Consider the following 70645-nt stretch of genomic DNA (forward strand, 5'->3'; position numbering starts at 1 on the left):
CACGATAATAAATATTTTTTAAGAAAATTTTATTACTATTAATTGCTTTAACTCAATGACTGAAATCAATAAAACTGAAAAAAAAAAAAACCATTAAGAACAAGAAACTTTTGAATAAGTTGCCTCGTGATTTCTTTTTCTGAATCATGGATCATTGAACTATTAGGTTTCTAGATTGAAGCTTATCAATGAAAATTAAAAAAGTTAAAATAAGTTACCGCATACCTATAAAATCTACAATGACACGACCGTCGGAGAATCGTCCCGTGGGTTGTTCAAAATAACCATTTTGTCCATATGGTATGTAATCTGCTCTGTTCTCAAGAATAGTATTTATGTAGTTGTTGTTGCCAGAATCTACAGTGGAGTCACCGAAGATGAAAAAGGCTGTGGTGATGGTGGTAGTACTAGTACTAGGCTCGTTTATGAGACTCTGGGATGTAATGAAACTAATTGAAGCAATGAACTGAATTAATGTTATGCAAACAACATAGCAACCAAGAGGAAATTTTCGCCTTGCCATCTTGAAGATTTTTCACTTAATCCACCATTTTCATGTTTCTTCTAGTGTTGTTTATATAGCAGTTATAATATGCTTTCTTTGGCGATGCAAACGATGCAGTGATCCAGCCAGCGAAAATGTTAGTAGTATTAATCTAGCTTTGTATGATGATACAGGTTTTACTTTATATATACAATAAAGCACTTAATCGTATTTTCTTATACAGGTTTGCTAGAAACACTCACATCTCACTTAAATAGTCCAAATTATACACATCCATTATGTAATTTATGCCAGTATATTTTTCCTTAGATTGGAGACAATGCAACATGTCTTGAATACGACAATTCTTCAATAATTTCTTATTTAAGCCTAACATACATCGACATTTAAAAATTGACAGATCATTGTTATTGCCAACCAAGGGAATGAGATGTGAATATTACAATGCAGATGTACATTGGTTAGCGTTATTAATGCAGTACAGGATAAAATGAAGAGATTATTGTGTATATATAACTGTATATAAACATAATTTCTCTAAAATGAACTACCATGTAAAAGGCATATCCTTAACTTCTCTATCTCTTATTTTTTGAACTTTCACTTTCACATGTCAATGGAGACAATTTTTTTAACACATTATATATTAAAAAAAATATATACTTTTCATTTTCTTAAATATGGTTTTCTTTTGCTTTGCTCTATGTTCCTGTGACTCCTCCTTGAATAAAAGGCCAAATAAAAAAAATTTTAAAAGACAATAAACTTAGTTAACCCAATATAAATTTATTCAATCAATGTGAATAAATTTTAGAAAAAAGTATATTTATATATCTTAAACTTAAATAAAATCTTATTAAGCTTAAGAAATATGAGTGTCATCATTTATCGTAAATTTTATATACGTGCCGAATAATAGTTCAACTAATTAAAAAAAAAATTCAAATTTAATACTACAATAAAGTTTACCTTCATTTTTTTTTTATTAATCCAAACATAAACTTAGTATTCGTTTAGTTTACAAGTAAAATATATTTCATATGTCTGAAATACATCTGAACCTAAAATTTTTACCTGAACTCAATTTGAATAAGCATTTTAATTACATTAAATTGATCAATATTAATTTTATTAAAATTTAAAATAAATTGCGACTAATAAAGTGCATTAAAAGTTGAAATAAACTTATATTTAACGAGATGTTGATAATATATTTTCATTTTTTTAATATATAACTTATTATTAATTAAAATTTATTAAAAATTATAAAATTACGTGCATTATATTTTAATTTATTATTTTCACTCATATTTTTTTTAATTTTTAATAAAATTTTATTGATCGAGTGTATTAAATTAAGTGTGTTCTTATCGTTTAAAAAAGTGACACCAATTGTCCTTTATTTCCTTATGTAACAAAAAAATAAAAATGACCCTAATTGTCCATGTCTCGTCGGGGATAAGGCATTTGGTAATTTGATTATCGCCTGCCAATCGCTCCCTCCAAAAACCCTAACCACAACCGAAAGGCTCTTATAACGACCTCAATTGCAAATTCGATCACAGTTCATACTTCAAACTTGTCGAACAATAGTTTCGATTGCTTTGCCAACATGACTGCGTCCAAGAGAAATTACAAGGACAAACCAATTCGCCGCAAGTAAGTTCTATCCATTTTCAGCGCTTTTCGCGACCATATTTCTCTTATATGGACCGAGGGTTTTACAAAGCTATTCAGGGATTGTAATGTCGCATTTGCATGCTTCTGCTTTTGTTCTGATAGCGCTAATTATACAGGGAAGAGAAACCGGAAGAACCGGAAGTACCAAAATACAGAGATCGAGCTAAAGAGCGTAGAGAAGATCAAAATCCTGATTATGAACAAACTGAACTTGGATTTCATGCAGTGGCTCCTCCTGGTACTGTAGATCTTCGGTAAGGTTTCCATCACCTTATATTACTTTGTATGATAATTCAACTTTTTTAGCTTTGGTTCCCCATTTCCCAATTAATTACGCACTCTGTTCTCTCAATTGTTATAATGTTTCGTAGGTCTTCTGATGCGCACAAGTTATCGATTGAGAAGAGCAAGTACCTCGGAGGTTTGTATTGAACCATTATTTGTTCCGCATTTATTAATTGTTGTCTGGTTTGCAAAAACCCAAATAATCTAAAGTTTGTTTGCTTAGTCCCTTCATAAAGGTTTGAGGTCTCTTTTGTTATTGTGTGTGCATAGAAATGTTAATTAATATGTTAGTTTATTTATTGGAGGTTTTGGTACTCAAGAATCGTATTTCAACTATATTGAAACTTAAGCATAAGATTTATTGAAATTTAAGATTTGACAATGTTTCAATTGTCACCTTTGTCCCAAACATAGGTGAAGGGAATCTTAACTTTCTATACTCTATATATCTTAGACCCTAGTATCTTGTGAATTTAGAAATCCCTTGCCGCTTGTTTCTGTAATCTTTTCCTTCTCTGGTATATGTCATTTTGTCCTTTATTATGTTATGAGGTACTTGCATTATAATAGAGTATTTGTCTCTATCATTGTAGTCCTGATTGTGGAATCAATATATGTTTATATAATCTTTGCTTTAGCTAAAAAATTAAAGCCTTAAATGAAATGTTTGGGCTAATAAGCTTGTTGGATTTATTGATGTTGTCAGGTGATGTGGAGCATACCCATTTGGTCAAAGGTTTGGATTATGCTTTGCTGAACAAAGTAAGAAGTGAGATTGATAAGAAGCCAGATGCTGGGGATGATGGTGATGGGAAATCAAGGTAACTTTGAATTAGAATTTTCCGTAATAATATTTATGGGTTGTGTTACTTCTTTTGATTAATGCATTTTATGAATTCTTAACTTTGTCTTTAATAAATTTAATTTTTTATATGTGATTATGATTTTGTGACAGGTCATCTAAGGAAGACCAACAAGTGTCAATCCGAACAGCTACTGCGAAGGTTCTTTTGCAGATTTGTTTAGAAGAGCAACTGGGGAATATTTTTATTGCACTTGAAGTTTTGAAATTGATGCTTCTAATTTAGAAATTATTGTAGGCTGTAGCCCACTGCTACTGATACCTGTAATCTTTTGTTTCAGTCAGTTTATCAGTGGATAGTCAAGCCTCAGACCATTAGTAAAACAAATGAGATGTTCCTTCCTGGTCGAATGACATTTATCTTTAACATGGTAAGAATTTCCATTTTGCTAACAAGATTTTGGTGTTTTATAGGAGTTTCATGGCTAATTTCTCATTTTTTATCATTCTTACTCAGCATGTAAGTGACTAACAGAAGTGTTTTAAACCATCCATTTTGTTTCCCACTTGTGTTAGATTGGTATCATAGAATTGTTGTCTACCAGCATGTAAGTGACTAAGTGTGTGTAACTGTGTATACTTATGTCTCAAAAAATGATCATATGGTAGTTCACAAACATGAACCCGTAGATGGCTCTAATGCTACCTTTTTCTTTTGCTCTGCTGTGCATGCGCATTAATTGTATAATTATGTAAGGAATGAGAGAAGTGAATCTTGAGTGTTAGACATATATGCACATTCAAGACTGGAGATTAAACCATCAAGTCATGTGATTTCATAAAAAAAAATCATGTCATGGTCATATGATTTGGTGTTTGAATTGACTGTTCTTACAGATTCATTAGTCAGGTGCCTATGCATTGCCAACACTATAGATTAACCACTGTAGAATCATTGTCGTGATCATAAGTCATCAAATGTTAACTTGTGGTTAGTATTACATGCTGCATTTGTCTTTATTTTGATTTGGATATGCGTTTTTAGTAATGACTGAAGGGAACTTATAGTTCTTCAGTTCACCTTATAGAATAGATATACTAAGAATAGTGTTAAAAGTCGCATCTATGAACTTGTTGATCCAATCCTTTTATATATTTTTAATTATTTTCTAATTCTCCGAAAGCAAGTTGCTGATGTAAATTTCATTTCTAATCTGTTAGGAGGGTGGATACCATCATGATATTCCAACGACCTTGCACCGTAGTAAAGCTGACTGTCCCGTGCCAGAGGTTTATGATCTTGCTGATTCCATTTTGACATTTGTTCTTTTACATTGAACAGGTTGTCTATATATACATTGCCTGTTAAACCTTGCTTTTATTTTGCACAGGAAATGGTTACAGTTAATGTTGATGGATCTGTTCTAGATCGAATTGCAAAAATAATGTCATATCTTCGTCTTGGTTCTTCTGGGAAGATCCTAAAGAAGAAAAAGAAGGAAAAAGATGCAAAAGGTACTGTACAGAGCAGATCATTTTGGAGTTTGGTTATTATCTTTTAGATGCAAATTTATATGAATTGATGTATTTTGCTTAAAAATGGTGCTGTAAGTTTGGTCCATTTCTACATTTTAGTTATTTTATGTTGAAGATTGTGATGGTTTTTATCACAACCATCGTTTATACACACACACACACACACTCCCCATAATTTGGGTTTACTGTAAATAAGTTTTTGATGAGTTTAAGTAGCATAGATCAGTGGTGTGGAGCATTTTCCTCCCTTGTTTCTTCTTAACAAACTAGGCGCCAAACCCATGCTTTACATGGAGAAATCAATAGCTTATTCAAAATCCATATTACCAGCATATAATTATGAAATGCCACTGAATAGGAAAAGAATAAACAGTAGAACGACCCCAACAATGTAGGACAAATTTACTATGATATAGATGACCAGGGAGATGATGAATGATAACATTTATTATACCCTTTCTTTTATGCATTATTTTTCAGATAAGAATTTATAGTTAATAGGTTCTTGGCAATCTCCCTTTTATATGCAGGGAAGATTTTGGCTGTTGGTAATGGATATGAAAAAGAAGATAAGACACCGAAGGTTGAAGGTGGACCGAAGAATCAAACTGAAAGAGAAACCTTCTTGCCTCCTCCACCCCCCTTAAAGAAAAATCCTCTCATATCAAGAGAGAAACAAGGCCCAGCTGTTGCTAGAGCAGAAGATGATGACATTTTTGTTGGTGATGGTGTTGAATATGATATACCCAGTAAAGACTTGAGCCAAAGTCCTGTCTCTGAGGACATGGAAGAGTCTCCTAGGAACAAAGAAAAGCCTTCATATTTCACAGAACCTAGTTATGGTCCTGTTCCCCCTTCTATGTTGTCTCAAGGGTGGCAAGAAACAGTAAGCTGGTGCTATTTATATTTATTTTGAATTGTGGGTTGACTAAGTTAATATAATTGGAAACAGTAAAATCCATACTCCTGTTTCATCTTTAGTAAAAATTTTCTATGGAATTGAGAACTAGAAAAAAATATTATTGTACTATTTGCGCTACCCTCATGTTTTATTCTGCTTGAATTATGTTTGATGGTGTATTGAGTTTCTTTGATTTCACTGTTTGGTTGCAGAACGGATATGATGTGATGCAAACACAAGCCTTGGCTAGTGGGTACCAAGGAGAGTGGCAGGAGTACCAGTATGCTGAACAACTGGCTTACCCAGATCAGTATCTTCAGCCAAATATGCAGACTTATGATGTGCAAGCAGGTTTAACTATTCCACATGATCCGCGCTTTATGACTCAAGAAGAGAAGGATCGTGGTTTAGGGTCTGTGTTTAAGCGAGATGACCAGAGACTTCAACAGCTGAGAGAGAAAGATGCTCGTGAAAAAGATCCCAACTTCATCTCAGAGAGTTACTCTGAATGTTACCCAGGGTATCAAGAATATAACCGTGAGATAGTGGACAGCGATGATGAAGATGACTTGTCAAAAATGGATATGGGTGGAAGGGTAAGTAACGATCAGTTCACTTATGAGGAAATCAACTGCATCTCTCTTTATTTCGTTTTAAGTAGTGTACAACATAACTTGTCATAATGACTATTATACTAGCTGTTATCTCAAAATAACTAGTTGGAAAAAAATAATGTTCATAAACCTGCTTGTCATTTAGTCATATTGTTGTCCACTTAGAAAATGAGTAATATGGTGAACGTTACAATATTGAAATATGCACTCTCAACAGGCAAAGGGTCGTCTTCATAGATGGGACTTCGAAACTGAAGAGGAATGGGCCACTTACAATGAACAGAAGGAAGCAATGCCAAAAGCTGCATTCCAGTTCGGTGTAAAGATGCAAGATGGCCGGAAGACCCGAAAGCAAAACAAGGACCAGAAGCTCAATAATGATTTGCACAAGATCAATAAGATACTTTCCAGAAAGAAGATGGAAAAGGACACGAATGGTGAGGTTGGCCACCATTATGATGATGAGCCGCAACCTGGGAAGAAGCTTCGAATATAAGTTGTAGTCACCACATTGTAATATTTTATTGAATGAAATGAGAATTCCATTTATATCTGAAGATGGTGATGCATTAGTATGATCTATTTTTTGCTTTTGCTTTTGTAGTTGCCTTATTCGAGCTGTTCTCTGTTCATAGAATGAAAATAAATAGTATTAAGATCAACCTAAATATCTGTTGGAGGATATAATATTAGGCTGACCGTTATAATAGTAAAAGGTTTATTTTCAAGATTTGGAATTAAATTTTTTTATTTTATTAAGGATTAAATTATATATATATATAAAAGTGAAGAATTTTCTTACATTAATGTAAGTCTAAAATCTTTTACACCTAATGAAATAATAAATTATAACTTATTAAAAGTTTAGATTTGGTGTAAGAAATTTTACTTCATATATATATATATATAGCCTAATTTTTCTTATAAGAGGTGTTTTGGCTAATACATTGTTTAGTCTATCACATTATATAAAATTTTGTGCTTTTATGATGATCCTTACCTCACCAGAATGGGCATTTTATTAAGAATGGTGGGCAGACCCAATGCTGCTTAGCCATTGTAAACTGCTCTTCATGGTTTATATTCCACTTTACGCTGTTAGGTCTAATTCCACTTGCAAATTGCACCTATCATTCTATCAGTTGCATATGGAGCCTCCAATGCTACTTGCGATTCTGGCACATCATGCATGGGGTTATAAAGTATTGTTCCCTTTACAAATTTAAAACATTGCATGCAATGGAATCGTGGAACAGTTATTAATTTTCGTTTCATTTTATTAACACACTCAATTTGTATGTGAATATTTTATTGGACTTAATTATACATAGACAATTTGTCAAATAATTATTTTCGTTTCTTGAAATATGTCATCCATGCTTAGATCAACAACTTTTCTATTTTAACGTCGAGATTACTATGCCCTAAAGGTTTCGTAATTTTATATCCTCACAAGATCGGTAAATTAAATTGCTAAAATATAATCTATCAATATAGTTAATTAGAGTTCAGTAAAAAATTGTTGAAAAGAATAATGGAAATTTTATTATTTTAAAGTGTTGACAAGAAGTATACATAGACAAAAAAAAATCCAATACCCCTAATAAAGAGAAAATTTCAATTGAGATAGATGAGCAGAATTATTTTCTTTATCATTTCTCGCACCATACATGTGTAATAAGCATGAGATATAAAAATAAAATAGTAAAACTTGAACTTAGTTATAGAGAATCTGTCAATAAACATAGTCTTTATTTGATACGAGTTATCTTTCTCACACACATCAGCTTTACACTAGTAATAACCAGAGAGATAAATTTTTAAAATTGTTAAATTTGATATGAACTAAATTAAAGAGAAAGTTAAACACATAGCTATAGCTAGGTGATCTTTACTTAATACTTATGCTTGTCTCACTCTGTCTACACATATGTTGTGTGCGAAATCTAAACTTGTACTTGCAGAAATGACTTTATTTTTTTTGTTAAAATCTATCTTATTACTTGCTATTATTTTTCCTAATTTTAAGAAATATATTTAGTTGTAGTGAGCGCGAGATCTATAGGTGTAAAATATAATTTATTTACAGTTGAGTCTACTTACTAGTTGTGGTTGGTTTGGATTAGCTTAACTACATTAGAATGTAATGAGAGAGATTTATAATTAAGGGACACATGTCCATCAAAATACTTTTACATTTAATTTGGGTTTATTCAACATATTTTTTCCATTATTATCAAATCGTACATTTTTAACTAATCGTAGATTTTGACTTTTACTATAGTCATTTAAAAAATTCAGGATAAGGCAATTTAATTAAATTTATCCAACATTTTTTCCCATTATTATCGAATCGTACATTTTAAGATGATTACAAACTTTGACTTTTACTATAGTCATTTCAAAAAATTCAGAACGACCAAATTTAATTAATTTATCTAAAATTATTAAATAAAAATATATATATATACTTATACTACATATATCATATGTTTCTTGTTTTAACCCATTTTTATTCATTTAAAAAACTTCTATCATAAGTTTATTCTTAAAAGTCCTTTTATCATATCTTGAAACCTAAGGACCATTTCACTCTCTCCCATCCCAAAAAATCGAAAGATTGATTGAGCTTTTGACGCGAAAAATTGGGGTTTAGAAGACGCAAAAATTACTAATTGATAGGAAACTTGACAAGATATACAGTAAGACCAATAAAATAAAAAAATTAATCACTTATCTTTTACTTATATATAGTTACATATTTGTGATTAGTTATAACAAAAATGACCCGTTCATCCTAATTATTCTCCGCTCCCAAATAACCGGTTTGTTTACTTCTCCTTCTGCACTCTTTATTAGCTGCCAAAACTCCAATGCTAAGTAACTGTTGAGTGAAGAAGAAGAGGTTGTGAGCTGAATTGAATCACAACACACTGCCATCATTTATGTAAGAGAAAATGGGCAACAAGCTCTGTGTTTCTATAAAATCTAAAAATAAGGCCTCAGAGGGAAATGATGAATCTTCTTTCAATTGCTTGGACCTAGAAAGCATAGCGGAATATTTTAGACCCTCTTATGAAGATGACATAAGGGGTACCATACTTTACACCTGCAAAATTTGCTGTGAATCGAAGTCACTAAATGACAGCTTCAGTGTGGAGCCTTGTGGCCACTTTTACTGCTTCACATGCACCGTCAGATACATAGTATCAAAGCTCCAAAACAACGTGTTGATCATTAAGTGTCCTGAGAGAGAGTGCTTTGGGGAGTTGAGTCCTCATGTTTGCAAACCAATTCTACCCACCAACGTGTTAGAGAGGTGGGAAAAAGCTTTGTGTGAATCCGTGATTCCCGAGGAGGAGAGGTTCTATTGTCCTTTCAATGATTGCTCCGCACTGTTGTTGATCAATGATGGTCGAATGGTCATTAGAAACTCAACTTGTCCTCATTGCAAGAGAGCCATTTGTGTTCAGTGTAATGCTCCTTGGCATCAAAAAATAACTTGTCAAAAGTATAAAAAATTGAACGAGAACAAGAACGATGATCTTTTGTTGAATCTCGCCAAGAAAAGAAAGTGGAAACGGTGCCCAAACTGCAAGCATTATGTTGAAAAGAATAATGGCTGTGATTACATGACATGCAGGTTGGTTAATTCCCTCCTCCATGTTCCTTCTCCTACATAATTAATGTCTTCTTTTTATATATATAAAAATATATCTTTGAATTCTATATTAATATCAGCCTTCAGGTTGATTATTAATTTAATTCTTTATTACTTTCTTAAAATGCAGGTGTTTACACAAATTTTGTTACAACTGTGGAGCTAGCTTATACAGTTATGTTAGCCATAATTGTTTTCCTAACAATTAAAAGCAAGCACAGATAGTTTATGTTTTAAAGAATAAAAAAAATATGCATCTCCTTGAAAATTTAATGATATCAAGATAAGAGAAAAAGTAGAGAATTTTATTGTCATTTGGCGAGGTAGAAGAAAAATAAAATTTATTCTTAGCTTGATTCTTAAATTGTATTCTTTCTTGATGAAATTATATTGATTTAGTAGCAGACTCTCACTTTTTTCTTCTTCAATTTAGTAGTTTTATTTTGTAATGATTTATAAGTTATTTTTCTTTATTATGTGTTTTTCTTATGATATTGAACATCTAAGGCTATCCTCCAAAAAGAAATAGGGAGATACATGTTCTTAATCTAAGAGGTTGTTATTAGTATTTACTTAGTGATGGATTATTTTTGGGATGTTTCTTCTTTTTCCACCTTACCCGTATTGAATTTGTAGTATTTTTATTAATATACGTAAAGTCATAATCATATTATTATTAGTACATCAATAAAAAGGAAAAAAAATATTTTCCCTCTTTCTTACTATTTTTTGTTCATTATATTTTATTTTTTAAATTACATTCAATAGTTCTATAGAAAAAATAATTTATTCTTTAATTATTTTTTAGAATAATGTAAGTGAGTAGTGACTAATTGTACCCAATAAACATGTAAAAAAGTAATAATAAAACCATACAACGATCGGTTATACATTATAAAAATAATTATCAAACAATCATTTTAAAATTATTAACTAAAATATACTTAAAATATTTATTTTTTATGTTAATTTAAAATATTTATTTACTAAACATAATTTTAATCATCTTTGATTTTATATATAAATAATGCTCCATGTCATACGAAAATTGGTGAATAAAGAAGCCCCATTTTACATTTTCAAGAATGCTAATAAGGGGAAACCCTTTTTTTTCTACCTTTAAGAGTTAAAAAAAAAACATTTTCCTACACTCGAAATTGGGCTTAGAACTTTGTTATGAGAGGATGTGAATATTCTTAATTAGGGAAATTGCTTAATTATCTTATGAGTTTGTGTTTCTTTACGAGTCACTTTTCCTTTTGCTTGTGCTTATCTTTCTTGTTGACTTTTTGGAAAGTCTTCTTTACACTTCACCGATGCTGCAATCATAATTTCGTAGCCACTTTGTCTTATTGACCCTTCTCTGGCCGTAGCTCAGAACGCGAAAACACATTGTTTTCTTCAAACTAATGTTTACTAAAAGCTTAATAAACGTTTTAAATTGTTCATGTTTTTTTGAAAAAACTTATAATATCTGTAGATTTATTGTATATATTAGTAATTTTTTAATTATATATGCTTTTAAATTTAGACAAATTTAAACAATATATAAGAAAAAATGTCAACATTGTGAAATAATAATAATTTCACATGTTCTAAATTAAAATATAATAAATATCTTCATTATTATTATTATTATTATTTTATAAAATAAAAATAAATTTATGATATAAAATTTTAAAAATTAGAGTTACAAATATATCAAAATTTTAAAATCTAACTTCTTAAATTTAAGTCGTAATTTTTTAAAACTAAACTTAAAGTGTGTTTGGATTAAATTATTTTGAACAATTTTTTCAAAAACTGTTATATAATTTAAGTCATATTTCTTTCTACTTAAAAAAATAATCATTTTATATAATTAAAATATAATATATTATATTAAAATATTTTTTTGTCAAATTTATCTAAATATAAAATTCATTTCATACAATCAACTATCACAATAATCGAATGTACATATAATTGATTATTGAAATAATCAATTCGTTTTAGTTCATCTAAACACAATTTTTCAGTTTAATTTTAAATTAAAAATTAACATATATCTTTTTAAATAAAAATAAATTTGAAATTAACGTAAATACAAATCCTTATCACATTTAATGTTTTAAAATGAATTATAAAAAATGCTAACTAATTTTTCTTTCAAATTGAGCATTAATAATTTGTTTAAGGAAAAAATAACAATAATTTTTAAAAGTAAAAAACTTAAATTATATTTTTTGAATTTAAAACTCTCTGACTCTCTGTGCTTGAATAAAGGAGAGGGATAAAATTGACAGAGGAATCTAAACTAATATTAGTAATGCGTTCAGCAACGTACTTCCTAAGCTAGCAAAGTGGAGAGTGGTGAGTGGTAACTGGTAACTGGTAACCGGTAATTCCAGTGAGGGACTGTCTCTTCATTCATCAATCATTTCCCAATCCCTTATTTCCACCATAACAAACAAGTTCCCAATGTTTCACCCTCAGCCGCCGTCGTCGTCACCGCCGCCGCCGCCGTCACCGATGACCACTCTGGAGTCACCCCTCAACGCCAAAACGACGTCGATCATCAAAAGGCGCAGAACAACCGTTCCTCCTTCCGCCGAAGTTGTTGACGTGGAATCCTTCTGTTTCACGCCAATCTCCGAAAGAGGAGCCACCAAGTCAAACGCCATCTCCGTCGACCAATACGACAACGACAGAAACTTATACCTCTCCATCGCAGCTTCACTCACTCTTTCCACCCCCTCTCACTCCGTCCACGTCATTGACCTTTCCGACACCGATGACGACGACGACGTTCGAATCCTCAAGTTCAAACCCCAAAACGCAGCGGCGTTCGGGAAGCGAAAACGAAACCACAACACCGTCGAAAAGGGCGAGTTTTCCAACACAGCGCCATTCGTTTGCGAAATCTGCACCGACACCAAGACCGCGAGTGACTCCTTCAACATCGCCGGGTGCTGCCACGTGTACTGCAAGGAGTGCGTGGCGACGTACGTGGAGTCGAAGCTTCAAGAAAACGTGGTGAACATCGCGTGCCCTGTGCCGCGATGCAGGGGATTATTGGAGGCGGAGGACTGTCGCACAATTCTTGATCCTGGGGTTTTGGATCGGTGGGGGAAGGCACTGTGCGAGGCTGTGATCGCTGCGGAGGATAAGTTCTATTGTCCCTTCGGGGATTGTTCTGCGTTGTTGATTCGAGATGAGAGAGAGAATATTAGGGAATCGGAGTGTCCCAATTGTAGGAGGGTGTTCTGCGCTTTATGTAGGGTACCCTGGCATCAAGGGATACCCTGCGAGGAGTTTCAGATGCTGAACAGGGACGAGAGGGAGAAGGAAGATATCATGTTGATGAACCTTGCTAGAGAGATGAGGTGGAAGAGGTGCCCCAAGTGTAGGTTTTACGTTGCCAAATCTGAGGGTTGCATGTACATGAAATGCAGGTATAACAACTGTTCTGTCACTATTCTAAAAATGGTCCTCACAGGCAATCAATAAATTAAATGTTTTTATTGAAAATCACGCTAAAACATACAGTCAAAATGTATTATTATTATATTTTTTTAGTAAAAAAAATTCAATTTTGATTCAGTAATTATCTTTGAGGAACTGATTAACCTTTTTATAAAAATTAACTGCCTGATATTTTTACCCTTAGCTTACGTTTCTTTTTATCTATGACATTTTCTCTGTTTCGTTCCAATCCCTTCGAGATGAATAAATCATGATGGGGTGAGCAAAATTCTTCTTTTGTATAGAGATAAACATAACGAGAACGTTGCTCTGTTTTATCTGTGCACAAAGGTTTTAAGTTGCAGCTCTGTTACAGTTATTGTGGTTACATGCTGTTAATGTTAATGCAGTCTCCAATAATGGCTTGATGTGGTTGTGGCGCGACTAAGGTGTTGTGTTGTGGTGTTCAAATCTTCTTTTGACCTTGGTCTGTTTAGGTGTTACATTTTAGCTTCGTGGTCGTATACTGATTAATAGTCAACACCGCATGTGGATGTAAATGCTTCTTTTTTCTTTTTTTTTTAAATTTAGGAAACTCCGTTTTAATGAACAAGCTGTTAAATCTCCGAGACTAGAATGTTGTCTTTGTTTCCATGTGCTTGATATTAAGAACCACGGCTATTGCTGAGCCTTTTGCATTCTTCATTTCCCCCTTTTCCTTCCTCCATATGTCATGACAAATTTCCTGCATAATTACAACCAATTCATTGACAAAATTTGATTATTGTTTTCCGAAATTCAGGGTGAGAATGTATGTTTTTCTCTTCTTTTTTTTCCTCTCAACTTTTATGCCTTTTACTTGGTAATCTTTGCACCACACTTGTCACCTTGTAAAGGGTTCATAATCATCACCTATATACTACAAAGTCTGCTAAATCTAAAGCATGAGATTCATACATATGATTCAAGTCTAATGAAGGTAGGAAATTCGTGGATTGGTGTTAATGCTCGATTTACCTTTGTACTAAGAACACTAGGAATTTTCTTTTATTTTGTGATGCAGGTGTGGAATCGCTTTCTGCTACAACTGTGGAGCTCCGTCCTTAACTTCCTCACATTATTGTGCGTACTGTCGACGCTAACGACGCTTGAATATGCTATGATTTATAAAATTGTATTGGTATAATGGCAGTAAAGAGGTTTGAACCTATCGCCTAACGCAAAGTGCAAACTTGCTAAACTTTTCCCTAATAGCTTACATCTGGTGTGATTTTATGTTATGCATGATTCTGTTAAGCTTATAACTTTTTATCTTTTTTAAATATTAAACAATTTCCATGTCTTAATGCCCAATCCCAATAGTTGTTGTTAAAAATCGCCTAACAAAAATTTGTTAGTAGCTGAAATATGCCTTTCAAGCAAAGTACTTTGATATGCTGTCAATTAAATTTTAAAAAGAATAAAAGAAATTAAAATGAGTGGTTTTCGAGCTTTGTTGCATGTCTAATAATATTAGAAGTTTAATTTTGATGTATTGGTTATGTAAAAAAAATAAAATACTATTAATTAATTAAAATGTACAATAAATTGGACTTTAAAATTAACACAAAATAAAGTTGTCACGGTGGCGCTAGAGGGTTAGAGAGAGATAATATTACTGCAAGATAATGTTGATAGTGGGTTCGTTGAATGTCAATAGGGAATGGACTGTCCTTTTGAAATCAATTCTTTTGAGTTGAATGTGTTTAATCTTTATAAAATTACTTAAATTTATTTTTAATTTCTGTAAAAAATTGTTAGTCTCTATTTAATCTAAAATGTTCAAAATTAGTTAAATTTATTTTTAAATTTATAAAAAAATCATGTTAATCTCTCTAGTTAATGTAAATATTCAATGTTAATTTATATAGTTATTTAGTATCCATTAATTGTTAAGGGAGTTCCATGTGATATTTAAAATTTACTTTTATTTCTTATAAAATTATTAAAATTTATTTTTATTTCCTGTAATTTGTTTTCTTTTAAGTCTCTACTTAATTTAAACACCAAATATTTATTGTGTATAACTTTTATAAAAGCTTTTTTTTAAAATTTGAAGATATATGTATAATAAAAATACGAAAATGAAAATAACAAGTCCATTATCATAATTTTCCATGACATTAGGTTGAGCTGCATAATTGATCTCAATTAAAAAAATATAGCAAATAGATATACTAATTGAGAGATTCTGTGTGAGATTGAAGTAAAGCTTGATATGAAGACTTCTAGCTAAGAGGTACATAATATGAGTTGGAAACTTTAAGGATCCATTAAGTATTCTCGGGTCGTCCTCTAACTTAAGTAATGATTGAAATAAATATTTTTTATAAGAACTAAAAGTTAAGTTTGATAATTTTACCGTGGTTAAAATTTCAATTAGTAAAAGTTGAATCAGGGTGGCAACAAATTTTAAACATTTTACATTTAACTAAAGACAAACTATATATATATGAATTTCAATAATTTTAAAGGGACTATAAATATATTTAACCATATTTTTTTTAAGTTTTGTTTGAAAGATAATTCTAAAATGAAATATTTGTTTATGTTAACCTATATTTAGTAGTTTTTAAATGAGCTTTTACAAACCTTTAAAAATATTTAATAATTATTTTTTTCCTTTCAATTTTACCCAAAAGATAATTATCTCAAAACTAATTTTCTATCTTCACTCTCTGTTCATTTACTGTGTAAACATATTCTAAGATATGTATAATAAATAATATCCATAATATTTTTAATAGAAAAAAGATAATTAAATGAATTTCTTAGTTTTTGTAACATCACCTTCAACTATTTTCTTGAGACAGAGTAAAACAAATAATTGAAAAATAGTATAATTTTTTTATGTCGTCAATTATTCTAATTAAATTCTAATAGTAATCAATCAATGTGATACCACATTTTCATTATAGTTAAAACCGCACGAGTTTAAGTAAATACAAAAAGTAACGAAGTAAAAAAACAAAAACGAAATAAAAGCACTAGCAAATGTTCATTTTTATTGGAAAAAATGTAGTAAACACGTAGCTTTTAGTAAATGATTTTGCACCATTACAACACAAGGACAAGCAAAAGACGAAATGAAGCAAGGGCAGAAGAGACGACTTATTTCCATCCTGAAAGTTGATACTGAACTTGGACAATCTCTCTTCACATATTGACTCTTCATATTTCACTTGTTTAAAATCTACACGAACGCTTGGCATGATTGAAACTCAACCGCACAGTTATTCCCCGACATATAAATGCATGCAATGAACATACCATGCAAAGTACAAGGCCAAAAATATTCACGTATCAACTATTACAAATATATATATATGCTCACAATTGCTGAGTTACATAACTGGCAATACCAAAAATATTGCAAAATCTGCATTTTGAGAAGTGGACTAATCGTCAAGCTAGAGTAAAATCAATTCATCCTACAAATCTTTTTGCTGGATTCCTTTCTTTGAATTATATAATACTAGTGATGCTAGAAAACTTGGATGGCCTTTTTGTGACCATAGTATGTCAAAACTCCAAACATAAGTGAAACAATTACACTCCTTAGAACCTATCCTTACCAATTAAGAGACACGGTCCAACCACAGACCGATGAGTAAGTAAAATTTATCAACACTCATGTACATTTGCTCTGGGAAAGAGATAGCACCGCTTGACTTGTTAATAACCATTTGCAGTTTTCTGTGATTTTTTACTGAAATTTGATATGCTGCAGTGAGGACAAACGTACTCCAGTCCATCAGTTTTAGCATAGTCCTGCCATTCATTATAGAGGTCAAGAACAATGATAAGCTTTCCATCTCATGTTGTGTCATGAAGTTTACCTATGTGCAAAATATCATGCATGCTACAATGATACTTGGATATCACTCTGGGAATTGGATTTTCTATTTGTTCTTGTTTCCATTTCTCATGTGATTATTCTTTACTTACATTTGTTGAAAAATGTTAACAATACACGTCAAACTCACTATAACTAGCTGAAATTTATTTGAGAATTACAAAATATGAGCTAAGACTCGTTAAGTGATGAGCAGGATCCACATCATTTCCTGATATAATGTGTGTTAAAGAGTGTTGTTAGCGCTCCACTTATCAGTTTCATCAAAAAGAAACAGACAGTTAAAGTCACAAGCAAGATTCTAATTGCAACAACTTGTTGCAACTTAACCCGATATTGTTTATGTATCACAAACTACAACTAAAAAGCCAACCAAAAGTTGCTATGAGGTCACCCCTGCCTACAAGAAGCAGGTCAAGGCTGATTAATTTCAAGCTTAAAAATAACAACCTGCTTCGTTGCAAGTTTATCACCCACCCAAAGGAGCAACAAAAGAATCACATCACATGTTTTGAATTTCAAAGGAGTAAAAAAATTAAAAAGTAAATTTCTCTCTTTGAAGGCCTTTTACTGATCATGCAACTATTTACGGATTAGGTTAAAGCAGGCATTCACTCAAGTCAAAATTTAGCAATACCTTAAATGCTCCAAGTCCCTGCCGCCTATCACAGCCAAAATGAGCCCATTCACCACATATACCGCAGTTCACCCAGTCACCTGCTGCACTACTGTTGCACCAACATGAAAGGTAAATAATAGTCAATAGGACAGAATTTGACCAACTCCACGTTATTGATTTAGAGACACAGAAACAGACCTGTGACACAATAAACAGCACTCTCCATCTACATCATCATGAGCTAATTCATATTCCAAGAGATAAGTTTCATAATGTCTTTTGAGTGTATTTCCAACACCCTGATACCAAAAAGTAATTATTAATGTTTCCAATATTGCATGGAATGTGGATCTCCAATATATATTCAGTTACAATTCCAAACCTGAGAAAGTATTATGTGCACATAGCAAGTATTTGCAACGCACAACTAAAATGAAAATGTTGTATCCCATTTATTCATAAATCTCAATAAACTAAACAGAAAATAGTCTACAAGGGAATTTCCTTATTTTATTTTCCATTTTGTAAAACATAAGCAGTTCAAATATAATTTTGATGCAAAATGCAGAAGTCACACAACACTGTTGTGGTTGTGGCTTAATTGCCCTGCCAAACAAAGGCTACTGCTACAATAATTACATTTCACTTTTCAGGAATCACTGAATTCTCAACATAAAATACAAACAGGAAATCGGCTTTTGTCATCTTGCCAATGGAAAAAAAAAATTAGTAAAATTGACACCATAGAAAAAAAAAATAAAGTAGCTCCCAGCATGAAAAATTACAGAACTCCCAGCTAGTTATGGAAGAACTTCAATGCAAAAACAGAATGACAGGAAAATGTAACAAAATGAACACATGACTCCAAATACTTGAGAAATCAAGTGAAAAAGTAATGCATACAATGCAGTAGTTGCCTAAATATTTTTTTTAAAAGCAGTAGATACCAGTCATCAACTGAGATAAAGAACTGAATGCTTTATATGAGCAAAAGATACTATACTGGGAACATTGAGGTGAAAAGAACCCACATTCATCCAAAAAAAAAAAAATTGCAAGATACCTGATAAGGAAAAGATTACTAGAGGTTCATTCCTATGGAATTCAAAACTTACGATTGGCTACCAAAAGAGGAATGACACGTACTTTAAAGTTTATAAAATTGTAGGCAATTTCATGAAAATGATCTCAGTCTAGACATAGGCATAAAATGCAAGGAAATATCTCGTTTTAGGACAGACAAAAATAAGATAAGGATGCATACAGTCATTCTATTTGTCAGTGTGTGATTGCGCATCTTTGAGAAAACTTGTCCTTTCCAATTGATACCATTCCCAACATGAAAGCCTCCTCTCGAAACCACCTGAAATGCTCAAGTTTCTCAGTTATAGCTTTTAATTTTTACAATACTATACAATATACACTTAGCTTAACATATTCAAATCTCCTACCTCCCTATACAAGTTGAACAGGTCAAGGCGTTTTGCATTCAGAATGGCATCAGGGAACTCAGCAAGCCCTCCTTGTGGAATTAGACGAGTATGACCTCGAAGGATCAAAAACTGCATGACATCCCTCAAAAATTCCTCCTGCCAGAAAATGTAGCAGGGAGAAAGAAACTTAGGGTTAGATTTGACGTAAAAAAAATTGATAATTTGATAATAAAATATTTGACCTTGGATTAGGGTCAAACAAAGCTTCATCAATGAAAATAGCAAAGGTCAGCAAAAGAAAATGTGGAAACCACCTCTGAGCAAGCACGTATTGGAGCTCGGTCACAACCATGCTTTTTCATTGGTAGTGGATTCAAAGAAATTATTTGGTGAGCCTGAATTGAGTTTGACACAGATTTCCTATGCGTAACTGAATTATGGCCTGAAACATTGTGCTTAATAGGAGCAAGTGGCTGATTTGATTTTCCATGGTCTCCATATTTTTCACCCTCAGACAATCCAGAGAAGGGGAGAATCTTGTGTCTATGAGAATGAGGGATTGGCCTCATAGCAGCAGGATTTAACTTTTGTCTCTGACTGCCTCCAGTATCTTCAATTCCCCGGCCACTAGCATTAATAGGCTTTGTTCTAGTGCATGGTTCAGACCTTTTCCGCCTGGGTGGTGGAGGCATTAGCCAACTAGGAATCCCAGACAAAACAGGATCATCAGGACAGATTTCCTTCCCCTGCCTAGTACAAAAGAAAAAGAGACGTTCAGCATCATCTTTATTAAAAGATGCAACTGGCAATCCTTGAATACTAGCAACTCCCAACATAACAAGGCTGCGGTATGACACATTGGGTGCAAGCTGTCTCAAAACCTGTGAAAAATATCGAAAACCATTAATCTAAAGATCAGGTTTCATCATTCAAAAACAAGAAGCACGCGGGGGGGTTGGAACTACAGGCTCATGTCTTTACAGCTTCCTATTGCTAAAAGATCAAACCAGTTCAATAAGGAGGCTATTTATATATATTCCATGAAAAAACAGAACAGTCAGGAAAATAACAAACTGCAACTACAGGTCTAATAATCAGACTAAAACACCTAAATCAGTCAACTAGAATATATAACAACAGCAAGCAGAAGTCACAAATATCTGTAACTTCCCATTAGCAGTCACAATTACATTCTTTAAAGTCCAAATCTAAACGAGCCAAGTGACTAGATTTAGTCTCAGTTACACTCTTTAAAGTCCAAAAGTTCCAACTAACAAAGTCATCATACTAACACACAGAAGCAAAACATCCATCTAAACCACTTGATTGATTAAAAACAAATTCTGAAGGCTAGATAAATTATATTTTAGAAAGCTACAACTGACAGAAGAAACCTTGAGAAACAAGATTCACCTGTGACGCCCATGCAGGAACTCGCATACAAACCTCAAACACACTAGACCCACAGGCTACAGAGGTTGATCTTCGTGGCTCAGTAGAAGGTGGTTTACTTTGTTCGTGATAAGGAAAGGCCTGAACAAGTTGAGTCTTCTCAATGAGCTCTTTTTTAATATGATTCTCCAAAAGCTGAGGATATACCCAAAAAAGGAGGATGATGAAAAAAGAGAAATAGGTAAGTTAAAAAGTTGAAAACAGCATATATGTGAAAAGTCAAACACTGACCCCACAATTCGCCCGTACCTGATCATTAAAACAAGCCTCTGCACTTCCAGACACCAAAAGTGATATATGAGCAGAACTACATGTGGATATATCACATCGCATGGTCACTACACCACGTGAGAACATTCCTGCCTGGAGTGGTGGAGGCGGAGCACTACAATATACAACAGTAAAAAGGATATAATAAACAGAATAAGATGCTAAAACAGATTAAAAAGAACCATGACAATTCCAAATTAAAAGATTAATACTCCTAAAAATCATTGTATGTGTGGATGCATTTGACAGTCACCAAGAAAACCCCAAACAAAAGATAATGGGAAAACACCCATCAACTCTCAGAAGTCAGAAGTCAGAACCATCAAATACCTTGTCCTGTTGTGAAGTTTACATCCACGTATCTGCAAAAGCCAGAGTGAAACAGATAAATATACATGAGTAATAAAAAAGATTCAATAAAACATAAACTGTCACTAAATTGTGAGTGAAGAGACCAATATTTTATTATGTCAGATTGTCAGTGATTCAACAAACTATTTCATCTTTTGGGACTTTAGACTTGGTAAACCTTGGTTTTGGGCAAGTTATTGTGGGTTTGTTAGTGCTGATCATGAAACCTGACCCCATGTAAAAAAAGAATGGTGATCGATTTGTTCTGAACTGATATATGCATATGCCTTAAGTATTATTTAGACTACATTGTCCAAACAAGATGAAAAATGCAATACAACTTAACTACTTTCTTTAATAACAGTATCAATTTACATGTCAAATAATACTATATTTAAAACCAAATTCAATACAATGCTTCTGAAGGGAAAACATGCAGAACTTCACCACAAAGTAGCCTATGCTAATTACAATGAATTGTCTGAAGGGCCAGATATCACAATTTTATACAGAATTTAAAAAAGGATGATCTTGCACCCAGGAAACAATAGAAGATAAATCAAGTAAAAACAAACATATGCAACAAACTTACTTCTGTAAATAGAAGAGCATTGAGTCCATCCTCTAATGACCCCAACAAGCAAGCATCCTTTTTGGAGGAGAGTTCAAACAACAAAATTAGGCATCAGTTACAAAAGGTACGGTTAAATGTGAAGAAGTATTAGCAATAACAAACTTCACAAAAATAAAGTAACTAAGCTACCCAGGCCTACCAATGTGCAACGAACTCCACAAACAAGAAATCTCATGTTTACATCATCATCGTATATCTTTACAGCAGACATAGTCTCAGGTGAACTTTCCTCTTCCTCCATGTCTGCTACACACGGACTAACATCAATGTCCGGAGGATCTCCAAGAATTTGTGGCCCAAGCTTACCAGCACCCTTCTGGCTGCTAGAAGGTAAGACATTGTTTTGTATACAGTATAGTCTAAAAGATGCAAGAGCAAGCTGGAAAGCATCCCATGTATGGCTGGATGTACTACAATGCATAATACCAAGTACCAACCATCAGTAACAAAATAATATTTGAGATACAGGCATGTTATAGCAACTAAACAAGTAACTTCTAACCAATACCTAAATAAAAGAAACCTAACAAACTGCATCCAATTGTTGGAACTTGCCACATTGCAATACATAGACCAAAATACTGAAATTTCTAAACATTTTCTTGCCACGTTGTTTCATCAGTAGAAGCTGAAGTTAGTCAGTGAGAAGTGTGGTGACAATCACTCAACCTATCACTATCCATGAAAAGGCAGTAGCAAAACACGGAAGAGGAATATATGTAAAGCATGCATGACAGTCGAGATTATACACAACTATACCTCTGTGCCACAGAGAAAAATGCATGACGAAAATGTGAAGCTGCATACTTTGAAAATTCATTTTTCCAATAGATAGTGTAAGGAACTCCCTGCCAAACAAAACACCTTAATTACTTTTCATGAGCAAAGGAACAAGAAAACCAATATCTTGGAATGTCACATCTTGAAAGTCCACATTAAGCATGTTAGTTTAACCACCATTTCATTAATTACTTTCAACCAGCACATCTTAGTTTTCATATCTAATTAAATTTAAAACAAAAATATAAATTGCCTGCTATCAGTTGACCTTAGAACGGAGTGCCTCTGCCAATTTTTCTCCTTTAGGAGTTTCCAAATAAACCTGCAACAATATCATGGAGTAGATTGGACATCAAACAATAGATTATCCAAGTCAAACAATCACTAAAGAAAACCATCCAAATAACACTCACGGTATCAGGCAATTTGGAAGAAAATAATTCACATATCGCTTCTGGGACAGAGAGGTCAAAATCTTCCCACACAAGAGCCCCAATTTCTCCCCGGTCTTCTAGCTGCTGCCCTTGCAGGTAAACAAAATCTGGCTGCAGTTGTTCAATAGCTCGACCGAGTTCATCAGCAGTAGGTTTGGTCAATACTTTTACCTGAATTCAAACACAAGGTTAAAACTGCACTTACACATGGTAGTTTTCTTAATGCCAACATAAAACAACACAAAATAAGACAAAACGTTTCACCAAATAGAAACTCAGTGATCACCTCAAGACGGCCAGAGGAAGAAAGCTCTGGGAAGGGATATGAAGGTTGATCCTCAGAAGCAGCACCCTGCTTCTGCTTTTGCTTACTGTCGCGTGATTTACCACTCAGGATAGCAAGGAGACTACAATGTCTCGAAGGACCCTGAGAATGGAACATCATGTATGCATGACAGAACCAAACTTCTCCAAATATATATCAGAAAAAAGACAAGAAGACTTATCACAACTGAAAGCACACTACTAGAATAGCTCCTACTCACCCCCACCCCCAATAATGCCTCCAACGACTCTACTATTATCAGAATCAAAATTCAGAAAACATCAAAACAACTCTCAGAGATGAAAAATCCACCCAGAAACAAGATAAGAACGAACGTCTTCAACTTTATCACTCAGGAATTGGGAATAACAACACAAACTCTGAGATTGAAGGAAAGAGAGCGACCCAGATCAAAGTGAGGCGAGAATCAGCGACCCAAATGGTCAAATCGAAAGAAAATCCACGCCCCAAATCGAAGCAACGTCCAAAAAGTCAAGACCGAAAGTAAATTGGGAACCCTATTGTATGACCAACATTAGAAAGAATAAACCTCCCAAATCGCTCTATCATCCACCAAACCCAAAGCCCATTTAAAAATTGAAATATTAATAGCATTAATAATAAAAGTATTTAAATGGGAAAATAAATAAATCAAAATCGAAAACCTTTTTCTTACACAGTCCCAAACTCTCCACAAACAAACACCGATTGGGTCAGTCAAAGTAACCAATAACTCAACAAATACAATATTACAATTAAGACACAGACATTAAATTTCCCTTTTATGTACGATCGTGATTAGATTAACCTTTTAATGAAACTATATAATTATATATCCAAAGGAAATAGAATAAGGGGATGAAATGATAAAGTTTATAGTTATTAAAATTATAAAATAAAAGGAATAGGAAATCTCCTTCACACATGATTCGATAACTTTTGAGAACGTAGAATAGGGATGATGATGCCAACGGCATAGGGATATTATAATTACTCGAACCCAAACCCAACAACATCAGCAACATGTTTTATTATATTTACCCTTTGGTTCAAAGAGTCGATTTGTGTTTTATGTGCACACGCTCCTTAGACCAACTGGTTTTTCCTTAATTCTCTCTCTTTCTAGTGATTTTCTGAGCTTACTCTTTATTGGGTTTTGTTCTAGCACTGTTGGGTTGGGTAAGGTGGTGCTTGGATTGAACACGACAAACCAAAAAGTACAACAAAATAATAATATTTGAGGATAAAAAAGAGAAAGAAAGGTGATTGATTAGGATGTTTTGTAGAGTGGCTTAACTAATCTAAAAGGTTACTAGAAATGGTTGAACAATTTGCACTGAAAATAGTTGGTCGAACCAACTTGTATCAAGCATCGCCGTACAGCAGGACCTGTACCATTAAGGTTGTTCTCTTTTATGCTGTTGCACAATTCAGAACCTCTCTGTTTACGAAAAATCTTTTATAACAATTATAAGTTATTTTTCTTTAATCGAAAAGGTTATTGGATATAGTTGAACAATTTGCAGTCAAAATGGGGTGGTCCAACCAACTTGTATTGGCATCGCCATACAGAACTTCCTGTACTATCTATTATTCATTCGCTGTTAAATTATAGGATTTACTGGCTTACCAAGAGATTACGAAATATGTGTATTTTTTATTAATTAAATATAAATGCAATCAATCAAGGAAATCTGACACAATTTTTGTGTATATTAGTAGTATTCAGCATTTCTCTTAAAAGAATGAGTGTTCTTAAATGATACGAATGAATTTAGCATAAATAAGTGAGGATTTTACCTGATTGAATTCTATTGGTCAACACAGAATTATGAAAACTGTTGAATAGCACAAAACTATTTTATACCAATATGCACGAAAACTGTAAATATAACATATTTTTCTTGTAAAAAAAATTATATTTTATTCTTATTATATATTTATCTAATGAAAAATAAATATATTCTTATTATTATAGAACCACGTTTGATGTATGAAAAGTAAATAATATTTGTTCTAACATATCTTTGTCAACAACTTTTTTCATTAAAATTTAATTAATAAGTAATTCTAAACAGACGAAAGAGTTATACTCTATTATAGTTTTAAAATCTCATAAGTATAAGTGCAATCAATCATAACAAATTTAAGGCAAAGTAATAGTCTTTTGGTGGTCAAATCTTTATTTTGAACTTTTTCTAAAGAATAGTGAGTTTTTTTTCCTAAGATATTCAACTTTTAATCCTTCGTAACTATGGTAAGGAAAGAAAATCACAGCCTTTAACTTTAACTTAATTAGTTGTTATATTTGGTTCTTTATTGGCCTCTCCATAGTTATTTGTATTTAGATGTATTTCAACTTTTAATATCCAAGATAAATAATTATATTTCATAATGTCAAGAACCACCAAATTAAGGTTTGCTAGGTTTAATATATTTATTATTATAAAGAATGAGAATAAATAAATAAGAAATTCATTATGATAAAAGAAAATAAATTTATGTGAAACAAAAATTAAAATAAATGGAATTAATCATCATGGAATAAAAAAATTGCAAGACCATGTTTAATAGGTTAAAAGTGATGGTATAAAATTTTAACATTTTATGAATTAGATCACTGGTTTGAAGTTCTTACTTTATAAGGATCTTTTAGAATCATGGTCAATATTTATCTGTGCTATAATTTTTTCTAAATTCATAGTCTATGATATAGAGTTCTCTTGGACGTATTATTTGTGTTTATAGTTTGTACTTGTATTAAAATTATTCTAGCCTCATTATTTATATATGATAATAAATATTTACGAGGGAAAAATGAAAGAAAGAAGAATATAAAGAATGACAGAAACGTACAACAAAAACACATAATTGAATTATGTCCTCAAAATATATTATATTAGTACGTTAATTTAAACATGTAAACCTTGATAGTAGAAAAATAATAGAAAGAAACAACAAAGAGAGTATAAGATATATAAACGGTACAAGTTGATCATGTTCGCATATTTAAATTAATGATAAAAAAGATCATAAAGAAATATTTAAATATATAATTTGATTATTAACATGTTTGTGTATACAAGTTGGTCATTCAAGTATACTAACCCGAAGGAATTAAAGGATATGAGATGAAGAATTTTAGTTATACTTTAATGTTTAATCCATATTAGCTGTGAGAGGAATAAACTTTAACGAATATTGATCTTATAAGAAAAAGTCACACTAGCAATCTCGTGATATAAAACAATGCTAATAAAAGAAAAAGTATAAAGGAATATCAATAAAAAAAAAAGAAAGATAAAGATAAAGAATAGTTAGATCTTGTTTCATTCACATATGAGTTTTTAATTCATACAAAATAAATTAACAAACCTATAATTCTACAAAATAAGTATATTCATGTTGAATCAAATTTGATAAATTTATAAACATATATAAATTAATGATAAGACTGTTTAATTATTTTGATATAATTATTTATTTTGAATAAAATTTAATGGTTGGATTAGTAAAAATAATATTTAATATAAACTATTAACATTAACAATATAATAATTAGTGTAATTTATACTAGTGTATTAATTTTTAATTTTAAAAATATGTAATGTGAAGTTATGTGAAAAAAAAAACCTTATTTTCAATAACTACAATAGAAATAATTTTAATTTTAAATGCTGTGATATTTACTTGATTTGACTTTTTCGCTTCATTATTTCATCCAACAACAGCTTACAATGGCAGTTTTCTGTACTTCGGTAACGATTTGTTTCAATCCTGCAATATCAATTTTTAGTTGATTTAATTGTATTTACACTCTTCACATTTTAATTTAGATGTAATTTTAATTATTTATTATTAATTGCTTTAATTTTTAATTATTCAAAACTAAAATTTAATCTTAAGATTTTATTTAATAATAAATATATAATATATCATTAATTTCTATAAATTTACAAAAACATATATTGAAAATAATTTATTATTATATTTTTATAAATTATTAAATAAAAATTTAAAGCGAGAGTCTTGGTTTGAACAGATAAATTTTTTTAAAAATATAAGTAATTAAAAATATTTATAAAATTAAAGATTATATATTAAGAGAATTATAATTATAATTGAAGCTCCTGAAAAGTAGTCAGTAATAAAATAATAATATATTATTCTATTTAAAAAAACAAACTGAAAAAACTCTGCATAAGTTACTGCCAAAAATTAAAAATCATCAACACGTGAAATGCGATTATGTTTCTTTTCGGTGGAGACGTCAAGTGTGCCATTAATATCCTGTTTACCTGTCATTTATCAACGTCAACAAACGTAGTCGAAACAGGTTTTACGTGTTGCTTACAAGTTTAATACTTTTAAGGACAAAACTTAATTGCAGGTATTTAAATATCGGTTTATCTGAATAGTTATATTAATATTAAATATAACTTATTAACAAAAAAAATATTAAATATAATTTTTGTACATAATATCGACAGAATTTCGCATATTATTGCTGTTTCTAAGAAATTTTGAACACAATGCCTAAAGAAATATTATTTATGAAAGATATCAAACACAAAGCATTTGTTAAAAAAAGGGATCATACAAGTTCGTACATCACTGCATCAGCCTTTCAAATTAACTTTGTTATATCCTTTTACTTATTTTTAATAATTTTTATTATTTTATAAAGTATGTAATATATATTATCTTAAAAATACAAAAAATATTTGATATTTTTTCAATAATTAAAGGATTTATAAAATTTAAAAACTAGAATTATTTATTTTTACAGAGCTACACAATTAATTCTACGTTCATCACACATCCACATGGAACTTGGCTTGAAGCAGAACATATATCACGCATCAAAGCATTTATTTTCATCAGCGCAATTAATGAGGAGTCCTGCTTATTTTTCTCCGCGATTAAACCCATTGATATCACACAACAAAGCAATTTAAGTTGATTGTTTAAACGACAAGATTAAACATACTTGCTATTTAAGGAGTCTTGTTAATTAAATATTAAAAATAAGATTATTTTATTAAAAACGATATTAAAATACAAAATTATAATAAAAGTACTATAATAATTTTTTTAACTGGCATCTATAAAAAAGTGACAAACATTTCTGTTATTTAAGTCCCCGCGGTAGATATCTCCTCCAAGCGATTAATGATAATAAAATTTATTTTAACAATATTTATTAGACTTTTATAATTTAATATAATAATTATTTTCGTTGTCAATAAATTTTTATTATATTTAAATGTTTAATCTTAGTTTTAAGTATTGGAAATAACAAAACTTTTCTTTTATACATGATTAGTGACGTCGACTAACAAATAGTTTATTCAACTAAAAAAACTGAAAAATTGATTCAATTTGTGGTGTAGTTAATAATTAATAATTTTGAAGTATTCAATAAATAATCAAACTTTTTATGTTAGCATTTTTAACCTAATAAATTCTAAAATTACTGATATATTAACAGAAAATAGTTAGTGGACGCTCAAGAATGTATGGCTAAAAAATAAAAGTAAATAATGTGATGAAATAAAAAAAATGTTAAAGGAATACTAACATTGTTTTGATGTGTAAAAATTAGAATCACTTGTTAACACAGAAGGAACATAATAAATTGTATGAATTTAGCTTCATAAGATGGTACCGATAGAGAGTAAAATGGCAAGCACAGAAAAACAATTGTGAATTCACTGAATTTCGACTTCTGTAATGTGATTCGCAAAATGCCATTCCCGCTAGTGTAGTAATGTATCTGTTAAAGCAATGAAATTTTTTCTAAAATTCTAAAATTCGAGTAACTATTTTATTCATTTACATATCAAACCCCAGAAATCCAACGAAAGACTTCACCGATTTCTTCCCCCAAACGGTTGGCTTCCACATCGTAATCTCCAACTGCAACGACGTCGCTTCGGCGACTACTCCCAGTGAAGAACCTTCCAGAGCTTCGAAACGACATCGTAGCCGAAAGACGATCAACGTAATCCTTCAACCAGCTATTACTACTTCCACGCCCAACCTCAGCAGCTAAACTCGGCTCCGAAGCCGGAAACTCCACCGCCGCAGCATCGTCTTTCTCGCTGGAAACGCTTCTCCGGTGAGCATGACTGAACGGAACCTCAGCCTCTTCGTCGATGAAATACTCGAACGAGCCAACAGAATACGACCTTCCGGCGGCGTCAGATGTATCTCCGCCGCGGCGGCTGCTGATGTTACCTATTTCCAGCCGGAAGCTGTTGCCTCCGGCGAAGGACGGCGACCGGAAAACCTTCGCGAGGTCCGATTCGGAGGTGGCAACGACAGAGCGGCAGAGCGGACACGTGAGGTTCGATTGGAGCCACGTGTCGATGCATTCGGCGTGGAAAGCGTGGCAGCATAGCGGAAGGAGGCGGAGGAGGTCGCGTTGCTCGAACTTCGAGAGGCAAACGGCGCAGTCACCGGCGGCAGCGGAGGATGAGCGGCGCGTGACGGAGGAGAAGGTGAACGCCGGGAGGGAGTCGGCGAGGGAAGACGAAGCGATCTCCGGCGATATCCGATGCGAGGAGGAGAAGACCGGAGCGGATGACGGAGAGAAACGGCGACGGTAACGGATGATGAAGTACAGAGCAAGAGATACAGTAACAGCGACGGCGAGGACCGTTACGGTTATGAGAGTGATGTGTGACAGAGAGGATAAGTGGTTTGGTGGAGAAGTAGTGTGGATGTATCCGACGACGTTGAGAGAAGGAACAGACTCGGAAGCCATTAGCTGTTTGTTACACTGAATTTCTCACAGGAAAATAATGGTAGCATGTAAAATGTTGTTGTTACGTGTCTGTGTGTGTGTGTGTGTGTGAGAGAGAGAGAGAGAGAGCGTTGGTTGTAGTTGTAGTGGTAAAGTTGGTGATGGCATTGGTATGGTTTGTGAGGAGGTTGTTTAGGAGGTTGTCTGGGAGGTCTTTGTCCTTTTCCCAAAATATGGCCACCTTCCTTTTTTCCTTCTTTTTGCTTCTTCCATATGTTGGGCTTCCTAGTTCCATACTTTTTCTTTTTAACTTTGTTATAACTTGACTAGATAGTTCATTATAACACCTATTATCAAGAAATAATAATTTAAGAATTTTATTCGAAGAAAATCAGGTAAAATAGAAAAACTTGACTATTTTTAAAAAATAAATAAAAATTACACATGCCTAAATTAAATATATATACAATTAAATTTAATTTTTAAATAAATGTTAATAAAATTAACAAAACGAGGCATCTAACTCATTTATGTTAGTTCACTAGATTAAAAATGTTTGAGTCTAATTCTGTCATACAAAAATGATATTTAAAACAGATAAAATATTTATTTTAAATCTTTATATCTCAACGTCTATCATACTTAATTAAATTGAATTAAAAATAATATGAATTTAATTTGAACTGTTTTGAAACTTAAACCCTAAGTTTTAATGAATGAGTTCGAGTTAGTGTAATTTTTAACATTTATAATTTGTTGAATAAAGAATGTGACTCTTTTTATTCAATGAATTCTATATAGATTTGACAAAGTAATAGAAAGTCTGGAGCCCATGTTTAATAAGTCTCGCGTTATTTTCACCTGAAATGTATAGTTAACCTAATAAATTCATAAAAAAAAAAGTCAACTTACATTTATTATAATATTTAATACTCTTAATAAGTTTATATAAAATATATATTTTTATCAAATTATTTCATTATAATTATATATTATTATAATTATTTATAATAAAGTTTGACTATACAAATAAAATTACTTTTTATACAATTTCAAAGTATATATCTTTCTTCTATATATCATTTGTAGGTTTTAATTTTTAAATAAAACTATTTTTTAAAGTCATATTAAATAAAAACGTTTTTAAGTCTCTTTTTCCCTGTATTGCTTTCATATAACGAGTATTTTATTTTTATTTTTTAAAAATTTTCAATTATAGTATTATTTAATACAATAGAATGTTTAATATTAATATTAAAAAAATATTTTTAAATTTATAATATTTATTGAATTTTTAAAAATATAAACTATATTTTAAATTTTTTTTTAAATAATTAATTTTATTTTAATTATATTGATACAATTAACGAGAAACTTACAAGTTATATTAATTTAAATTTATGTTTACAATATCAAATATTTTTAATAATATTAAATTTTAAAATATATTTTATATAATAGTTTTTTTAACCAATTATTAGTTTTAAAATAAAACTGTTTGTTAAAAAATATTATAACTTGCGCCAATATACGTTTTTTCATCACATAATTGTTCGTAATTTTGACAATTGAACATATTTATCCAAGTACCTAAAATTTGGACCTTAAACCCTAAACCCTAAACCTTAATATATTGGAACTAGGTGTAAGTACGAGAAAACTAACGCTTTTACTACTTTCTTTTTTAATGGTAATATTTATTAACTCAATTTTCAATCATATCTTTTTTAATTTTATTATATATATGAAAAAAATCTTTTTATAATAGTGTAAGTTTAAAAATTCTTACACTCAATTTAAATTTTTTATTTAACTTATATCTAACTATCAGTAAAATAATAAATTATAATCTGTTAAATATAAGTTAAATGAAAGATTTATATTTGATGTAAGAGTTTTTAGACTTAAATCAGTGTAAGAAAATCTTGTCTCATATATATAAATAATTTAAATATTGTAAATGTATATTTCAATAATAAATATTTGCTTATATTTTAAATGAAATATTACACAGTAAAATAATTTAATGATATAAAACATTGTTAATTTTTAAGTAAATTTAATATTCTTTTATAAAGATATTTAATTCAACAATTAAATTAATTAAATATCATTATTTTATTTTATTATTTCTCTTGTCATATTTATATGTTTTTTATTTTTTTAAAATAGCTTTTCTAAAATAAAAAATATATATTTATATTTAAATTTTGATACATTAAATTCATCATGTATTTCGATAATATCAAAAGTAAATTTAATTTTTCTCATGTTTTCTTTTAACCATAAAATTTTCTTATTTGCAAACCTTACTCTTTTGTAACACAAAAATACTTCATTTTCTTATAAATTTAAAAATCTTAATTTTCTTCTTAACCTTATAGTTTTTCTTTTTTATAAATCCTAATTTTTCTAACTTAAAAATTTATCTTTTTTTTTTCAAAAAAACCTAAAAGCTTAAATTTTTTATTGTAAAAATTATTCTTTTTGTAAAACTCTAAAAACCTTTTTTTTTTTCAAATACAAATTCTTAAAATCTTTCTTTCCTTGCAAACTCTAAAAATTCTTAATTTTTTTCTAATCCTACAAAATTTTTTCTTTTACAAACTCTGATAACTTAATCTTTTCTCTAACCCTAAAAATCTCTTTTTTTTACAAATCCAAAATCATCTTTTTTGACAAACCCTAAAAACTCCTATTTTTTTTACCTAATTCTAAATTTTTTTTTTTTGCAAATCCGAAAAAATCTATTTATTTTTTTTTGTAAATCCTAAAAGTCTTACTTTTCTAACCTTAAAAACCTAATCTATTTTGCAAATCCTATAATTTAAACTTTTTTTTCCTAATCCTAATTTTTTTTTCACACATCTTAGAAATGTTGATTTTTTTTTCATTTTTATATAAAAAATAAATATATATTTTTTAAAGTAAAAAAATATTTTGAATCAATGCAATAATCAAGTAAGGTTGAGAGAATGATACATCTACTTTTTATATTATTTAGATTGTGAGTATTTATTGAGTAGTATTATTTTAACTTAAAAAAATTATATGATATAATTTATTATAAAATAAGTAGTTATATACATAATTTAATTTTATTAAGGTTATGGTACACTCTAAACTAAAGCCCTAAATTAAATAAACGAGCACTTAAATATTCTACAAGAAAAAAAAACAGTGGTTTGTGGTGTGGGCTAGTGCACGTGCAAGTGGGCTAAGTGTTTAAGGGCCGAAACAGACACGCACACCCCCACTTGTACTGGAAACGTAACACACAGTAACTCGTAAGATAACAAAATCAACGAAATTATGTACTAAAAAAAATTAAAGGTTAGTTTTAGAGTAGCGATTAAAATATTTAAAATAAGTTTTTAATTAAAAATTATACAAAGAGTGTTTAATATTTTTTTAGTAAAGATTTTATTTTTAATCAGTGCAGTGAAGGTAGTAATTAATACTTGCTAAAACAAAAATAATAAATAAAAATAAATGAAATTGATTTAATTTAAACTGTGTTTCGGTGCTGCGATCTCATTTCACTCCTGAATTTCTAGCTTCCATCTCCTCCGATTTCCCTCTTCCATCGAAGTTGACCTTTCATTCCACTTGTTGGAATCCCCAGACTCAGGTCTCTCTCTCTCATTGCATGCCTCTGCGTTCTCATCATTTCGATCTCTTTGATTTAATTGGGATTCGTTTTCCTTGTTTAGTTTTTATGTCTGCTTCCGTTTCAATTCGATTCGCTCTCTACTTTTTCTCAATTACACTTCAGGGTTTCTCAATTTGTGGTTTTTGGTGATTCTGAATCTACGCTCTTTCTGCCACAAGTCATTGTCCCAACCGTATAGTCTCATTAGTATTCAACTGTAATTGATGCTGCTTCGTGTGTGCCTGTGTTTGTGTTGGAAGAAGATGAATTACTTTGTTGATTTGGGGTTTTTTCCCCCTTCGGGCACTGCTCGTGCTTTTCAGAAGCTTTATGCAGAAACCTAGATTGGGTTTTTCTCGAGGGGCACTAACTGAAAATCCCAATTTCTTCAAATTCAGATAGCTCTTTTGCCACTTGTCCGCAGTGAATGCTGCAGGAATTGGGAACCCTGTTTTGTTTTTTTTTTTTTTTTATGATTTTTGTGTTTCGTTGGATTGTTTCATAATTGATGATTTTATGATGAAAGATTGTGTTTAGTAATTGAAGTGAGCTGCCTTTGCAGGTCTAGTAACTTTCGAGGTTGCTGGGTACAGAAGGAAACGATGGCTGCTTCAGAGGAGAATAGTGCATTGTTCCCGATATTCATATTGACAATAATGGCAATTCCTATAGTGCCATATACAATAACGAAGTTGTGTCGTGCTGCCACTAAAAAGTCAAAGAGCTTGCACTGTCAGTGCTCTGAATGCTCGCGATCAGGGAAGTATCGTAAATCGATATTCAAGAGGGTGAGATCATTTTCTGCTATCTGTATTTCATTATTTTCCCAAATGATTGCTTAGTTATATACTTTTACTTGTGATATTTAATCTAATTCTGCTGTTACCTCTCATTTCTCGTCATTTTTATTCCCTTTCTCCTTTGATTTTGCAGATTTCAAATGTCTCAACATGCAGTAACTTGACATTATTGCTGCTTTGGGTGGTTATGATTATTCTGGTTTATTACATAAAGACTATGAGTCGTGAGGTAAACAATATGAATTCAGCCATTCCAGTGCATGAGATATGGAATTAATATTGAGGGACCTTGTATTTGTTGTATAACATTTTGCTTTTGGCTGTGTCGAAATGGCTCACGCTCTGAATACTGTACATTTTAAGCAGATTGAAGTTTTCGATCCATTTAGTATCCTTGGATTAGAGCCTGGAGCGCCAGAGTCAGAAGTAAAGAAAAAATATAGGAGACTTTCTATTCAATTCCATCCAGATAAAAATCCAGATCCAGGTTGAAGGTGTTTCAGTTGTTTAATATATGTTTCTGATCATTGCAAACTTTGATGTTTGCTGGAATGTGGGTTTTCTGCAATTACCCATGTAACCAGTAGTTTTTCTCGCCTTTATTTCAGAGGCACACAAGTATTTTGTTGAGTACATTGCCAAGGCTTATCAAGCTCTGACAGATCCAATAGCTCGTGAAAATTATGAAAAATATGGCCATCCTGATGGCAGGCAGGTAATATAACAAAAGGTTATGACAAAGTGCTTAATGGGTTGTTATCTTTTTTGTTTTCATGATGTTATTTATACATGGTATTTTATTGTAGGGATTTCAAATGGGTATAGCTCTCCCCCAATTCCTGCTAAATATTGATGGGGCATCTGGTGGAATACTTCTTCTTTGGATTGTTGGTGTGTGTATTCTCTTGCCATTGGTAGTTGCTGTTGTTTATCTCTCCAGATCATCAAAGTATACTGGCAACTATGTGATGCATCAAACACTTTCCACTTACTATTACCTCATGAAGCCTTCTTTGGCCCCCAGGTATATTCACTGTATATCTTTGTTGTAGTTAAGCTCTCTCAATATTTATTCTCATCATTATTCCCTGAGGATGTAAAGCACCAAATTATATGCAGTCAGCCACTGAATATTTCCGGTCACTAGCTATTGTTATTGGTATATGTATATTATATTTTTGAATTAGCTTGAAGTTCAATCAAAATTTTCACTGTCTGAATGTGTTGGTTATTAAATTAATGTTTGTACACACACAAAAATGTTTTTGACCCTCTTTCCTTACCGAGATTATAAAGTTGAATTGCCCAACAATATTGATGAATTATTGGGATTTAAACAATAACTTATCAGAGATTGAAATGAAAACAGTAAAGTAACATGCTATTTTATTTAACCCATTTTATGATACTACTAGTAAGGACATTGGACTTTAGGAATATCATATTGTAATAGATTGAAAATTGATTTCCTCCTCCCCCTATTCATACTACAGCTGTCTTGTATACTTGAAACTTAGGTTTTTTTTAATATAAATTTGTGACTATTATGTTCTACAGCAAAGTCATGGATGTCTTCATAAAGGCTGCTGAATATATGGAAATTCCAGTTCGTAGAACTGATGATGAACCCCTTCAGAAGCTTTTTATGTTGGTAAGGAGTGAGTTGAATCTTGACCTCAAGAACATTAAGCAAGAGCAGGCAAAGTTTTGGAAGCAGCATCCTGCACTGGTTAAGGTATCTTCTTGTATGGCTTTTCCAGATTAAGTTTTTTTTTTTTTTTTGCACACAAGCAAGTGTGCTATTCTGATTTCTCATAGCCCTTCATGTTCTCACACCTATACTATTTTCTTTCAGACAGAGCTGTTAGTTCAAGCACAATTGACCCGTGAATTTGCAGCATTGTCTCCATCTTTACAAAGTGATTTCAGACGAATTTTAGAAACAGCTCCTCGCCTTCTCGAAGAATTAATGAAGGTGACTGATTTACTATTCAATCTTTATGTATCTAAGTAGACTTAATGTTCTTGCTTTCTTAATAACATGGCTGACTTCAAGTCTGCTCTATCTTTTGCAAATTGCAATCGTTATTCAGAAGTTATATCAACAAAGAAATGTAGAAACAATTAATTCTTAGAATTACCAATCTAAATAGAATCATTTCCTGCATGTGCTCATGCCTCAGGTGCCTGGTGTCCAGCTTAAGGATTATTTTTGTTGTCTTAGACAATTGTGTCAAACTTGAGATTTTGTTTGTAAGATGCAAAATTTTAAGAGGACCTGTCCTACAGGGTACAGGTTACCCAGGTGAACTGTGGAGTGTAGATTATTTATGAACTGCTAATATACTTTTCAATGTTCCCGTAACTTGATGAAAAAGAAGCACAGTAAAGAAAGTTAATTGCTGAGGTGGATTTCATTAAACGTTCATTTTAGAGGAATAATTTTTTTAGGTAGAAGCAGTATAAGTTGTATCTAAACACTAGGCAGCTTAAGTAAACATGTGAAAAGTATTCAGTTTTCCCCCCTTGTGAGTGTATTGGAACATGGTTATATCATAAAAAGGGAACTTAGTAGTGGAAATAATTAGTTTCATGAGATGTATGGTTTGTTATTGATGGATTGATATAAAGTGTAATGCTACATGTAACTAAATCTGATTCTCAAACTCAATCATGAATGACTTGGCAAAAATGTAATCACTCATTTCTCTTGATAAATATCTCAAAACCTAAATAAATGAAAACATACAGATCAAATGGCATTTTTCTTAAGTTATGTGTGTTTTTACACCATGTTTTGATAGTTGTTAGTATTTTCCTTATGCTAATGCAAAGAATAAGTAGGATGACAGGACCAGTGAAGGTTGTAGGTTAATTATTATGACAGATGAAGCATGCATATCATACGTACTGGTTACACATTATAATAATCAAGTTTTGCTTGCCATCATTCTCTTATGTGATGAATATGATATTTCTGTTTCTGGATTTATGGTCAGGAATTTGTGATATTTGCATTTATATACATTCTTTAATGTTCTACTTTCTTTAAAAGATGGCAGTTATACCACGCAATGCTCAGGGGCATGGGTGGCTGAGGCCTGCAATTGGTGTTGTTGAGCTTTCTCAATGCATCATCCAGGTGATCAATCTATAGTTGAAGCTATTATTTGCTACGATGTGGTCACTTCATTTTCTCTAATTGCATCCTTCCATATGTTTAGTGTCAGTGTTGTACTTACAGATTTGTTTCACTGTATCAAATACTGTGGGATAGTATTAATTTTATTTCTTAATTGTCATTTATTTGTAAGTTGTAATTGTTAATCTTTATCCCATTATCATTTATGTTGCTGATGACCTGCTTGCCTCTTTTGAAGTTGTCCTCATTGTTGAAGGCTAAAGAGAGTGTTGTTTGTGTTTCCCCCCCCTTTTTTTGCAAGTGTTTTTGGAGTGGGGCTTCGTAGGAGGGTTTTGGGGCAGTGTGATGGTTACTTTTCTCTTCTTTTCCTTTTGATTTGCTTGTTTTCTATTGGGGTTTTCGTTTTCTTTGGCTTCTGGTTTTTGGGAGGGAGTTTAAATTTTCCCCATCTTTTCTAATGGTATTTCTTTTCTATCCAAAGAATGAAAATAACCTGCTTACTACTACTATGTAATAGCATCATGCCATCATTACGTTTTGTTGTATTTACCTATTTGCAGGGGCATTTGGCAATGAAAGAATAACATTAAACTTATTGGTTATTTCTAAGTACCATGTACTTGTGAGGCTTGGGGCAACGCCCTGACCTTGGAATGGGGCAGCCTCTCCAGCCCCACAAAAAATGAAGATAATATTTAATTGAAGACAATGAAAGCAACACAGAACATGTGTATTAATATGTGTAATCTATATCTTTTACCTCAACATTTTCTTTTTTCTGTGTTCTACTATATGAAAAAATCTCGTAACTCATAATATCTTGATTGTATATTGGGAGTATATTTTGGATTTTCTCTCAGGGGTAGTGCTTTATTTTTTGTTTCACATCATCTCTCTTCAAAATTACAAGTATATTATTCAGCATCTCATTTATCTTTCTCTCTCCCCTTCTTAACCTTTTATTCCTATAATTTGAACATGGTATTGCAGTGGTACCATTCTCCATGACCTATCCTGTCTTGATTAAGTTTCCTCAAATCTGGAACTTTGTTGTATAATTTGTAACAAGATCATTATCTCCTTGAATCTTCTCATTCGCTATGCGTAATTCTGGTCATTCTCTCTCACTGGCTATCCTTATCTCCCTGCTGCTGCTGCTGCTATCTTCACTAGAATCCGTAAATCTTCCTGTTCCTTTGTATTTTTTTTCTTCCCGACAAACCCTGAATCTTTCTGTCCACTACTGGCTGCTGCCATCTAATGTCTTTTCCAGCAATCTTTATGATCAGCACCCCACTGTTGGAAGCGCTCTTCCAGATCAATCCTATCACAGAGTCTCAGACTCTCAGCCAAATCATTGCTTTGCGCACTCAGTGTTTCTTAGCTCTGCTGCTCCTCATGTTCTCCTTCCAACTATGCATGGAGGTGTGTCGAGCAATGTGTCTGGCCTCGGTTTATTGCACCATGGTCAAGTCTCTCCCTCTCCAGATCTGGACTCACCTCTCATCACATGTCTGACATAGTTTTGGGCAGCCATCTTCACCATTTTCATCATTGTCCTTTCTTCAAGCATATCCTGTTAGTTTTTTGGCACCATTGCCACCTGTAACATGGCAGATCTTTCTTGAATTTGTTTGGATCTGTAATCAATACTCATCTCTTTGCTATTTCTAGCACCTTGAGTTTCCTTTCTTGCCATATTTGATATTTCTTCTTTGTTCCTTTACACTGTTTGCTATCATTGGAGAGAAACTTGAATTGCATCATAGGATACATGCTTGCTATTTTAGATAATCATTTAATTTGCTTTATATTTGTAAAAGCATTTAATTTGTGCTTGTTGACATCATAGACCATCCTACATCTAAAATGGGAAACCAAAGTTTTTCATTTTCTCCTCTAGCTTCTTTTTGTTCTTCTGGTTATGTCTATTGGTTTAACATCATCTCTTCTAGAACAAGAAATGGGTTATGCTACCCAAATTTTGCACATATTGATATGTACATAGTTTAGGTTGAGAGGATGTCTTTTTGGCATAATTTTATGATATATGGAATGGAATTGTGCAATTCTTGATTGTTGTTCATGTTTGTTTCGTTGTCTTGTTTAGCAAGCACTTTTACTTAATATATCCACCAATTAATATTTTTGCCTTTGTTTTTTATAAAACAAATTTAATGTGCTTTTCTTGATTTTTGACCTATGTAGGCTGTTCCTCTCAGTGCTAGAAAGACTACTGGTGGATCTCCTGAAGGCATTGCACCATTTTTGCAGTTGCCGCATATTAGTGAGACTGTTATTAAGAAGGTGGCTCGCAAGGTATGTCAAAAACATTATACACGACCTCTTGTCATCCAATTATTGTAAATGATTAAATTTCCCTGGTCTGGGACTGAATGTTAATGTCTGTGCTATTACCTGTAGTTACATGGACTAGAGATCTTGAACCTTTCAGATTTAATATAATGACAAACCTTTTACGTACATTTCTCTTGGGTGTCTAACTGTTGCTGGTTAGCTACTCATTGGATCCACTTCAATGGAAGTTTTATGCCAAGTGTTCTCAAGATTGGCAAATGGAAATTATTCTTTTGGGTTTTGCATTAATTTTTTATGTAATTAATGATTTGTCTTATTATCTTTTTTTTTTTAACTGCACAGTTATCTCTGTTTTGTGCAATTAACCCAAAGTTTTGTATACTTTAGTGACTACTGTTGGCTGTTTGAAATTCAAATGTTGAATTATCTTTTTTAAATTGCACATATTGAATTTCCAATTTGATCCCATGACTGTGTTGAATCTGAGCATTTTCCTTCTTGATATGCAGAAGGTGAGAACGTTTCAGGAACTTCATGACATGGACTCTCAGGAGCGAGCTGACCTGCTTACTCAAACAGCTGGGTTATCTTCTACTGAAGTACAAGACATTGAGACGGTACTGGATATGATGCCTTCCTTGACACTTGAGGTAACTTGCGAGACTGAAGGGGAAGAGGGTATACAAGAGGGTGATATTGTTACTATCCACGCTTGGATAAATATTAAAAGGGGTAATGGTTTGATCGGTGCCCTTCCTCATGCCCCATACTACCCATTTCACAAGGAAGAAAATTTCTGGTTCTTGCTTGCGGATTCTGTTTCCAATAATGTGTGGTTTTCTCAGAAGGTTAGTTTCATGGATGAAGCTGCTGCTGTAACTGCTGCATCTAAGGCAATTGAGGAATCTATGGAGGGGTCAGGAGCAAATGTGAAGGAGACCAGTAGGGCAGTTGCAGAAGCAGTGGAGAAGGTGAGGGGGGGCTCTAGATTGGTAATGGGCAAGTTCCAGGCCCCATCAGAGGGCAGCTACAGTTTGACTTGCTATTGTTTGTGTGACTCTTGGTTGGGCTGTGACAGAAGGACAAACTTAAAGCTCAAAATTTTAAAACGGACTCGGGCTGGCACCAGGGGTGCTGCTTTAGCTGATGAAGGACCTGTCATGGAGGATGGAGTTGAGGAGGACGAGGACAATGAGGATGGAGAGTATGATGATGACTATGAGAGTGAATACAGCGAAGATGAAGATGATCAAAACACAAAAAATAAGCATCAAGCTGCCAATGGCACCGTGAATAAACATGGTCAAGCTGCAGAAAGTTCAGGCTCTGATGAAGAATGAGAAGCCTTTTTCTAACATGATAGATCCATAATTTTCATCTTTTTCCATCATGGATGATAGAAAAACAATCAACTGTAGCAGTAGTCTATATTGTCCATTTTGTTTATCAGTTGGACTACATTGATGCTTGAACTTATGTTCTTATCCTAGTTCAGCTGATATCGTGATTAAATTGTCATATTATCTGATAAATTTTTTAAGTGCGGAAGATAAGTTTTAAGGATTTAATTTTGGTTTGATGTCATTGTACAACTTTTTCAATGTTTATTGGAAACTTTTAGTTGTGAATCTTAGTATTTGTCGATTATTCCATATAGGCAACTTTTCGTCTACGAGAATTCCACCTGGTTGTTCTGATAGTATTTTTAGGAAATTTTAGAACGTTGAGGGGTATTGTAAAAAACAAAAACTCCCAATTTCATTCTTGGGTTTCAGAAAGCGATAACAAGAAGCCAAACGGATGCTAAAAGCAACTTAAACAAAACTCCCCACTTCTAAAACTAACGCAGGTTTTGGTTTTGGTTTTGGTTGGGGTTGAGGAAGTGCCACCTTGTTATGAAATCATTGCCCCATCCAATAAATTGGATATCGTTTTTTTATTGCAATTTTTTTCTTCCAAAGAATGACTTCGGTGGCAAGTTGAATCGGTGAGATTGTGAATACGTAATGTCTATGGTCTAAATATGTTTTCCTCAGACAATCCCAAATTTAGCCAGTTTAACTAATCAAACTATAACCAATTTGATTGCCATCCAAAATATAAAAATCATAACGCTCATTTTCATTTGATCTTCAAAACATTATTCTATGGTAGGGTTTGTGTAATGGTGTGTTTCATTCTCAACTACACTACGTTTTTAGAATTTCAATGGTGGAAAAGTCAAATAAAAAATGTCTGATTATTGCTTAACTTTCTTAAGAATACGCATTTCGTTCTCAACAAAACTTCGTTCTCATATTTAAATCAAGAGTAACAATATTCTTAAGGACAAAATTACCTTGGTCAAAATACTTTTAATAAATAAAAAAATTAAATAACACATGTAATGATTTATAGAAGTAAAACAAAATATTATAATACTGGTAATTCAAATTAATGAAATTTTTGTAGATCTAAAAAGGTAAAATAATATATTAAAATATTTAATACTCGTAAAAAATATGTAAATTAATATGAGCTGTGATTATTTTGTGACTATATCGCTGGGTATGTGACCACACTGCTTAAGTACATCCTTTTTCTCCCCTAATATACATTTCAACGATACAAAATCAAAGGTCAAACAATTATAAGACTCTGAAATGAGAATAAACAACAACTGATGAAGAAGAAATACAGCAAAAAACATTAGTACTGAGAAATTCCTCTTAAAGGAAAAAAGTTTAAAATATATATTTAAATAATATAGTGCCATTCATTTACAATTAGTTGTATAACACAATTAAAAATAGAAATAAATAGTAACTTTTACTGGTGATAATATAACAATATGGACTTTAATTAAAAAATACTTGTATAAAAAATAAAATATAAATTTTTTAGGTATAAAAATTACTTCAAAAATAAGTATTATTTATTGAGACTAAATATATATTTTAATCAGAATTAAAAACAAAACCTTAAATCACTTCAATTTCTCGTTAATGCAATTTAGATTGACTCGCGTTCTTTAAGGCTCTATCACTTCGATTATTATTATTATTAGATTGACTCTATTATTATTTATTTATTAAAAAAATTCAAAATCGCTTCATTTCAATAAATAATATAAAAAATCAAATGAAAGAGTGAAATCTCGTTTCTGAATTATCTTAAAGCTGCTGAGACATGATATGTTGAGGAGTAGCTGAAGGCAAACTCAGACATATGGGTCCTTGGTGGTGCTAGTAAATAGTAATGGAGATCGGTGTGTAACTCGGTGAATAAGACCAGGACTTCAAATGAATGGACAGTCGGTGTGCTCCTCGCTTCAAAAGTATCATGCAGCAGTAATCAGCAGAAACGCCTTCAGTCATCGTGAGTTTACAGAATGCTTCTGGGACTATAATCTCATGTTCAAGTAATCATTCTACTATTCTAGTTCCCTGCTCAATACAAAATTTGAGAAATACTAGGAAGACACTTTCCAACACATTATTATTGAGTAAAAATCATGTGACTTCCCTTATTTAACAAGTTTCATTTATTATTTAATAAAACTTACATGAATTTCACCCAATAATAAAAATAAATGTGTCTGAAAGAATATGTTGGAAAGTGTGTTGCTAGTATTCAACCATTTTCGGGTTCCCAGGCCACCAATGACTTTGAGATGGCAACATCATGTATGCACCACAAAGTCAAGGGCAGTCTTTCCAGATATAAAATACCTTGAGGCCTAGCACTTGCGTCTACCTATCTTTGCATCTTGGGGTCTCACATTCTGGAGGAGGCACACCAAACACCCAATCAAGAACATTCAAATATTTAGATCTAAACACTTCCCTCTCCTGCGCATAACAATGCATTATGATGGCGGTTGACAAGCTGAAAACCACCACATCAGCTCTCTTGATCTTTCTTGACTGTGGCAGATATCCTGCATCAGCTACACATGTGAAGAAACTCTCAATAGCCCGGGCAAAGCAGTATAATGATATTTCTATTCGCCTGCTTTTCTTCTCAATAGCCAATGCAAGGCCAGTTGGGAACTGCACAAGAATGCGAAGTTTAACTTCCATAACAGTTTCCAAGAGTGTAATTCCAGTAAATCTTCTGTCAAATATACTAAATGAAATACCGTTAGCAACATACCGTTCCCATGGCCACCATTGGAATGTTACATCTTTTAAAAATCCTGAACAGCAAGCACGTCCACATCCTGATGAAGAATAGAGACATCCGCATCATAAATGTCAGACTCACGTTTTAACAAAATTCATGCCGTAAAAGTAACAATGAGGTGAAGCACGGAAGAATAAGAACAAGAAAAGGCTAGTAAATGCATGTCATGAACCAAATATTGCAAAAGCTTGAGCTGTTAGGTGAAGACACAAAAATGGTTTTACATTACACCTTTAACACATCCCCTCACTCGAGAGGCCTGGAACCATTGATAATGCATAGGCCAACATACCTGGTACTGAATTCAATGCTTTAACATAAGGGAGCACCAAGCATTAACTCCAGATCACGTGGTATAGAGGCTTTGTTACCGTGTTAAAAATAAAATAAACTTGGACCAAACTCAATCTAGAAAGCTAATTCAGGAAAGGAGTATTGTTCAAATTTTATAATGACTATTTTAACCATATTTCTATGCACTCTTGATGTTGGGCCAGCCACAGATGGATAGATGATTCATAACAGAGTTTGAGCTGCTCGGTGAAAACCACATAAATGTTTTTTCATTACATCTCTAACAGCATAGACAAAAATAATTGAACATAAGAAAGCATTTCAAATAAGGAGTTCTTATTTCTTCTCTCAACCTAGCCATTAAACTTTAATTCAAGCTGGTATATAGCAATAATAGAAAACTTCTTGAAAAATGCTAGTAACACACTTTTTCAAACAGTCTTTATTATTAACTAAAATTTATTGAAAATCACAAAAGACGAGTCTCACTTCTAATTTAATGATTATCAGTCATACGTTTATAGTTCTCAATAAATTTTAACCAATTAAGTGTAAGTGTGCTTCTTGCACTCCTCAAACTGACTAAGAAGGAGAAATTGTCACATGTATTATATACCAGTGTCTGTTTAACCTTTATATATCTGAATATGCTTTTCTATCTTTTTAAATTGGAAGAATTGTAAACAAATTCTTTTATATATTCTAGTAAATGTTGCATTTAATGTGAATTTGAGCAGGTGAATTTTTTATTTGAGCATATTGGCGTTCATATCCCCCACAGGCGATGTTTTCAATTTTCATTGAACAAGTCCAAAACTAGCAAGTTTAGCAGTAAGACAACCAGCAACAGAATAGCAGTGTATGAAATAAAGATGCTAACCAGGCTGATGCGCAATATGTAGACAGAAACAAGCTTGATCTTGCTGTACCAAAAAGACCCTTGGTCAATATTGTGCAAGGCCTGCATGTAAGCATTTTTGATGATTGGCAATGATCACAAAACAATATAATCTCATATTTATGTCATAATTATATTACAGTATGATCTCCAACTCCATTTTGTTCTAAAATTGAGAGAGCTTGTGGAAATATCAGATGGAATAATTTATTGTCCAGGAAAGGCCTTTTCATGACAAGCAGCGTATGTGCCACTGATCATGTTACTCACTTTGAAAAACTACCATAAAAAAAACACAATAAAGTTTTCACATAAATTATATTCTGATAAAACACATTTCATAAAAGTCCCACACTGGATCACGTAAAGGATAAATTGGTTGCTATGTATTCCAAACGGATCACCTTTTTAAAAGTCCTTTTCTATGAACAATTAGTGCAGGTATCAGATAAACTGGAAGATACACAGGTAGTGCCCTTTTGTAGGCTTGGAGGAGAAAAGAAAGGACATGTCCACTGCATGATTGATTCCCATGTACAATCTGCAAAAAATAATTGATTTTAAACACCAAAAGAAGGGAAACAAATCACAATTTTTCTATCCTGGGTTACAAATTAAATATTCAACAGATCTAGATGGCATGTTTCGAACTGAAATTGCGGAATACAGAGCTCAATAAAAAGCATTGGGCCAGAATGATAAAGTTGAACACGACCAAATACAGAAAAAGGAAAAATAGAATTTTATATCATAAGTATGTAAACTTAAATGTTTAATTTTAATAAGGCATAGAAAAGAAATAAAAACCAATGGCAATATGCTTCCACTGGAGTCCAGATGCTTATCAAATCCAGTTTACTTGTACTCCCAAATCAAATATAAATCAGCATTTGACATAAGTGCCACAATTCCCATTATTCAATGATAATGAAGAAATAGATGCTGCTGTATGATGCAATAAAACTCAGCTTCCAAATTTCTAATTGAGCACAAAGTTCAATAACCAAGTTTTCTTTTACTTCATTTATTTTAAGTAAAATCACTGATATTGAAAGAAAAGGACAAGAATCGCATAAATCAATATTTCATACCGAGCATGGGACTTTCATATTGGGATTTAATTTCACATCAATACCCATGGTCTTGTAGTACTTATGTATTTCACTCAAATTAGTGAAAGGCTTGCCACTGGCTATATCTTTTACACCTTGTAAGATAACTGGATCTTTTCCACCATGTTTATTGAGAAAGGATTTATACGAAGCTGGCAAACTGTCTTGCTTTAATATATAAGCGGACCTGAAACCAAAATATTCTCCATGATTATTAATCTTTCTTTGAAAAAAAATATTTTAATCAATTATTGAAAAGTGAAAAGGAGGGAGAGGGGAAGTGTAACATAAAGTTTCCCAGTCCTAGAAACATAGCCCAAAAAAGAGACTAATAAGGGTGCACTCGTGTGGACAAGTGATCCTGGCTGTATGAAGAAAAACTTTGAGATGGACAATGGGGTTATCAGTGTAGTTATTTACTGTTCCTTAGTACCTTCTTGTTCATCCGATAGCATTTTATTTACCATACTGCTATAGGAACTCATCGGATTATGCTGTATGTAACAAGCATTGAGCAAATATATGTATTCAATTGAAAGACAAACTAGAAAAGGCAAACCCTACAGCTTCAGACTTCAGTCAACCTTAGCATGGACAAAACTAGTAAAGGGTGAATAGTTAGCCACAAATTGATGAGTGATCAAATTGAAGTGTATAGTAAAGACCCACTGAGTGAACTAGTTCAGCCACTCACATTATACAAAGTTTTTAATCAAACAGGATCAGGTTATACTGGAGTGCACATATTACCGTTTTCATGTGAAGAATACATTACACGTTGTAACTAGTTGTATTGAAATAAGGTATGTTTTATCAGTAAATTGAACATAACAAACAGGATCCACATCATGCAACGACCTTAAAACTGTAAACTGATCAAGTTAAAGGCAAAGACTAAGTTTTAGAAATCACAGAGCTTTGCCGTAAAATTTGAAAGACAAAACAATTTATTCAAATGAGAGGCTGAGCTGAAAAATAAAAAGTATAAAGAAGCACACACGTACAGAGACAGGGGCACTCGTGTTAAGAAAGGAAAATGTTAACATCAACTCCTAGAGCTGAGGTTAAACAACTAATTAATATTTCTTAACAAAAAATATTTATTATATTTTTATAACTTGCAATATAATAAATGTATTTTTTCCTAACAAAAAATTTCTATTTTTAAATGCTTAAAGTGGTGGTAACTGGTAAAGGTTGAGATTAACAAAATGCATAACAGCATGATACTTTCCTCAGTAAAAGTTAATTATTAAATAAAAAAGAGAAATGGTAAATTCACATACAATATCTGTGAAGAGGAGAGACACATGAGGAAAATGTCACCATGCTTCCACGTGAGAGGCTTACAAATTCTCCCAAACCGTTTGCTCTTAATCCCACAACGAGACGCCAGGACAGCAGCACGCATGAGAATGTAAATGGCCAAACTCGTGTGCTGCGTCTCTAACCCAGTCAGAAGCATCGATGGCCCAGCAACCGCCCCTGCTAACAGAGCCCTCCACCTCGCTGATCTGAGCTACAACACAAACACGAAACCAATCACAATTCACCATCACTTCATTGAAGAAGGAAAACAACAATACTAAAGTACGAGGCACTAATTCAATTAGGCGGCTCAAACCACACAGCAAATCGACTCCTTAAAGTTCCCTCGAAATCACCAAACTGTACATGCATGAGGTTTAATTTACACTTCTTTGTACAGTATAGTTCTAAATTGGAATCGCCGAGTTTTGAATCAGTTCGAGAATTACCCTATATAGTTACAGAACATTACGTGCATTTTAGCAAGAGAGAAAGAGAACATGCCTACGGTGACCCACGAAAGCACCGATAAGCTCGTCCGTGGAAACAAAAGTTCCGGCGAAGGTTCCAAGAAAAAGACCGTATCTCAGTGTCTCCTTCAGAGCCGCAACAATCGCTTCGCCATTTGTCACCACAACCTGCTTCCTAAACGCAAACGCGAGAATCGCATGAGTAATCGCAAACGCGAATAAGCACGACGAGTGAGAGTCACTTTTCCTACCTTGGCGGCTTTTTCCGAGTGAATCGCGCCAAGATCGCGAAGAGAGCGAGACCGCCTTTGAGGCCGGCTCCTATTGAGAAACCTTTCGCCGAAGCAACGAGGATTCTCCTAAGCTTCTCCCGCTCCTTCGAAGGAACGGCGTCAAAGATGCTGCGCAGAGACGATGAGGCCGTCGATGGGACAGGCTTTTCGGTGGACGCGCCGTTGTCATTGCCGTAACCGTTAATTTCCTCCCGGAGGCGGCGGCGGTTTACGCCGGAGTTGGCGGAGGACGGCGACATGGCGGCGGAGGGAATTGGAGAAGTATGTACGGGTTGGGGGGAAGTTATTCAAAGAGAGCAGCGAAGCGAATAAAGATGAGAGAGAGAGAGAGAAGTTCTACCGAGTTGCGTTTCTTTTGAGGGTCGCGTAAGGGTGCGACACGTGTATGGCTCCGCCACTTAACAAATTTGCACACTCAGCACTGCCAAGACTGTAATGACACGGCCAAGTTATTCTGTTTACGACTCAAATGTAATGACACGTGTCATTTTTATTTTTGTTTAAGAAAATTTAATGTAAAATATTTTTATTATTAATAAGATTATCAAAAAACAGTATTTTAGATAAAAATATTTAAATATGAGTGATAATAAAGATATTTTTTATTTAAATATTTAATCAATTAAATATTTATTTAATAATTTTATATGGTAATTTATGCTATAAATTTAATTATAAAATTTATTAAAATAGATTAAAATCATTTATTTTTTCATGTGAAAATTATTTTAATAAATTAAAAATTATAAGAGTCATACATTATTTTAATAAATCATACATAAATTCTTTTAAATATATTCTTAATCTCAATAAATAACAGGAGTAAATTACATTGTCTTTTTTTAAGAAATTTGTATATATTACACTATCATTCTTTTTAATTTAAAATTTTATGAATCTCTAATAAAAAAATTTAAAAACTTTCGTGTTCACTAGTTTATAAAAAATATATTACACTTGTTAAATTTATTAAAATATTTACAAAGAATGTCAAACAAGTTTTAAATAATGTTATAACTTTTTTAGAGGAGATTATATAATCAATTTTAAAACTTATTATTTAGAAAATAAAGCATAAGCTCCATTTATTTTTTAATTAACGTCGGATATGACTAATGTAGTTAGATAAGCGATTAGGTTAATTAGATATGATCATTATAGAGAAGAAAACTTTAAAATTATAAAAGTGTGATTAGTTCACAGATCTATCTTAGCAATGTTTATAAACATATTTTAAGCTAATCACTTGAGACTTGGACATTAATACTTGAATATTTAATAGTAGCTCTTATGTGTGTAAAGCTTGAAAGCAAATCCTTATTTAAAGATTTTAACATTTTAACTAATAATAACGGTTACATTACTTTTAATATGTAGACAAAGCTTCGTGTACTCTACCTACTTTATTCAAACCTCTTACTAAGATAAATATACGGTGAGGGTAGTTGGAGTGAACCACCTTTATGATGGAGTTCGGAGTTAGAGGTTTGTGGTTGGGAGAATAAATAAAATAATAAATATTTATTTTAATATTTTATATCACAAGTGTTAATTATTTATCTTTAATTTTTATCTTATAAAATAAAATTTATATTATGTTTATATTATAAATAAAAATTTATTAATAAGGATAATTTTTAAATAATTAAGAATTAAATATAAAATTATGGACTAGAGTGATTGATGTTTATAATTTGTAAAATTAAAATAGTTTTTATATTAATAACATTTATTTGAATTTTTTAACATTTTTTATGTTTGGTCAAATTTTTTAAAATATGATAAATTTAAAAAGAAGTATAATATTTATTTGACCAATGATAAAAAATGTGTCAAAAGATATATTTAAAAAAGTGTATTTATAATAAAAGGAGTATTAGAAACACATTAAAATATTTTTTATTAGTTAAATATTATTAAAAAATACATATATAAGTCATAATTATTAATTTAATAATAAAGAGGATGTTACAAAGTGTAATATTTGTATTTCTATTACTACCATATTTCTTATCGAAAGTTATCTGATTTTTATAAGAGTATATTTTTAAAATAATTATTGATATTTAGATACAATATATTGCATATTTAATCACTTTGAGTGGATTAATATAATACCGTTACGAAGACATTGAATTTTTAATGTAATCATATTATTAAAAACTTAAATTTAAGATTTCTGGTTAAGATAATGATAAATAATTATCTTATATTAAATAAAATAATTTTTTTATTTTTTAATTATTAATGTTTCATTTGTTTTTAATTTTTACAGATATCATAAAAAATAATAAAAATACAATAAAAAGATAAAATAAACACACCACAGACAACACAACTTCTCTTTTCTTTAAATGCTATTCTTACTCATCCATGTGGTTTTCTAATTCCTTGTTTTTGAGTTTCACTAATAAAGGCTTGTCATTCCTTTTTCTTTTCTTCTTGTTTTTATGGTTTTTTCTCCAATAACGTTATCTATATACAAATCTTATAAATTTATACAGATAGGCGATGCTTATGGTGGTAAAAAATGTTATATAACACCGACCTACCATAACATGTTCTAGCATATTTTGAAAATTTGTAGTGAAGTCTTCGGTGAGCCAGAGGAAGAGGTACTTGACGCAGAGGAAGAAGGACTCGGATTCTTGTGGTTGCCAATGAAACTTGACATAGGAATAGTAACAAAATCACCAAGTTTGCACTCACTAAAATGCTAGAAATTTTATTTTCTATGGTGCTCTTCTTTTGATTTAAATAAAACCATTGATTGAACGATATCTTGATAGATTTTGAAATATTTATTTTGTGATTAATGAATATTGAATATCATATATTAATGTTTTCTTGTAACTTATAGTTGTATTAAATTCATCAGTGATGAAACTATTACAATTGTTCACGTATATAATAAATAAAAGTCATTGTATTTTTTGGATTTTAATATTGATAATTAAAATAAAAAATGACCACCTAAAATATTAAATAGGAAAATGTTTCATCCAAATCCAAATTATATAAAAATTTTAAAATTTGAATAATGAAAAATTATTTGGGTTCTCTTCATAATTTATTCCACTCCATTACTATATAAAATGCACTCACCTTTTTAATTCATTTTTATCTACTTTATTCCTTCCCTTCTAACCTTGTAGAAGGAAAATGGGGAGGAAAATAACATTTTAGTTTTTATTCCTAAGAGAAAGAATAAGAATCAAGTTACAACAATGAGTAGTATAGTAGAGATTCAAAACCAAAAAGATTTCTTCCATTTAACTCAACATTAAAAATAGCCAAATCTAATAACTACTGTTCCAAAAGAAAATATTTTTAGGACCATCACTTCCCCTAGTAATTAGCACCCAAAAATAACTTTATCTTACAGGTCAGTAATATAATTAGAAAAAATTTAAGAGTCTCAAGATGATCCTAGTCTCTTCGTGGATATTACTACAAATATTTTCTTTCCTAGAGAGCTAAAAGCTAGCAATGGTTGCTACCATGTCACCTTCAACTAATTATCCTTCTAAATCCAATACCACCATTAACAATCTCTTCAACGATTCCCTCACCGAAATCTTTTGTAGACTCTCTTGCAAATCCCTCTTAACATGCAAAAGTGTTTCACAACATTGGCTTGCGCTTATTTCTGATCCTAATTTCCATTCCTTATACCTCACTCACCAAAGCACCCTTTTCCAAGACATGCAGGCCCAAGGAGAGGACCCCGATCAACCCAGTTTCATCCTAAAGCCATACAATGCACTCGTGATAGCACCAAAGTTACCCTCTTTACAACTTGGGCATATCGAAAAACAATTGTCGTTGAGTTTTCTAGGCTCAGATTTCGAGCCCACTAATGTCGTACCACAATTAAGGTCTATCTTGAAGTTTGTTTTTGGTTGTTCCAATGGTTTACTTTTATGTGGAAACCCACGTCCATGTCACAAATGCATATACCACATTTGCAACCCGCTTACTAGGGATATGTTGGAACTCCCTAGTGCTTTATCTCTTTGTGATCATGCTGGGGTTCTTGTGGGTTTCACATGCGACCCTTATTATTGTCTTGAAAAAGAGGTTGTCTCCGTTGTTTCTTCTTCTCAGCGCAAGTTTAGAGTGGTGCGCATTCCTGCTTTTAGTGACATGAGATTTTCCTTTAATGTTGAGGTTTTCTATTCCGAGACAGGGAAATGGAACCGGTTTGTTGTGTCTTGCCCAAAAGGGTTCGCGTGTGGGTTTTTTCTCATGGCATCAAGTGTTGAGCATGATGGGAAGCTGTACTTTATGGGTGGAGGAAGGGTTCTTGTGTATGATCCTTATAATGATGAACAAGTGGCCTCTATCATTGAACTTCCTAGTGGATTTGGTGAACCGTATAGAGGGTGCCTTGGAGTTTCTTGTGGACGGTTGCAGTTATCCGAGTTCCCAATTTTACCACCTATTGCCACTGCCTATGTGGGTGCTTACAGTGGCAGAGTTTGGGAGTTGCAATTTTGTGATTATGGGAAAGGAGGAGAAACGACATGGAAAATGGTGCATGAATTTGATCTCCCTGACATTGTTGGACCAATCTTTGAAGAGTTGAAAGTTGTAGAGGGTGAACATGTAAGGGGATGCAGTAGGATTCTAGCTTTCCATCCGTATGCTAGGGACACTGTATTTTTTATGTTAGGTGATCACATCCTTTATTGTAATTTGTTAACTGGTAGGTTCAAGGTAACCAAATATAGTGGTCTTTCCTTAGTTTTTTATCCAGTAATCCCATTTGTGCTTCCATGGTGGCCAACTCCAATTCCTCCATTGCCTTCATAGGTAGATTACTGGTTATAGTTTCATACTATGGTATGTGTTTAAGGGCCTTTGCGGTAGTTGACCAAAAAGGAAAATGGGCCGTTACGGTTTTACATTACATGTAAACTACAAGAGATTATGAACCTCGTTGAAATTATGTGGATATCATGTTACCTTTAGTACTAATAAAAATGCTATACAAGATTTTAATGGCAATTAATCAATGCCCACTGTACCTAATATCGTTAAAAATATTACTTACAATTACACAGTGCCGGTAAATCTCAAATTAATAATCACGTAAGCAACATAATTGATAATAACAATTATTGCCGGCAATTTATATGCTCAGAAAATTATTAAATTGTTTTTATGTTCATTTGTCAACTAATTTTATTGATGATAAAAGTGCAGGAATATTTTTCCCCACAATTATCAATGGCAACTAAGTTTTGACAACAAAAACAAATTTTCCCTAAAAACTCTTAAATAATAATATACAATTATTCCATTCAAATATTTCCAAAACTCCCCGTTTCTCCGTTTCCTGATTCATAATATGTTCTTATTATCACTTCCCCAAATTACATTTATAAAAGCTCTTCACTTCATTTATAAAAGCTTCTTCTTCATAAAAATTATCAAAACAATATACAATAATATCTTTTTTCTTAATTTTAATAAATAAATTATTTTTAATTTCTTAATTAGTATCTTAGGAAGAGCTTATGAGTATAAAAACGTTCATAGTGTTTGTCTACAGATACATAATGTAACAAATTTAAATATTTTTTTTATTAAATAGTATAAATTACATAACAAATTTAAAATTAAATTAATTTAAATTCTTAGTATAATATATTTTAAACAGATTTATTTTATTTTGGAGTTACTATCTGTTTCATGGATACATTCCCATGTTATAATAATAGATACAAAATTTATATATTGTTCAATTTTATCTAAAAAAAATTATATATTTCAAATAAAAATATCTGACTAGAAAAAAAAGAGTTAGGTGAAATTCACTTATTATTAATAACATTAAAGAAATAATTAATTATTTTACTATGTGTGTTGCAATATTGTATTTAATATTTTTCATTTGTTTTTACCTTATATATTGTAATATTTATTACTTTGTATAGAAAACAATTTTGTTAAATTGTATAAGTTCTAATTATTATATATATATATATATTCATTGAATATTATTTAATATTTATTATGTTTCCAAATAATTTTTTTATATTCTGTCACTGTTTGAGTAAATTTTATTATTTATTAGTTTTTTTTTTCAAAATGTCTTCGTTATATATTACAGTACTATATAATTTACTTATATGTATGTGTTTAGTTATTAAATTTTAATGAATATTTTATCATTTTTCTATAACTTTTCGATACATTCTTTCTAAATTATATTGTGCCATATTTGTTAATATATATATTTTTTTCAATCAACACTTACATTTTTGTATGTTATTTTTTTTATAAATATGTAGTTAATCATTTTAAACCAATAGTATGTTGAATACTTAACAATACAAAATTAATAATTGAAACCCACAATAATATTATTCAATTCAAAATATGGATATACATCATTTAAATTAATTTTTTTATGAAATTTAAAGATATATATATATATATATATATATATATATGTGTGTGTGTGTGTGTGTGTGTGTGTACATTTTCATTTTTGAAGTCAATAAATAAGCGTTTTTTTTATTTAATTTAAAGTATATCATGATCTAAATAAAGCATATTTTAATAAACAATTATTTACTTAATTTAAATGTTATGATCCATTTAAAGCTGGCAATTATATTTTAATTTCTTTACAAGAAATGTTTGAGAAGGGGGGGGGGGTATTTTGATAATTATAGAGGGGATTTAGATTTATAATAAATGGGTAGTTAAATAGATGCATTGTATATTGTTTGATTTATCTAAATAAATTTCTTATAAATGTATCTTAAAATATGAAAATAGGTAATTGTAAGTTTCTGCTATATGAACTTATTATTAACTAATGAATATATATATATATACATGCGCGCTTATTCAATTTTAAATATGAATTTGTTAATTTTTTTTCAATCAACACTTACATTGGTGTGCTATTTTTTTTTATAAAATATTCTACTTGATAATTTTTAAACTAATATCGTGTTGATAATAGAAATAGTTGTCTCTTAAGGTAATTTTTAATTTATCATAGAACAGAGACAAATATAAAATGCTTTTAATGTGATTTTATCGTTAAAGGGAATAAATAAATTTGTATTATTGGCTTATTTAATTTAAAAGATATCATGGTCTTTTACCAAAAAATATTTATATCATTATCTTAAATGACTAAAATCTACAGACAAATAGGCATTTATTTAATTTATAAAAGTAATACCATTTAATCAAATCTTTTCCCATATAAAGATTGATCAAATAACAGCAGCTATATCTGAATTTCTTTAGAATTAACGTTGCAAAAGTTTTGATCTTTCCGTATGCCCTTTTGTCTATAAATATAAATTGAAACCGATAGCTCTCCAGACTCTCCTGACTTCACATAGCTAAACAAGGTATTAGCAACAAGCCTGTGTTTCTTGCTATGGCTTTCAAAATCCTCACAGGCTTAAGCTCCATTATTCTATTGTTTCTTCTCTATAGGGTAGCCACAGCAAGTGCTGCATTTTACGGCCATGAAGAAGTCAGAGTTGAAACTCCTGATCATAAACATATTATCAATGATGTTGCAAACAAAATGTTTCATATTCTTCCAAGAGGGGCGGTTCCACCTTCTGGCCCTTCAAGTTACTCAAACTAACATGCCCTATCTGGTTTCAGTCCTTTAAAGTGCCAACAAATGAACAATTTCACCATTTCTACTGATTTTGCATTCTTCAGAACTCTTCTAGCTATAGCTTGAATACCTTCCCCGACAAAGGCCTCAAAAGTCATGACTTAGAAGCTCAAGTTGAAGGATCTGCTTATGGCATGTTGTCAACGACACACCCCAAAACAAGAGTGTTTCATGTTCTCCAAAGGCAAAGGTTGTTCCACCTTTTCTGCCCCTTTAAATGATGCTTCCAATGATGCTGTGTTTTAGACAACTCGAGACTTGGAGACCCTTTATCACAAGGGCATCAATTATAGCCATAAAGAAGCCGAAGTTAGAGATCCTAAACTGTAGTTATGTTAGTGACAACTTTCGTAGCCTATCAATGCTTTTGTTTTTGGTCAATTTAGCTCATCTAGGTACCATGCTCTCCACAAAAGGGATATTCTACCTTTCGGTTAGATATTAATAAATATTATTTTGTTCTTTTTAGCTAGTTTCTAAAGTTAATATATATTATATATTGTTCGGAATTAACAGAAATGAAAGGAAGGAATAGTAGTCCATAATAAATCTTGAAATGATAAATAAGGGTTTGTTAGTTGTATTTTGTTTTCTAATTTTGAAAATTATTTTTTAAATCATTTAAAAAAATATGTTTTTAGAAGAGAATTATAATTAAAATTATTTGGTATTATGTTTTGAAAACAATTTTAGAGATGCAAAATAAAAAATATATATTTGGTAAATTTTTTTCCAAAACATGTTTTGAAAAATAAAAAAAGGAAAAACATGTTTGATTGTATTAACCTTTTCTTTTACAAGTTCCTTAAATTAAATGAAAGAATTTAAATATAATTTTGACTTAAATATATTTATAGTATTTGAAAATAAAGTTATAGTTTAGAAATTAATTCCTATCAAATATTTTTTTTTTGACAAAATAATGTATAACGCCTATATTTCTAGTATACCAAGATTTTACAACCAATTGGATAACATTTAACTTCATTCTTATTATTAATATTTATTTAATTTGTTCTTAGCTTGTGAAACTTAAAAAATATTAAAAAATAGGAGCTGCATGTCCTTTTCAACTTCAAACTAAATACGTGGAAAAAAATAGCCAAATACCATGCTTTTGAAAATTATTTTTACATACGTGGAACAAGTTATGATTTTAAATAAAAAAACTAATGATTTTAAATAAACTTCAATTAATAATAAAAATACATTCAAAACACACACCTTTAAGCACACTCAAGTGAGCCCCGAAATGAAAGTGCACCAGAAGAAGGAATCCATGAATTTCCAGCGATGAAACTAGCAACAGTGAACTTAACAGCCTCATCAGCTCCCAGAAGACGAAACCCAGGCCACAGCACTCTCTTGGAAGTTCCAGCACCAGGCCCTTCGTTACCATACTCTGCAAAAGTTCTCAACGCAGAGCTTCCAGAACCAGGCCACTCAATCCAACCCCTCGCTGCAATAGCATCATCTATGCTACACCCCATATCTATCGCTCTTGAATACTCCTTCCAAGGCCTCCCCAAAAACGAACTAAACGAGCGTTTCACTGGCGATAAATCAGAACCGGGTGTTATGCTACACTTGTGAACAGAGAACCCAGTGTTCTGTTCTGGGTCTGTTCTTCCGTTTGCCAAAACGGCGTTGTAGCCTCCACTGTGGGGCCGACGAAGGATCAAGCTGCAGCGTTGGAAAACGGCAGCTGCGTTTCCGAAGATGAAGTCTATTGTGCCGTGGATGTCACATTCTGTGTAGAATTGGCGAAGCGCGTGGGCGTAGAGGGTGTCTTGGGACCCTGCTATGCTGCATCTGTAGAGTACCGAGCGATCCGATGCGATGTTCAGTGCCACGGCTTGTTGGCCTTCAGGACCCGCGCTGTTGTGGAAACCCATGTCACGCGCAACGAATCCATCGCCTGTGATTGCTGCAAAACCCACACCTTGATTGTTATGTTAAAAGGCCTTATCTTAAAATTAGCTTGAGGCCTATACATTGGGTCAGCCCTGAACGTACAGAAAACAAAATTTACAATATAATATACGGACACTTAATATTAGTTAATAATTTTATTTTAAGACTAAAGGTTCTTATCATTTATACCATAAATTCAAAATTAATTTGTATCATATTCATGCATACCAAAATTAATGTATTATAAATTTTTAAAATATATAAAAATAAAAAATCATTTGATTTAATTTTTAATTATTTATTTTTTTATAAAATTTAATATAAATAATTAGGATAATATATAACTTTAATTTCATAATTGGATTGACATAAATTATATTATATATAAATTTATTGATAATATAAAAATTTATGTAACTTATATCAATATGATTTAAATTTTTCTCATAATATATAGATTAATATGTTAATTTTACTGACCATTGTTTAAAACATTATTTATTAAATTATAACATTTAAAGTTATCATTACATCCTCTTTGTATTTTTCAGTAACTGTTTAAATTATTGATTCCTTACCATATATATTACTCTTCTGATTCTCATATAAGAAAATAAGTATTATTAAATTAATCATCTATATATTGGTAATCATAACATAAGCGGGCTTTAATTAATTATATATTTTAATATCAAATTAGTCGTTTATTAAATAACATAAAATCACGTCTCAAAATGACAAAATTAATGCCAAATGTCATTTTTAAGGTATCTAGTTTAAGTATTTATAAATTCAGTACTAAAAAAATTAGTAATGTATCTTTCAACGACAAAGTTTCATTCAGTCAAAAGTTTAGCATGGACTTGGGAGTTTTGTAAAGCCTTTATGCACGAGTACGTGAGAGGGAAGTAAGAGTTAGAAAGGGGTGGTGAGGAAAATGGAGGAAGAGAATTAAGGAAAAATATATTATGATGCTCATGTTTTAGGAGATGATAAGATAAAAAAAAAAATAATAATAATAATGAATAAGCGAAAAATAAATATAAAAAAATTTAACTAAAAATATAGGAGTTAGAGCACTAACTAAATGTGGCCGAGTCAGGTAAGGTAGCACCCTTGGCAACACTGTCATCACCAACAATGATAGTAGAATATTTGCCATCTCCTATCAAGGTGATACCATCTTTCTTAGTGCGAATCTTCTCCTTATACACCCCTTTCTTAACATAAATCACAAACCGTGTTCCTGAAGCTGCCTCAATGGCTTCAGAAATTGTCTTGTAGTTTCCTGAACCATCTTGTGCTACTATTGCATTTGCTTTTATTGTGGCTCCCTGAAGTAGTTTTCGCCCCTTGGCTGATACCCACGTGGGAAATTCATGTTCCTTTTCATTGGCACCAAGTTTGTGGCTAGCTTTTGTGCTCTTTGGCATGTTGGTGATCCTGTTTGCAAGAGACAACGAGTTGCTTCCCAATTGAGAAAGATACTCCATCTTCTTGGACATGCTTTCCATGATGCCAAGTTTAGAACTGTGTGCATCTACATAGTCTTTGCAAGATTGTTTGAAAGTTAGAGAAGCACTTAGCCATGTTTGGATGTCATTCTTGTTTCTTGTAGGAGATTTTAGTGCTTTCATGGATTGGTCCAGCCTTTTCAGTGACATACCCATTAGCTCTTCACAATAGTCTGCATATGTATGATGGCAATTAAAAGGAATTAAAGGATATAACGCATTATTAGCTACCAATTACATGCATACCTACGTTGCTTCAACAATTCCCCTTGAGCTGCCAATATATTTGGCTATGTAACGGCTCAAATTAAGGTAGAAATTTAGTTTGAGTTGATGTTGTAAAATAGAAATAATTCCTAAATAAATGCATTATTGGGAAACATGAATGGCATATCAAACATGCATGGTAGCACAATTCAATTTAATTTTCATTTTACAATAGAAAGACAAAAGAATGCACTATATTAATTTATTCTCAAATCAAGATGTATAAGATGATATTAGTACCTACGACAGAATGGGCTTCTTGAACATCATTAATCTTGAATTCAGCAAAATATGAACTTGACAAGTTGGTTTCATATATGGTTTTGTTAACAAGAGCCACAATGTTATCGACATTGTGATTCCCTGAACCCAATCCCGTCAAGGTTTCAGCACATAGATTAGGGTATCTTGTAAGATTGCATTCAGAGTGAGCAAGCTCTAGTTCTGACATGGAGATCCATGTCAGTGCACTTCCTAATACTATAACGGTTATCACCAATTCTTGTGTTCTCATTCGCACATTACCAAGAGGAAAAAAATGGCTGGTTTTACTCGTCATCCTAATAAAGAGAGTAACCCTTGCTTGACAAATTTGAGAGGAAGATGTTATCTATATATAATATGAGGATTATGTTAAAGAGTAATTTTTGTGTAGAAATAGACCCGGAATTTATATGGCATGAAATATTTTCACGTTATATGAATACAATGCTTTTCGTGAAATTCTGTATAGACAATTACGTTATATTTTAAAATAATGATAATAAAGGGATGGTGTGTTAAGAGCACAGAACATTTTTGTGTCCGTTTCTCATTTGGTGGTCTATTTTAGGGTTGTCAATTTGGGAAGGCAAAGGGTATTCCGGCCACTTGATGGATTAATCTGATATGAGTCAGCCTGTTATAATTAGTGTACTTTAAAGTTGAATAAAATTATATATATATATATATATATATATATATATATAATAATTAAACAATTCTAAGATTTTCCTTAAAAATTAAAAAGAATAGATAACTGTTTGTCCAATCTTGCCATATGCAAGCCACAACTATTCCAACTGTTTTGTTAGTTTATATTTTATTTGTTTATGTAATTATAGCTTTATAATACTAAATAAAAATTAGGTTATACTCCATTTCAATATAATTTATAAAAAATAAATTAATAATTTATCAAAACCAATAAAAGGTAGTTATATATCATAAATTTATAATATATTTTAAAAATATCTATAACAATAAATGTTAATTCCATTAAATAAATAAATAAATTTACTAATATAAATAATTTATCTTATTAACACAAATCTTAGAATAAATAAAAGTATATTTAACAATTAATCATCAATAAAAGACTTTTTATTTCTTATGTTTTGAATACAAATATAACGATTTTTACTTTTTTTTATAATTTTAAAATGAATTACTATTTAAAATAAATAAATATTTATGTCCATCTAATTTGAACTATACGTTATTTTAGTTCTCTCAATTTTTTTGAGCCGATTAAATTTCTTTACTTCTAAAATTTAGCGATTTTGCTTCCCTCGTTATTTTTTTTTTACACATCTTTTACTCAAAATCTTCACACATAAAATTATAGTGTCAAAATTTTTTCTCTTAAAACCCTAATTTCACATTTTATAAGCTTCATTTATTAGGTTTTTATTGAATTTATCACTTTTAAAATTTATTTTGTATCTCAACTCTTTCAAAGCTTCTAAATATTTAAATTAAAAAAATAATAGTTTGAGATTTTAAGTGAAAAAATATCGATGGCACAGTGTCAAATTTCTATAATTTTAAAAATAGAAAGTTATTTAACCAAACAAATTTGAGATATTAAAATTACATACAATTCTAATCAGAGTAATTAAGAGTGTAACTGGATAAAATAATATTTAAGTAAACTTCATGAAAATGAATAGTTGTGAAAGTTTATTTTAATAATTCTAAACTCTTAAATTAACTAATAAATATATATAAAAGAAGAATCTTTTCACACTAGCATAAATTTAAATTTTTTTTATATTTAATCTAAATTTTTTATTTATCTTTAACTTATATTTAACAGTCAGTGAAGTAATAAATTATAATTTATTAGATATAAATTAAATGAAATGTTCAGATTGAGTGTAAGAGTTTTTAAACTCACACTAATATAAAAAGATCTTGCTCCGTATATATATAAGGCAGAATCTTCTTACATTGGTGCAAATCTAAAAACTCTTACACCAAATTTAAACTTTTTATTTAACTTAAATTTAACGGGTTATAATATATTACTTCACCGGCCGTTAGATTTAAGTTAAATAAAAAGCTCAATTTGAATGTGAGAATTTTTAAACTTACACCAATATAAGAAGATCATGTTTCATATATATATATATATTAATTTTGATATTATGGACTAAACTACTTAGAGTTATCTAGGCCACGTAAGAGATATTAACACCTCTAGGCAAGACAAAGACGTACCGCTATGTTGTCGATTCCATTGCTTTTGCTTCCCCTCGCCCTCTTTTGATGCCTTTGGGGCCACATAATCCACTTGGATCCTTACCATTAGGAATTACAATGTACTTATATACATGTACTACAAAGTTTAAATGTTCAAATAATCGATCAAACTTCGGAAATATTTGTTTAAATTAGAAATTCAAGGAGGTATATCAATATTGAAGTGAACATCTCACAGAAATATCACGCACCTAAATCATAAATATTTCAATTTTCAACTCACAATAAATATAAATGCTAAAAGTAAAGAGATAGAATAAAGAGATGTGTAAATTAAACAGAATTTATACATACTAATGTAGAGTTCCACTTTATAATATGGGTTTGTTATACTATCTTATTTGTTTTTAAAATTTTTCTCTTATTATTTTATAAAGTAAGGCAACATCCTCGAAATTTCAAAATATTAGAAGCACTTTAACATTAAATTTCAAAATAATTGTCCTGCATTCTATCCCAAGTTAAAAGCAAATATTTAGAATTAAAAAAACTTACGAACCCTATGTGGCTTAAGTCGAATTTTTTTTTGTTTGAAAAATGATAAATAAATTCCTCTTAAACTAACATCATTCTAATTCTATATAAATTTGCACAAAAATGATTAAAAATGAAATCGTTTCTTTATTTTTAGAAGTTTTATCTTTTTGTTTTAGTTAATTGAAAATTTGTTAGGTTCTTCTATTTCAATTATTAAGAATTTTACATCTGTCAAACGTTTACTCCTGAAGTTGATTAAAGAACAAGTCAATTTTAGGTCCCCATGTGTTGTTGGAGCATTTATATTATAAGTAATAATACAAGTACATACACAGTTGATCCTCTCAAATCCTTTATCGTCTCATACAAATTATTGAGCAACAACTTAATTTTACTGCAACTGTTGAGAAAGGCTCTTATCTTATTGTCTGCAAAAGGTTTGAAAATATAAGTGTCTAATAGTTTCATATGTGTCGCGGCATTTATATTATAAATAATGATACGTTAATTTCTTATTTTAGTCGACATTATCAAAATGTTGACACATGTGAAAGGTGATTTCTTGTATTATTAAAATTTCTAATATTTTGAATGACTACTAGCAGAAATAGAATTTTTTTTTTATATATATAAATTTATCTTCAACAATTGTAGTATTTTTACTTTTTTCCCCCTCTTTTTTCTTATTTTTTTATTTTTGTTTTTTTCATTTACCACACTCATCATTGTATTTTCTTTTGGTTGCTCATCCTCAACTTCACTTTACTATCTCTTGTGTTATTGTGCTTTCAATTTTTACTTATTCTTCTATTGCTATATCTTTAATTTCTCGTCTCGTTCTATTTATTTTTTTAGGATTTAGAAAAGAAAAAAATAGAGTTTTTTTACTAAAAAAATAAAATTACTCATTTAAACATATAAAATGATGTCATATTTATTTAATTTCACATATGTCACTTAATGTTAAAATTATGATATTGATATTTATGTCTAAAACTAAAATGTTTGATGAATATATATAAAAATCAAGATTAACTTAACATTTTAATAGTTTAGAGATTAAAATATCTCATGCTTGTTATCTTGGAACCAAAATGAGAGTTTAACAATTGTTTGTTAAATATTTGAAAATATAAGTATTTATAAAAATATAATTTATCTTTTATCATGTGTTATTGGGACCTATCGAAGTCATTTGAATGTTGAGACGGAGGTGTATTCCAAAACTCAGGTGGCTTGTTTGGTGCATTTGGGAGTGATAATTAAAGAGACAATTGCATCTGTAGTGTTTATAAAAGGTGGCAACGCCCATTATTGTCTTTGTAATTTTCTTTTTTGGTTGGCTTTTACATCAGTCGAGAAGTCTCTTTAAAGATTTTAAGGATTTCATTAGTACATTTTACACAATTCTAATTAATAATCATAACACTATATAATGGGTTCATAATTAAATTTTATTGACACGTGTGAGAAATGTGTAGGGACAAATGTTCTTTAGGAAAAATCATTCTAATATGAATATTGTCTATTCAATAGTGTTGAAACAATGATGAGAATGAATTATGCAAGTACTAATTATTGATGCTAATAAAATGTATTTGAATTTAATATAAGCTTTGTTATATTTTTTTATACATTTTTTTTATTTTTTTTTAAATTTAATAATAAAACAATTTTTTTTTATATTTTTATTTAATATTTACTTTATTTACATATAACATCAATTTTTAAAACTGATTTTAAACATATAAATTAGTGTATTTTATTGAAAAATAAACATTTATTATAATATCCAACATATAAAAAAATAATATATTTAAAAAATAAATATTTATTACATATAACATCAGTTTTTTAAAATGATTTTAAACATATAAATTATTATAATTTCATTGAAAAATAAACATTTATTATAATATCCAAAATAAAAATATAATAAATACTTTATTTTTAAAAAAAATATATATTTTCAATGCTTAAACATAGCCTTAAAAATTAATGTTAATAAAATATAAAGTAATAGACAAATTATTAACAAGATAAAAAAAGCCAATATCGCAAACCTCTTTAATAATAATATTGAAGCAATGATGAGAATCAGATATGGAAGTATTAATATCATTACTAACGTTTGTGATATACTACTAGCGGTATTAAAACTAACACAATTTAATGTGAAATAACGATCGAGCAAGAACAAAGCACAAAGAAAATCCAATTAATGATGCTTTTTTAAAAACTTTTAGATTAAAAGTTGTTAGGAAAATTTTCATTTCATTCTAATTTTTATATTATAATTGCTTCACTACTCAATCCGAGCTATATTTCCAAGCTTGATGAATGAACTACCTTGATTTATATAAGTCCAATTATTTGAAAAATGAATCCTTCTTCAATACTTTGGATTTAATTGATCTCAATCAAACTCTAAAGAAAGAAGGCAATCATATAGAGATTCAATTGAAAATTACAAAAATTCCTTATCTGTTACAATTTAGTGTTTTGTTCGAAGGTTAGTCATCGCATGCAAATTTCCCAATCCACACATGAACAATCAAAACTATGAATTAATGGAGACATAAAACATTCATTGAGGAAAAAAATACACATACTCATGAAATAACGCTTGAATAATAAATTACATGGTTCCTATTGAGTTACATCGATCAAAATCTTATTGAGGCAATGAAAAGAAATTTATGAGGTAAAAAATATATTCTCTTGTCCTCATTCCCTGTATATATCTTCAATCTTTTCTTGTTTAATTTTTCTAATTATATCACTTTAGTATGTACGCATGGTTAGAATCAACATCTCGAGAATCTAGAAAAATTGTTGCAAAATGTATACGCATATGAGCAATAGTAATATGACACTTGAGCCATTACAAAGAAAATTAAGTGGACAAAAAGAATAATCCTCAAAGCCTTCCCCACAAGAAAAAAGAAAAATATGACCACCCCAAAGGCCATGCATGTCCTCCTAAATTGTGTTGATAATCCTAAAGCCTTCGAGTTAACCTACAACAAAGCCTCTATTAAACACTAAGGCCTAAGCAATAGAATGTATATAACAAATAATATAAAATTTAATCGTCAACTAAAACTCATTTCACACTTCCGCTGCAAAAGAGACGTAATAATAAATTAAGCAAGCTTACCTAATTACTTATTATAAACGCTAAAATAAGGTAATATTTAAACATTATATCATATGAGTCCCTTGTGGCTAACAAATGACAGCATCAGATTCTTGCATCGTACGCACCCCCAAATGCTCTTTTGTGGCGGTAATTACTTTTGAAAATCTTATGAATTACAAAGTTTGAAATAAATTTTTTTTTATGAAATAAAATAATTAATTAAACACATGCTGCAAGATCCTTGGTATCCTTTTAGGTATTTAAGTATTACAAATTTTTACAGTATTTAAGTGTGTGTATAAATCTATGAATATAAAAGTATTTCAATCTATTTTGATTTTCTAATTAAGTAACTTCTTTTTATGACAATAAAATCTATATTTTAATAATTTTTTTCTTACAATTACTTATTAACATAAATTATTGTTATTATAATCGTATTTATTGTAATAGATTATACTCTCTTTATCTTATTTATAAGATTCTTTTAACTAATCATACATACTTAAAATTAATTCTTGTATTAATTTTTAAAAAATTATTTTATTTTCTAAATTTACGCTTATTTAAAGTCAAACTCTATAATAATAATAATAATAATAATCATATTTATCATAATATTTTTCTCTTTCTTTTTTATTTTATTTTTTGTGCTCATTTTACACCCTGTGTCAACAAATGATTTTCTTATATCTTTGTATGTGTGTGTATGTCGATGAGAGGGCTGCTTGTGTGAGACCCTTAATTGTACAAACCCATCTGAGCTGGAACACCTGTGCCATTGATCCATGACCCTTCCAAGAAGGCCTCTACAGTGTACTTGCTAGCCTCATCCTTGTTAATGACTTTGCGACCAGGCCAATTGACCCTAGCATTGGTGTTGGCACCAGCACCATTGTTGTTGTACTCACCATAATACAATGTGTTGAGTGCAAAGTCGCCATCCCAAGGTAACCACCCATCAGGGTGAATCAAGTCCCCAATCTCAGATTCCATTATGATGGTTCTTGAGTACTCCTTCCATGGTCTCCCAAGGTAGTTCTTGATCCTATCTTTCACTTGAACCAAATCATCATCAGCCTTGATCACACACTTTTGAAGTACAAAACCAGTGTTCGATAGCTTGTCAATTCTCCCTTGTGCAGTCACAATGTTTTGCTGATTGTCCAGTGGCTTTCTGACAACCATGGTGCAGTTTTGGAACACTGCAGCTGCATCACCAAAGATGAAATCAATGGTTCCAGAAATGACACAGTCACGGTAGAATTGTCTGTGGGTTTGGGCATATAGAGTGTCTTGGTAGCCCTCAAAGGCACAGTTTACAAACTCTACACGATCTGCTTGCACTCTTGCAGCCACAGCTTGGTGCTTCTCTGCACCGGCAGTGTTTCTAAATCCCATGTCTCTGCCCAAGAATCCATCTCCTAGTACCACTGCAGTGTGCATGGAAAAAAGCAGTTAAGTAACATATTCTCTGAAGCGTTTTATTTTTAACATACCTATTATTATTAATTAAAATTTATTGAGACTCATGGTGTAATTTTAGTCTCGCTTATTTAATGAGTCTGGCTCATTGATAATAAAAGAATGTGTTGCTAATACTTTTCATGTAAGCATGCTGTACTGCTGCAAATAATAATTGATATAGTACAAAATTGTATTTATTGAGGAGGGATTTTAAACATACCAAATGATGCAGTTTGGAAAGTCCTGACACCATCCACATAGTTTTTGTTGCCAGTGATGATGCTCTTTGTAGATCCATCCCCATACATGGTTAGATTTACCGTGTTTCTTTGCACTGTCACTGTCTCATCGTACACTCCTTCTTTAACATAAACCACGTACCTGCATTGTCACAATGGAAAAGGCATGGCTTGCAGTAGCATGCAAATTGAAATATACCACAAACTAAAATAATAACAAAAAATCAATGTGATTTGGTAACAAATTAACTCCAACTTATACATTTTTTAAAAACTAAGTTGGTTAATAGAAACATTAATCATTCCTTAAAATAAGTCACATAGCAACATACCTTCCTTCATATGTTTGTGGGATGGCTGCCAAAGCATCAGAGATGGTTTTAAAATTTCCGCTGCCATCTTTTGCCACAGTGACATTAGGTGTGGGTTTCTCATCTGATCCCTTCAACTCCGTAGGGCCAGCCCAAGTGGGAACTGAGCCAGTCCAAGTAGGAAGTGGGGCAGACCAATCAGGAACTGGGCCAGGAGCCGAACCAGGAGCGAGAACAGAAGCAGGATCAAGACCAGGAGCAGAAGCAGAACCATCATAACCAGAACCAGAACCAGTACCAGAACCAAGATCAAAAGAAGCAGGAGCAGGAGCAGGAGCATCATCAATGATCTCCCAAGGAAGGTGAATATTACCAGCTCCTTTGAATATAGAAAAGAATGAAGAGGCCTGTGATAAAACCGCAAGGGAATTGCTAACAAGTTCCTTCGATCCATTGAAAAGATTTTGGAGTTTATTCTTCAACTCCCCTTCAGGGAACCCATCAATGCAAGTTTCTTGGTAAGACATAACTGCACTGAGCCAGTTGTTGATTTCAGGAGCAGTTGCAGAAATCTTGGACATATCATTTGACTCAACTTCAGTAATAGAGAATCCAAGTTCTTTCTTGGCATCATCAAACAACTCCTTGCAATCTTCATAGGCACCCTTCTCTTCCTCTGATGCAAAGTTCATGGTGGTGGTTTTGTTGAAGGCACTGTCAATCTCAGTTTCAGCAAGAATCATCGATACCATGATAAGATCCTTGGGTTCAGCCAATTTGGGGTCCTTCTCCAATGCCTCACTCAGGGTGCTTTCACATTTGCTCTTATATTCTGCTGAGCCACATATCATTTTCACGAGCCTTGAATTTTGATCCACATGTGTGTTAGTGTTAGTGGCAGGTGCTAAGGGAGATGCATGCTTAGTTTTGGTATCAGGACCAGTCCTTTTTACCACAACAAATGCCGCAGCAGCTACCACACATGCAAGGAGAACGGCAGAAACAACACCAATGAGAATCTTTTTCTTAAGCCTTTCTCTTTGGTGGTTTTTTCGTCGTTCTGATATGAGATCAAAATCTTGAAAGGCCATCGCCAATGTTCTCTAAGGCAGAGGCGAGAGTTAAGGTTGAGGTATGATTTGATGATAGCTCTCACCTCTGCCTTGAGACTCAAACGATGGAAAATGTGAAAGAGGAAAAAGAACCTAAGATTTTTTGCTCGCTTAACGCTTGCTCTTTCCCCTTTACTTTCATGGTTTCTTCATTTCGAAATTTAATGTTGTTTGAACTAAGGATGTGTGGATTAGAGATGTTTTAGGTGTTACTATTTTTGAAAGTTGGTTAAGGTGCAAAGATTGATGGGTTGACGATGGTTTTGCTCTTATTTTCACCCGTTTATATTTTCTGGCCACTTTCTACCTTTCAGGGTCTACTCATTTTTCAAACGTTGGAGTTCCAAAAATAAGACAACAAACATGGGATTAAAATTAGAAAGCTGTTTATTTTTGTTTTTAAATTCATTATAATGATTCACTTTTCTCTTAATATAGCCGTTTGTTAGATAACTTTTCCTATATAGAAGTGAAACGGCCAATGTGTGCTTCGTTTAGCATTGATTAAGGATGATGTTAATCTAGCTGGGTTGAAAAACCTATACCCCACTTAGTCCACAAATTAAATGTAAAAAACTTAAAATTATCTATGTTTGGAACTACACTAGCTTAACTTTCTCTTCGCAAATAACAAAGATCAGATGGACCAAATTTTTAATGGAAAAAATAGAGATAAAATAATTTTTTTTTTATAAATTAAATAATAATAAGTTAAAAAATACATTGTTTTTGCTTGTAAATAAAGTTATACGTATCAATTTTTTAAAATTTACATGCTAATTTTTTAATAAAGTAAAATATAGAAATCATTTTTATTTATCAAAATAGTTTAATATAAATTTTTAATTCATGTTCTCATCCGAGTGCAAAGACTTAATGGACATAAAGTAATTATAACAGCTTATCTAAGTTCTTATTCTTAGGAACAACGATAATTAGCTAGCCGGGAAAGGTTATCATACAACTTACACAAGAAATCACAAACCAAGTCCTCTATGACATCCCAATGAGATCATGGGAAAAGATAAAGTCGAGTCCATCTATACCTGTCATTTAAAGGGTCCCATAAAAAATGTACTTTAATTACACAATTTAAGAAATATATCTAAAGTTGTATAGAATTCTTGAAGAAGTCAATTGTCAATCTTTTATCACCATCCTTTTTGGAGTAGTACAGTAAAAACATTGTTTTTCT

General features: G+C 31.4%; 11 protein-coding genes across 14 annotated transcripts in view; 5 read left to right on the plus strand and 6 right to left on the minus strand.

The window, feature by feature from the left end:
- Positions 1-646, minus strand: part of LOC113852612 (GDSL esterase/lipase 5-like) — a 2151-nt gene extending 1505 nt beyond the window's left edge. The window contains exon 1 of the mRNA XM_027482927.1: positions 226-646. Coding sequence (XP_027338728.1) covers positions 226-523 — 298 coding nt within the window. The 5' untranslated portion in view covers positions 524-646. The remainder of the gene's footprint in view (positions 1-225) is intronic.
- Positions 647-1909: 1263 nt separating this feature from the next.
- Positions 1910-7084, plus strand: LOC113862785 (suppressor of mec-8 and unc-52 protein homolog 2). The gene is made up of 11 exons (XM_027495990.1): positions 1910-2164; positions 2302-2439; positions 2557-2606; positions 3177-3291; positions 3426-3474; positions 3614-3703; positions 4494-4562; positions 4664-4787; positions 5339-5694; positions 5922-6305; positions 6541-7084. The coding sequence occupies exons 1-11, from the start codon at positions 2118-2120 to the stop codon at positions 6817-6819; spliced, it is 1701 nt and encodes a 566-aa protein (XP_027351791.1). The 5' UTR covers positions 1910-2117; the 3' UTR covers positions 6820-7084.
- Positions 7085-9280: 2196 nt separating this feature from the next.
- Positions 9281-10006, plus strand: LOC113852341 (probable E3 ubiquitin-protein ligase ARI9). Its single transcript, XM_027482569.1, has one exon. It carries the CDS (start codon positions 9281-9283, stop codon positions 10004-10006), a length of 726 nt encoding a protein of 241 aa, XP_027338370.1.
- A 2309-nt stretch (positions 10007-12315) lies between these two features.
- Positions 12316-14769, plus strand: LOC113862795 (probable E3 ubiquitin-protein ligase RNF144A). The gene is made up of 2 exons (XM_027496001.1): positions 12316-13418; positions 14492-14769. The coding sequence occupies exons 1-2, from the start codon at positions 12445-12447 to the stop codon at positions 14568-14570; spliced, it is 1053 nt and encodes a 350-aa protein (XP_027351802.1). The 5' UTR covers positions 12316-12444; the 3' UTR covers positions 14571-14769.
- Positions 14770-16452: 1683 nt separating this feature from the next.
- LOC113862779 (AT-rich interactive domain-containing protein 4) lies at positions 16453-25053 on the minus strand. Its single transcript, XM_027495978.1, has 15 exons — positions 23583-25053; positions 23276-23467; positions 23131-23184; positions 22842-22930; positions 22222-22492; positions 22041-22097; positions 21428-21459; positions 21077-21212; positions 20789-20962; positions 19690-20256; positions 19394-19531; positions 19207-19305; positions 18141-18241; positions 17961-18051; positions 16453-17238 (listed from the first exon to the last, which is right to left on the minus strand). Exons 1-15 carry the CDS (start codon positions 23739-23741, stop codon positions 17143-17145), a joined length of 2256 nt encoding a protein of 751 aa, XP_027351779.1. The 5' UTR covers positions 23742-25053; the 3' UTR covers positions 16453-17142.
- Positions 25054-29463: 4410 nt separating this feature from the next.
- Positions 29464-30390, minus strand: LOC113852342 (E3 ubiquitin-protein ligase ATL4-like). The gene has a single exon (XM_027482570.1). It carries the CDS (start codon positions 30388-30390, stop codon positions 29464-29466), a length of 927 nt encoding a protein of 308 aa, XP_027338371.1.
- Positions 30391-33871: 3481 nt separating this feature from the next.
- Positions 33872-41932, plus strand: LOC113867726 (dnaJ protein ERDJ2A). 4 transcript variants are annotated; one of them, XM_027503192.1, is made up of 12 exons: positions 33877-34000; positions 34584-34809; positions 34955-35050; positions 35188-35308; positions 35430-35536; positions 35628-35845; positions 36379-36556; positions 36677-36796; positions 37877-37963; positions 40172-40282; positions 40792-41253; positions 41361-41905. In XM_027503192.1, exons 2-12 carry the CDS (start codon positions 34624-34626, stop codon positions 41427-41429), a joined length of 1755 nt encoding a protein of 584 aa, XP_027358993.1. In that variant the 5' UTR covers positions 33877-34000; positions 34584-34623; the 3' UTR covers positions 41430-41905. The 4 variants fall into 4 exon arrangements, with proteins under 4 accessions (XP_027358973.1, XP_027358987.1, XP_027358993.1 ...); XM_027503172.1 differs by having other exon boundaries at positions 33872-34000; positions 34575-34809; positions 40792-41932; XM_027503186.1 differs by having other exon boundaries at positions 33872-34000; positions 34575-34809; positions 40795-41825.
- A 1473-nt stretch (positions 41933-43405) lies between these two features.
- Positions 43406-49171, minus strand: LOC113852480. The gene is made up of 8 exons (XM_027482769.1): positions 48780-49171; positions 48563-48703; positions 48037-48264; positions 46730-46937; positions 46043-46179; positions 45621-45701; positions 44417-44483; positions 43406-44313 (listed from the first exon to the last, which is right to left on the minus strand). The coding sequence occupies exons 1-8, from the start codon at positions 49058-49060 to the stop codon at positions 44014-44016; spliced, it is 1443 nt and encodes a 480-aa protein (XP_027338570.1). The 5' UTR covers positions 49061-49171; the 3' UTR covers positions 43406-44013.
- A 3139-nt stretch (positions 49172-52310) lies between these two features.
- LOC113852343 (F-box protein At5g03970-like) lies at positions 52311-53636 on the plus strand. The gene has a single exon (XM_027482571.1). The coding sequence runs from the start codon at positions 52311-52313 to the stop codon at positions 53634-53636; it is 1326 nt and encodes a 441-aa protein (XP_027338372.1).
- Positions 53637-57710: 4074 nt separating this feature from the next.
- LOC113852344 (pectinesterase) lies at positions 57711-60738 on the minus strand. The gene is made up of 3 exons (XM_027482572.1): positions 60420-60738; positions 59483-60085; positions 57711-58411 (listed from the first exon to the last, which is right to left on the minus strand). Exons 1-3 carry the CDS (start codon positions 60736-60738, stop codon positions 57711-57713), a joined length of 1623 nt encoding a protein of 540 aa, XP_027338373.1.
- A 6324-nt stretch (positions 60739-67062) lies between these two features.
- On the minus strand, positions 67063-69429 carry LOC113852345 (putative pectinesterase/pectinesterase inhibitor 45). Its single transcript, XM_027482573.1, has 3 exons — positions 68360-69429; positions 68009-68169; positions 67063-67754 (listed from the first exon to the last, which is right to left on the minus strand). The coding sequence occupies exons 1-3, from the start codon at positions 69427-69429 to the stop codon at positions 67063-67065; spliced, it is 1923 nt and encodes a 640-aa protein (XP_027338374.1).
- Positions 69430-70645: the final 1216 nt, after the last annotated feature.

This window comes from Abrus precatorius, unplaced genomic scaffold (genome assembly GCF_003935025.1).
Source record: "Abrus precatorius isolate BTA unplaced genomic scaffold, Abrus_2018 Scaffold10, whole genome shotgun sequence".
NCBI lineage: Eukaryota > Viridiplantae > Streptophyta > Magnoliopsida > Fabales > Fabaceae > Abrus > Abrus precatorius.

Coding starts and splice junctions, on each gene's coding strand:
- LOC113852341 (XM_027482569.1), top strand. CDS start 9,281: ATGGGCAACAAGCTCTGTGTTTCTATAAAATCTAAAAATAAGGCCTCA.
- LOC113852344 (XM_027482572.1), bottom strand. CDS start 60,738: ATGACGAGTAAAACCAGCCATTTTTTTCCTCTTGGTAATGTGCGAATG. Junction 60,086..60,419: donor AGAAGCCCATTCTGTCGTAG/GTACTAATATCA, acceptor ATACATATGCAG/ACTATTGTGAAGAGCTAATG. Junction 58,412..59,482: donor ACCTGACTCGGCCACATTTA/GTTAGTGCTCTA, acceptor TGGGTTTTGCAG/CAATCACAGGCGATGGATTC.
- LOC113852343 (XM_027482571.1), top strand. CDS start 52,311: ATGGTTGCTACCATGTCACCTTCAACTAATTATCCTTCTAAATCCAAT.
- LOC113867726 (XM_027503172.1), top strand. CDS start 34,624: ATGGCTGCTTCAGAGGAGAATAGTGCATTGTTCCCGATATTCATATTG. Junction 35,309..35,429: donor AGATAAAAATCCAGATCCAG/GTTGAAGGTGTT, acceptor CCTTTATTTCAG/AGGCACACAAGTATTTTGTT. Junction 35,537..35,627: donor GCCATCCTGATGGCAGGCAG/GTAATATAACAA, acceptor ATTTTATTGTAG/GGATTTCAAATGGGTATAGC.
- LOC113862779 (XM_027495978.1), bottom strand. CDS start 23,741: ATGATGTTCCATTCTCAGGGTCCTTCGAGACATTGTAGTCTCCTTGCT. Junction 22,493..22,841: donor TTTTTCTCTGTGGCACAGAG/GTATAGTTGTGT, acceptor TATGCATTGTAG/TACATCCAGCCATACATGGG. Junction 20,963..21,076: donor AGGCTTGTTTTAATGATCAG/GTACGGGCGAAT, acceptor GTATATCCTCAG/CTTTTGGAGAATCATATTAA.
- LOC113852342 (XM_027482570.1), bottom strand. CDS start 30,390: ATGGCTTCCGAGTCTGTTCCTTCTCTCAACGTCGTCGGATACATCCAC.
- LOC113862795 (XM_027496001.1), top strand. CDS start 12,445: ATGTTTCACCCTCAGCCGCCGTCGTCGTCACCGCCGCCGCCGCCGTCA. Junction 13,419..14,491: donor TGCATGTACATGAAATGCAG/GTATAACAACTG, acceptor TTTGTGATGCAG/GTGTGGAATCGCTTTCTGCT.
- LOC113852480 (XM_027482769.1), bottom strand. CDS start 49,060: ATGTCGCCGTCCTCCGCCAACTCCGGCGTAAACCGCCGCCGCCTCCGG. Junction 45,702..46,042: donor AGAAAAGGACTTTTAAAAAG/GTGATCCGTTTG, acceptor GCTTACATGCAG/GCCTTGCACAATATTGACCA. Junction 44,484..45,620: donor ACATATTGCGCATCAGCCTG/GTTAGCATCTTT, acceptor ATTCTTCATCAG/GATGTGGACGTGCTTGCTGT.
- LOC113862785 (XM_027495990.1), top strand. CDS start 2,118: ATGACTGCGTCCAAGAGAAATTACAAGGACAAACCAATTCGCCGCAA. Junction 4,788..5,338: donor GAAGGAAAAAGATGCAAAAG/GTACTGTACAGA, acceptor TTTTATATGCAG/GGAAGATTTTGGCTGTTGGT. Junction 5,695..5,921: donor CTCAAGGGTGGCAAGAAACA/GTAAGCTGGTGC, acceptor GTTTGGTTGCAG/AACGGATATGATGTGATGCA.
- LOC113852345 (XM_027482573.1), bottom strand. CDS start 69,429: ATGGCCTTTCAAGATTTTGATCTCATATCAGAACGACGAAAAAACCAC. Junction 68,170..68,359: donor CCACAAACATATGAAGGAAG/GTATGTTGCTAT, acceptor GTGACAATGCAG/GTACGTGGTTTATGTTAAAG. Junction 67,755..68,008: donor TTTCCAAACTGCATCATTTG/GTATGTTTAAAA, acceptor TGCACACTGCAG/TGGTACTAGGAGATGGATTC.